The sequence below is a fragment of the Dryobates pubescens genome, chromosome 11, assembly GCF_014839835.1.
Source record: "Dryobates pubescens isolate bDryPub1 chromosome 11, bDryPub1.pri, whole genome shotgun sequence".
In the NCBI taxonomy this organism is placed as follows: Eukaryota; Metazoa; Chordata; class Aves; order Piciformes; family Picidae; genus Dryobates; species Dryobates pubescens.
In genome coordinates, this window is record NC_071622.1 from 25765352 (window position 1) to 25837440 (window position 72089).

Consider the following 72089-nt stretch of genomic DNA (forward strand, 5'->3'; position numbering starts at 1 on the left):
ACACTGTCTGCAGCACTGACATCTTAGTTGTTGTTATCCTAGACAAACCCAGGATAACAGAAGGGCTGAAGCGTGCCATCTGATGAATAGTGTGCATGATGATCCTGTGGAGAATTTCACATAAAGGCTCCCAACAAGAACCAGGCACCACTTCTACCTGACCGTCCCCAGAAGCTTTCTACAACAGCCACTCGACTTTTTAAGATGTGTTCCCAAGACATATTCTTAAAGAGTGGACTTTTTCTGGCTGTGTGATATTTCCATAGCCTCCCTAGCAACATATTATCTATATTATTCAGTAATAACATCACACACTCTACCCATCACCCCATTTGGGTTTAATATTATCACACTCATTTAACAGTTGAGAAGCCATAAACCACGAGCTGTTAAAATTACCAGCCAAAGTTACATATGAAACTCATGGAGGAGTCAAGACTTAAACTGCCCATTGGAATGGGCTGCCCAAGGAGGTGGTGGAGTCGCCATCACTGGAGGTGTTCAGAAGGACACTTGACAGGGTGCTTGGTTGCATGGTTTAGTTGATTAGTTGGTGTTGGATGATAGGTTGGACACAACGATCTTGAAAGTATCTTCCAACCTGGTTTATTCTATTCTATTCTATCCTATCCTATTCTATATCATATGTCATAAGTCTTAGTGAGGCACTAAGAGGTGCATTAAGAGGAATGTGTCCAGCAGATCAAGGGAGGTTCTCTTCCCCCTCTACTCTGCCCTCAAGAGACTTCACCTGGAATATTGGATCCAGTTTTGGGCCCTCCAGTTCAAGAGGGACAGGCATCTAGTCAAGAGGGTCCAATGGAGGGCTACCAGGATGATTGAGGGACTGGAGCACTGCCTGATGAGGAGAGGCTGAGAGACCTGAGTCTAATTCAGTCTGGAGAAGATAAGACTGAGAGGGGATTTCATAAATATTTAGAAATATCTGAGAGCTGGTGTCAAGAGGGAGGGAACAGGCTCTTCTTACTTGTACCCTGTGATAGGATAAGGGGCAATGGATATAAACTACAACACAGGAGGCTTCACTTCAACATGAGGAACTTCTTCACAGTGAGGGTCACAGAGCACTGGAATAGGCTCCCCAGAGGGGTTGTGGAGTCTCCTTCTCTGGAGACATTTAAGACTGTGTGTATTCCTGTGCAACCTGTGCTAGATTCTATGGTCCTGATGTCAGGGGGGTTGGACTCAATGATCTCCTGAGGTCCCTTCTAACCCCTTAACATCCTGTGAAGCATTAAAAAGAAAAATAATATTTCTTTCTGTGAGCAGATTCTACAATCAGCAAATTATTTCAGTACCCATTTTCTGTCAGTGAACCATTGCTCTGTAACTGAGAAAGACCACCTTCACACAAATTACGTAATGTCTTTGATTTCAGATTACTATCAGATACTTTCACATTCTCTGCTTGCAGTGCATCTGCACTACAGCTCCCAGTACTCTGTCAATTTGATAGTTGTCTGTAAGCACAAGTAAGGAAGAAGTAAAAGATATTCTGGTACTAAAAATTGGCTTTTCAAAGACTAACTATGAAGCCAATATTTTTACTGAGATACGTCATATACAATTTAGCCAGTAAGTCATCAAAACAGCTGCATATCTGGCCTAAGGATGAGGAAGGAAATGTGTGACATAAAGCAAACTCTCTCAAGATATCTCCTCTCATCATAAACCTTTGAAAGCAGGTAATTGTCAACTACACATAAGAAGCTAGGAGTTATACATAAGAAAGTTCAGATTTAAGGAAAAAAAAACCAAACAACACAAACACAAACCAGAATCAGCCAAAGGGAAGCAGTATACTCTGCTAGTATTTTCATTAGGCAGAAAAATCTAAATGTCGTGGGATATAAAGCTGTGCATGTTGGAGGACTTCAGAACTGACAGAGCAATCTCAGCTCTACTGATTAACAAAAGAGGGCAGTTTAGTTCCTTTCAGCCATAGGGAAGGTCAGAAAGGGGTTGTTGTAGGCTTGCTGTGTGGAAAATATGGTCCATAAAAGCAGTTGCTACAGATAAAGAAGAAGATGGTTTGAAGGGGAAACTCCAACAATGTAGGGCTGGCTAACGGCCAGGATACAAGTTCTTCTGTTTCACTCTTCTGTCAAGCAGAAGTCGCTTGGTTTTGCTAGCTAAGATCACTGCACTGTGAGTAAGCCAAAGAAAAGACTACAAAGAATGGAAATTCCAGTTCTAGTGTTGTTCAGACCTATGCTAAAAGCAGTACTATAAATATGCTATAGTGCAATTTTACACCTATCATCTTATCTTGAGTTCTGTATCACAGAGAATCAGTCTGTGTCTTTCTAAAAATGAATTTTGTAGCTACACCAATGTATTTAAATCCCAAGAATTATTTCCTATTCATGGCTCACCTAGAATAATTGTGATATACAGGAATATACACAGGTGATATTTGGCTTCAACACCTAAAATACAACATAATAGGACTTGATTGCCCATTGGCCCAAACTGTTTGGTTCTCAAAGAAAGAAACATGCTATTAGATCCTAGATATACAGATAATCTATCCTTGCAATAAATTTATGAGAGAGATCATGTAAGGAGGGAGAAAAAATCAAATTGTTCTGGGGAAAGATGCAGCGAAATTCCTACATTTTTTGATTTGCATTGATTTACACACAACTCAGATATTCCATAGGAAAATAATAACTGAGGAATAAGGAGATGATGATAAAGATATCATCAACCTTCATTCCTATTCTCTTTCTTTTCCACCTCTGCAGTCCTTTGCTAGGTCTAGTAAATGCTCCTAGCATTCGATATGAGCCCTCAAACCAAGAGTTTTACCAGGAGGTGGTTTAGGATGTGTAACATCTTGGTCTTTTCAGTAGAGAGTCGTGCCTGACATCTGTTTCTCTGTGTGTGTGAGAAAGCAGGAAGGAGGGAGAACTCCATCACATGCAAATGCAGCTAAAAAGTCCCTTACTGTTCTTTGGGGCAAAGCCAAGAAGCTGGTTCCTATTTGAATGAAAGGCAGGGAAAGTAGAGAATAGCCATAAAAATCCACCACTATTTACGCTAGAGGCAGGAACAGCATGAACTCTTCATCCATGGAAGTGACTTTGAAACTTCGCTCATTCGCCGCACAGAGCGCTCCCAAAACTGTACCCTGTCTATGTCTGGTACTGCAGGGCTAGGAGAAAACAGCCTGGAAAGATGGAGGAAAGGCAAAAGTATCAGAGGCAAGTATATGAGCAGTAGTTTCATACAGACACAAGACAAGTAAATTTTTGTTTCAAGTTGGATTGTTGCAACTGCTCCCAAAAGATCAGGCCGCCCTGTATCTACTATAAAGTATCAAGTAAAAGCTATGGTTACCGTGCATGCCAATACTTACAGGGCCTATGCCACCCAAAAACTATCATTCCTGGTGCTTGCTGTGTTTGATACCATAGGAACTGTGTCTGGATATGCCAATGTTCTCCCTTCATATGATTTCATGCTGCTTGGTTTCACTCTGTGTTCACTTCCCTAAGATTTCAGCCAAATAATGATGTGGCATTCATCTTCCTCGACCAACACAATTTCCAAATCCATATTTTCAAAGTTAATACAGTGTCACTTTGGCATTCATCACAAAGAATTTTATCAGGGTTGCTCTTTGATTTTTTATTATTATTATTTATTTAATTCAGATTATGGTACCTTCTACTGGTACCTAAACCTGATGAAACTTTGTGTTATTGCCTTTTCAAAGTGTTGTATACAATAAGGTATTTTTCAAGGAATGAGTTGTTGGGAACACACATTTTTTAATTTCTCTTTTTCTGTCCAGAGTCTTTGAAAGAATAAGGCACAGACTACAGAACTCAATAAAAATTAAATTCTCTACCTACTCCATGCATTGCTTGGATGTAAAGTTATGCAGACTTACTTTATTTTGCTTCATTTTCCTTGCATGGAAGTCAGCTTATATGGCTCAGCTCAGTGATGCTGATATTCAGCATGGCTGCATATCAGAATTAAGCAGTTCCATGGACTCTGAAATCACACACCTTAGCAAACACTAATGTACATAGGATAAATTCATCCCAAGGGCAACTCTATTTAAACCAAGGGAGATACCTCCATAATGAATTTCATCCTGTAAAATTAATCTGACAGCTTTATTGTGGAAATATTGGTCATGCTAAAGAATATTTGTTACAATACTCCTAATTTTTTTTGTTGAATATTTGCTGAGGAATCTATTTTGCACATGCTTTTTCAGGCTTGTTTGCAATTGCCAAAAACCATTTCATGAAGAAAGAAAACATTTTTACTTAATATGTCATATTGGATCAGATTATTTTAAGGTCAAGAGTAAACAAAACAGCTCTTTGTGCAGGCATTCTGCTATGCTGCTATAAACCCTCAGGCAATGATGATTTGACATCTTCACTTCATATGTTGCCTGCATGATCTATGCTGTACCTGCTCAGGACAGAGATCTTTTGGGATCCCTGAGGCACTGTTCACAATCTGGCCCAAAATGAGCAATAACTCTATTATAAGCTCTCAGAAGTGCCAGACAGTTACTTCTTGCTTACCCATAAAATCATTCCAGGATAATCCTAGGCACAGCTACTGTGCAATGAATGCTCTTGAATAGCTCTGTTTAACATGCCCCCTTAGAGTTTGCTGCACTTAAACGCTGGCAGCGTACCCACCAAGTCAGATTTGTGCTGAACATCTGCTCTTCTTCAAGGTTTTAAATGAATGCTGGATGCTGAGAATAGCTCAAGATTTATCTTCATTTACAGCATTCAAAAATTGCACAATGAATCAGTTCATTTCGCATTATGAAACACCAAATGAACATTTTTACCAGTAGTGTCTTTTCTTCATATCCTTCCATCATCTTTCCATCATTCACTTTGAAATGGAACATGAAAAGGAGGGACAAGATTTATTTATTTGCTACCCATGGATTACTCCTTGCTGAACTCTCATTTGCAATCTACCATTAACAATGGTAGATTTTTCCCTCTTTTTGTCCAATTCTCCTTTTTTTTTTATTTTCCTTCCAGTTTCAGTTCTGCTACTAACCTCTAGATGATCATATGACTTTGTCTCAGCAAATGAGCAACCACAGCTTTAAAAAGCAGGGAGCTGAATGCCAAGCAGGGAGCTGTGCTCTGCACAGTCACACCGAAACTCAGGGAGATTACCACAGCTGGAGGTACTGAACAAGGTCCTTCTGTGCAAGCTCCCTCTATTATCTTCACCAAACCTACCCTGCCTTTAGCAAAACTGATTACTTGCTGATTTTTTCCTTATTGGCTAATCTGTGCCTGCTAGTTAATTTATCCCAAATTATATGCAAAATTATACACAGCTAAATGACAGTCTGCAAGAAATATTTTCTTACACCTGCACTGTGCAGAAAGGTAATTGTGCCATATTTGCAGAAGGCCTCACAGAATACGAGTCAAAGGAATAGTAACACAAGCCAACACTAAAGAGCCCATACAGAAAAAGAGGAAAATGCTTATAGCAACAATCTTTCCCAAAGTATTTCCATGATGGTTTTGAAGTAGCACTCATGTGCTTCATTACAGTTTGCTGGATATTTCCTTATCTCTTGGACTCCATTTCCTGTGTGCTCTGTAGCATACTTAGAGACATGTCTGTTTGTACTGAACCTAGTACTTGAAATAACCACACAGTGTGGGGAATTTTAACTTCTTTGTTGTTGTTGTTGCTGTTGAAAGCACAACTGATGCTGAAGCAAGCCAGGACCAGTGTCAGGGTAGAATAGAATAGAATAGAATAGAATTAACCAGGTTGGAAGAGACCTTCGAGATCATCATGTCCAACCTATCATCCAACACTACCCAATCAACTAAACCATACAACCAAGCATCCTGTCAAGCCTCGCCCTGAACACCCCCAGCGACGGCGACCCCACCACCTCCTCAGGCAGCCCATTCCAGTGGGCAATCACTCTCTCTGTGTAAAACTTCCTCCTAACCTCCAGCCTACTGCCCAGTCTACTGAACCTGTGTTTTGGACTACCCTTCTACACTGATAAACTTCTGAGATAAGCTACTAGTTAGTATGTGTCATAAATGAGTAGACCAGTTTGCTTTCTGCGAGTTCTCTGTCCATCTTTTATTTTTTCCCAAGTACCTTCTGTGACATTATGTATTGCTTGCTTCCAGCACTGTGTTCTTCTTCCTTCCAGACTGCTTCCCACCTAGGATGCCTGATTCATTGTCATACACTATTAGCTGTGGTCTGCATGTCCTCCCAGTGTTTTGCTATCTGTCAGATGACAGTGCTTATATCCAAGAGTATTTATATTCATTTTTGCCAGTGAAATAGGGGATAACTTTGTACCAAATCCTTTCCTAACATCCAAACTATGACTTCTTCTTTTTTTTTTTTTTGATGGAAATGTATTTCCACATCTGATTGTAATTATTATGATACAAAAGCACAAAAAAAGCCTTTGAGCAAGGTATTTACGAGCATAAGCCACAAATATTTACCTAGAAGGCTGGTCTGCTTAAAGTGATGCTGTTGGCATCTTCTGATAGCCCATCTCTTAGCCTTCTCCACATTTTGACATGATTTTTCTCTCTGGGGCTGTCCAAATGGGTTAGATAGATGTCTCCAAAGATAAGCATGTGGCAGGCATTACTTCTTCCTCAGTGGCTTGTCAAGAAACTACAGCTATAAAGCTAAAAGAGTGCAGATCTCTATAATCATAACTCAAATATCCATTTTTGAATTTGGAACCATTAAGAAGCGAGACTGGTCCAACAGACTTACCTTGCACCTCAGGGTCTATGCCACATCTCTCATCCATAGTTTCCCCACCTGTAAGTTCTTGAATTTAAAAGTTTCACACACAGAGTGACACATCATAAACCATCTTAAAATGTGATAAGTTCATAATGCTGACTCTCAGAAAAAGTCTCTATAAAGACACATTGGTTGCCTGTGTTTATTCTCACCCTGTAAAAACAACGAAATATTTAGCCCATGCAGGAAATTAGAAGTTTCTTTAAAGAAAAGAAGTTACCAACGCTGGAAGAAAACATTGATAAATGGTTCACTATGAGCAGAAACAAACTTTTCTCAGAGTTTTCTGCAAAATTGAAAATCCCATGAAGCTACATCCTGGGACATACACTTTTGAAATGTATTTTAGAAGTCTTGTCCCAGAAACATTTTCTGTTCAGCCTTGTGAAAGTCCACATTCCTTGCTTATTTGATCCTTTAAGTAGAAGTGCTAAAATACACGATATTACCATCCACCTTCCTTGATTGGCATAAAATGAGTCAGTGATTTAAAAAAAAGATAGATATATTTCATACTACAGGTAAGTAATGGAGGAAGTGGGAAGGGTAGATCTGAAAATGTATGTGATGCATTGCAGTAGCATGAAAAGAAGGTTACTTGCTGCATGTTGTATGTAATTCTTGGTCAAATTATTTCAAAATTATTCATTGTCCATAACAATGATTATAATAAATCCAGATTTGCCAAATTTTCAATCCTCTGCTGCCTCCAGACTGACTCTATCCTTTCTTTTGATCAAGGATTTTATTTATCTGGGGACACAGAAAGCACTTACTGCAGATTTAAAATGACAATGAAAGAGAGAAACTGAAGACAATACCAATTTATTCAGGAAAAATGGTATCTCCAATTAGGATCTACCAATTTGAGATGTCCTTGCTGATCTTTTTAGATGACATTAAATTGATTATTGTAGCACCTCTGCCAGAAGGACAGGCTGAGGGAGCTGGGGTTGCTCAGCCTGGAGAAGAGGAGGCTCCAGGGAGACCTAATATTAGCTTTCCAGTACCAGAAGGGGGCTACAAGAAGGATGTAGGGAGACTGTTTGCAAAGGCCTGCAGTGATAGCAATGGCTTTAACTAGAAAAGAGCAGATTTTAGGAACAGGCTCTTTACTACGAGGGTGGTGGAACACTGAAACAGGTTGGCCAGGGAGGTGGTTTAGGACCCCACCCCTGGAGATATCCAAAGTGAGGGTCAGCAGGGCTCTGGGCAGCCTGATCTAGTTGAGGATGCCCCTGCTGACAGCAGAGGGGGTTGGACTAGATGATCTTTAGATGTCCCTTCTAACCCAGACCATTCTACGATTCTATGGTTTAGCCTTCTCCAAATTTCCTAATTTGTACAGTATTCAGAAAACTCAGTGAAAATCATGTTACTTGGGTAGCCTGGTGTTTAGTCTGAGTGAGAAGAGCAGGAAGTAAATCTGAGTAAAAGTGAAAGAGAGACACTAGCATTTCAATTTCATTAAAAGAATTAAAACGAGTATTATATAAAGCAATTTATGTAATTTCAAATGCTTCTCTAGCACTTCTTGCTAATGGGAATAATTAAAGTCAGCTAACAGAGGAGCAGAAATATTGGAAAGACATACTTTTAAAGTAACAGCCAGGTAAACAGTAGGCTCTTGTGTGAGAAAAATTGTGGCAGAGAGCCAAGTAAATACTTCAGTGATTTAATGATAGGTAAGAGAAAAGACAGGAGTGGGAAATTAAACACTCTGAAGTAAAAATATTTGGTTTATTATTTTTGGTTTATAGCTTATTTTTATTTCGCTGTAGGGTATTTTGTAATAAATAAAGACATTTAGCACAAATTGGCCATTTTAACTTGGGTAGAAAAACTCAAGAAACTTATTGCCGGGGCCTTATAGATACATACAATCTGTTTATTGCCTACAATGAAAGGGGGTAGCCAAAAATAGACAAAAGAGGATGGTGGAAGAGGAGGAGAGAAAGCTTGTAATGTGTCATGCTGAAAGAGTAAAACACTATTGGATTTCTTTAGTTTAATTTAGAAAAATAATAACCCTTTCCTATCTCAAAGAAATAACACAATTTCACAACAGCTAATTTTCCAATTTATGTTCACGTGTACACTGCCAAAAATCTAGTCCCTGTCAGAAAATAAAAGGCCTAGTATCCCTATTGTTTCTTCAGGTTGTTTTAAAATCTGATTAAATGTTCGTGATATATACAGGCATAGCAAGTATAGCTCGTAGCCGCCTTAGACTCAGGCTGACATACTGAGGCAATGTGCTCTTTCCCTCCCAAGATCAGCATAAAATACTTGCACATCCTCTTTCTGCCTCACAGCAAGACTTATTTCCTATGCTTAGTACATTAGGAAATATCACAGAAGACGAAACTCCATGCAACAATTGTTTAGCAAGAGGCTCTGCCTGGTGTATTCTTCTCATAACAAGACCTGCTTTAGAGCTTATGAAATTCTGGGATAAAACAGAGAGGCACTGTTTATAACTGGGGTTTATGCAAAACAAGACATTGCCAGTTCCTAGAGCAAAGTCAGTCTACGAGCTTCTAAACTGGTAAATGAAAATAAAGGGTTTTCCTCCAAAAAAATGCATAATGAGAAAGAGATCAAGCACATTTCCATTTGACATCCCAGCTTTATTTTTGGTTTGCTGATTTTCAGCAAGTTGCTCCACAATGATCAATGGAGATGAATTTTGGAGGGGTGAAGTTTCTGACAGATTTTATCCCCTCCTCTAGCATGTTGTCATTTTAGGTAGAGGGAACAACCACTATGGAAAAATACAGATTCACAAAAGAGTTTTTGTAATAAAAGCAATTAATTAATTCATTTTCCTTTCCACCTCCTACATAATTTAAAGACAGATGATGATAGTAAGCAAAATAAGACCAGCATTGCCTCCACATTCACTGAGCCAGAAAACTCTTGGTGCTATTTCTTGCTCTTGGAACCTTCCCTTCTCCAAGTTGCCTACATTACCCTGAAAAAAAAAAAACAACTAACTAGTGATGTCTAAACTCTCCCTCGGATAGCTCATCTTCTTAAATCATAAATTTTTAAGGTCAGACTTGCACTTCCTTCCAGCTGGAAATAATATCTTTTACATACCACAATATTCAGGCAGTGAGACTGCCAGACACCAGGTCTGAGAAAACTGAGCTCCAACCAAGCCCTCAGCTTTGGAGTGAGGTGGAGTGTTCAGTCTTCGTTCAATTTTGCTTGCACGAGGAACACAAGGAGGGTAAGAAAAGAGAAGTACCAAAATGAAGTGGGAAGAGCCTTTCTCAGATTTTCCCTGCTGTTTCCACAATAGCCTGTGTAACAGCCTGGGTAACAGGAAGCAGAACAAATGGTTTCTGAGAAAGTCTGGGTGTGATACATATATGCCCTAGCTCAGTGTTAGAAAGTTGGGCAGGCTCCAAATGTACAACCAGCCAACTGTGTGAACACTCTGAAGATCGTGCACCCTTATTTTTTTACCTATTTTAAAGAGGTTCATGGTTCCATTAATAGCCAAATTCATTAAGCTACTTTACTGCCAGCACTATTTTTTATGCCATGTTTATCGATAGTTTAAGCATCAGAAGCAAGTTTTAACTGCAACATCAGATGTTGCCTTTACTGCCAATTACACCACAAGAGATCAGTAGCATTATATTCAATACTGTCAGATTAAGGCTATTAGACCCAAAAAATATATAAATTAAGTCAATATAGCTGAAAAATAATAAAAACTCCTGACATTTGCTTTCTGTTTTTGCCTCAGCTTGGCCTGCAAAGTGATACTTTGCTCAGCTTTCCAATCTGGTTTCACTTTCTGGTTCCTGTATGATAAGTAGGAAGGCTCAGCAATTGGGCAAAGCTGCAAAATTCATAACTGAGGGCCTGAATATATTGTTCTTTTCTGGCTAAGTGAAATCTAAGCTGCATCAGTGAAATCACAATTTCACCCTCATGTTGCCTCTGGGAGATCACTTTGAAGATGGACTTTCTGAAGATCAGCTGAGGAATTTTGATGAAGCCCACTGTTGGTCCCTGAAGTTAAAAAATACTCTAGGAAAAGAAAAAAGCACCAGTCCCCCACTCCTCAATCACAGTTTAACAAATTGATACCCTTTATGTCAGTGTATGTCTTCTTACCTTTGGATTGCTTGGATTAAAAGACTCTTCATTTTGTACATCAGAGGTACTAAGCTCCTTGTCAGCAGTCTGGCTTTGTATCTCAAGTGCCACAGGAGCCAGCTATTCATTACTGAAAATAGAATGGCATAGTGACAGACAAATACTAGCCAAATTCTCATCTAAGGACTACTTTAACGATTCAGCAAAACTTTTTCAGTCAGTTGCCTCAGGTTCTTCTAAATTGATAAGCTGGTTTCTTAGCTCTTGTCATGATACATTGGATGATTTGAGGTTTGCACTGAACTAAAGCACACATGACACTGACTCCCAGGTCCTGCAGGACCAATGAACCCTGCTCTGGGGCAGTGGAAGGGTTGCAGAAGTGTGCAGAAATGTGAAGTTCTGTCCAGTCCAAGTGCTGAGAGCATATCTCTTGCTCCATCTGGCCCCTGACATCTTTTCCAGTTTTTTGATGGCTTCCAGTTGACAAGGCAGGACTTGAACATGTCATAGAGAACAAAATGGTCTCCATTAAATAGCCCTCACTAACACCACTTTTCAGCAGTACGTTCAATGGGTCCACACTATGCCCTCAGTATGTTTTGGCTTGTGGTTCAACCACACATTTCCATCTACTTATTGTATACACAGTTAGTAGGACTTCTTCCTTCCCTTAACATTTAATGAGGTGTGAGACTGGATTTTCTACATTTCAAAAGTCAGATCTGTGGCTTTATGGCCATTTCTGCAGCAATCTTTGGAATAATTTTAACATCTTCGTCTCTGACTACTTGACCAGTGCAGGAATCTACATTGTTCATTTCCTTAGATGGGACAACTACTGACAGCACTTTCTTTTTTCACCATGTGAGAGAAAAGTAGAACATGAAGTAAAAAGTGGTGATAACAGAGCACTACAAGTGAAAGCAAGATGCTGGTAATAATCTCAGCAGTGAAAGCATGAACACTGGTGCAATGTGCTTCACTATTTCCAGCTCCATTTTAGCTGTTACATTGCTCTTCTCTACATATGGTTCTACAAGCATTCGTGAAATCCCAAGCAGTGTTCCAAAGGGGCAATGATACACAAAATCCTCAGTATGTGTGTAGGTGTATATAGGAACAAATCCACAAGTATATGCACATGGATGAATTGCAAAATAGTTGTCATCTTTTAGAAGGAAGTGTTAACAGGGATAAAGGTTCCTTTTGTGTTCCATGTTCCATAAAACCCTTTGTTTTAAGTAACTCATACTGCCCCAACTCAGCAAGGCTAATGTTCACATTTTGATGCTATAATTGTAGATAGCACTTAAACATTTAAAGCATCACTTCATGGAGCTTGAAGCACCAGAGGAAAATGCATATGTAGCAAGAGAACTGGTAACTAAGATTTATAGCTTAACCTTGAATTATTGGGAAATATTTTATAGTGTTCTGGATTTATGATTCTCCTTCCTGGAGACTTTGACTTTAAAAAATGAGGCTGGACTTCAAGAAGCAAGTTCGCTTCTGGTTTTCTTAACAAGATGGTGTCCTTGAACTGCAGGAATCTTCTAACAATACGACATAAACCAGACAAGCTTTCAAGTAATCTGGGTGCTCCCTTAATTGTCTTATAGCTGAAGGCTTTGAATCCAAAATGAGGTACATGCTTCCTTATGTCTGCAAATGTACAGACACACTAAATGAAAATTCTACTTTGTATCGTGAAGCTTACTTAAGGTTAAGATATTCCTTTCCTCTGTATCTAAACTTTAAAAGTACCTATTCTCTTTCCAGATTTGTAGCATATAAACCCTTTCCACTCTAGAATATTGTAATTTTCTTTGGCTAGAATAGCCTTTCTTAGCTACAGAAAAAAAAATTCAGAGGCAAATTCTGTAAAGCCTTAAAGTCTCACTCTGCACTTCTTCACTGTGAGGGTCCCAGAGTACTGGAACAGGCTCCCCAGAGAGGTTGTGGAGTCTCCTTCTCTGGAGACTTTCAAGACCCATCTGGATGCATTCCTGTGCACCCTGTGCTAGATTCTATGGTCCTTCTCTGGCAGGGGGGTTGGACTTGATGATCTTCAGAGGACCCTTCCAAACCCTAACATCCTGTGATCCTATGATACGTGAAACAGATTCCTTGCCCTGCAGTCTTACATACAACTTGTTCTGCAAACTTACATACAACTATTCATTTGATGACTTAAACTGATAGACATGCTTATAACAAACTCTTTCCTCTCTTTAGGAGTGAAAAACATGCCTATAGGTTATTACATCGTTTTATGTTACAGACCTTGGCACCTCTCAGTTATCTTAGTTGTAAAACTATAGAGAATTGGAGCACATGATGAAGCAACAGATATTGAGAAAACAAAGTTTTGTCAGTTTAGACACACACACACAAAATTTAAAAGAAAAACAAAACTAAAAGGGGCTGTTATTGCTGTTTTCAATTACCTGGTAGGTGGTTATAGAGAAGATAGTCAAATATTTCTTGGAAGCGCAAAATGGAAAGATGAGGAACAACAGGTACAAAATGCATCAAGGAAATTTATGTCTCAATATTAAGAAACAAATTTTCACAAGGACAGTCATCCAATGGAATGAGCTGCCCAGAGCAGCTGTGAAGCATCCATCCTCAGAGCCAAAACTCAATTAGAGAAGGCTGTGAGCAACTCACACCGAAGTAAGCCCTGCTCTAAGAAAGAGATACAGGCAGATGATGTCCTGAAGTTTTGCTAGCCTAGGTTTCTGTCTAACTCTGTAAATATGAAGCAGAAGAGTTTCAACAAGTATTTGGGGAAAGAAGTGGGGGGTTGGTTTCTGAAATCTGGAGGTTGGGTTGCTTTGGGAGTTTTGTGGGATTGGTTTTTTGGTTTGGGGTTGTTTATTTTTGGTTTTGTGGGGTTTTTTGGTGTGGGGGGTTTTTTTGTTGGTTGGTGGTTGTTTGGTTGGTTTTTTTCTTTCAATAGCTTAAAAATTTGAAATATTATTTTACAGCTACTTTCATTTTCTTAGTGTCCAGGAGAAACTATAAAACCCTCTTTTTTTTTTTTTTAGTGGTTTTTTTTGTTTGTTTGGTTTCGGTTTTTTGTTTGGTTTGGTTGGTTTGGTTTGTTTTGCCAAGAATAGATTTTAAATTATCAGAGGCTCCCTGTCTTATTTAGGGCCACTAACAGACCAGGCAAAAACAACCACTGGTGTATGTGTTTGAAATACCTGATATATTGAAATTCAAACAGGTTTTTTTCAAACAGAATTCCTAAGAAGGAATTGTGACAGGGAGTCTACATTATTTGCTTTGAAGAAAAAATTATGTGTTTAAGAGACCCAGGAACCTTCAGAAGAATAACTCCTCCAAAAGGGCCCACCTCACGGCTGTATGGGATTTTGCAAAGTTAATGTACTTACATAAAGTGGAAAGACTTGTGAACTGTACAAGGCAATTTCTGGAAGCAGTGGTGTAGTATCAAACAAAATGCTCCTGATTTTCCCTCCCCCCTGCCAAAGAAAACCATTTCTTCTTTCATCTACACTAAAACTATGGGCCAAATCCTGTAGTCCTTAAAAAAAAAGGGGTGGGGGGTGGGGGGTGGGGGTGCATTTTACAGACCTCCTGCTGGTCTCCCGTACAAAGAAAATGAGTGCTTTGATGAAGTGAAGGGCAGAAAGAAAAGGAGATTTAAAATACAGTCCATATGGAGAGAAAAACTGCATATGAAATGCACCCGATAAACACTAGAGATCTATTAGAGTGTATTGGAGCAGCTTTTGCTGAAACACATATAGCAATTTGTATGCACATGCCTACAAACACACTTCATTCCACATACAGCTATCCAGATTAAAAAACTTAAGCCCTTCTTGTTTTTAGACATAACACATTGAAACCCACATACTCTTTGACATGATTAGCTAATAGGTGCCTTGAGATAGTGCCCTATAGTCTCTTGTTGTTGCATCTTTCTGATCAGCTTTACAAACATATCAGAACTATATTCAGGAAGAGAAGGGCAGAAAAGATAAAAGATACAGATAAGCAAAAGTATCTACTTAGTCAGATCAAAGTGATCATTGCATGTATTATTTGGGGTTTTTTTCTTACAAAAAATCCACTTCTGGTTTGCGCATCAGTAATTCCACCTTTTTCAGCCCACCTTTATGTTTCTCCTTACCTCTAGAATTAGCCCTAAGATGCTACAGGGACAGAGGAAGAGACTTCAAAACTGCTTTTGCATTACAGAGTAGGACTGGTAGTGCTTTTTATCAGCATGTGTGTGCTGGACATTATGAAAATTTTTTTCCCAGCAAGAGTGGTCAGGCATTGCAATGTGCTGCCCAGGGAGGTGGTTGAGTCACCAACCCTACATGTGTTTAAAGGTGGTATGGATGCAGTGCTTGGGGATATGGTTTAGGGGTGAGCAGTATATTTTGATCTGGCAATGCTTTCCAACGCAGCAAGAACAGCTAAAAGGCAAGATAAGGCTACCCAACATCTGCATTCATTCCCATTAAGCTCCTTTAATAACTAGGAATTTTTAATTAACTAAAAATTTGATTCCTTTTTAAAATTACAGTCGAGAATTTTAAAATATTCCTATCAATCAGTTTCCTTTAAGCAAATTATGGAAGCCAAATGCTTCGTACTGTTTAAAATCATGTTGCATACTTGAATAACAAAAATAGAAGAATCGAATTTTCCATGCATCATGCTCAGCATACAAATGCTATGAAAAAAAATAAAGGTTCTGTAGTTGCAAATATCAGCATAGCTGACTAAGAAAACTACAGACATGCAGACTTCCTAATTATTCTATGCATACTTAACAAGTTAGCTCTGAAATGCTAGGATGTTACTTCTTGTGGATGGTGAATTCTGAGGGTGGTTGTGGGTCAACACAGTCTCAAGCTGCGCCAGGGGAAGTTTAGGCTCGAGGTGAGGAGAAAGTTCTTCACTGAGAGAGTTGTTAGCTGTTGGAATGGGGTGCTCAGAGAGGTGGTGGAGTCACCATCCCTGGAGGTGTTCAAGAGGGGATTGGACGTGGCACTTGGTGCCATGGTTTAGTCATGAGGTCTGTGGTGACAGGTTGGACTTGATCTTTGAGGTCTCTTCCAACCTTGGTGATTCTGTGATTCAATAACTGAATCCAGCTTTCTTTTAATATCTAGAGTTCGTAGATGTGCATACAGAGCTGTGACTGAAAGCAATTTGCAGAATTGTGCATGAAGTTTGTTTGGAGCACCTTATTTTTTCCTTTTTGTCTTTTCTTGAAAAGCCAGTCCTCCATAACTAATACTACCTTTTTAAATGTTTTTTGGGTTTTTTGCCTTAAACTTCCATTTGCTCTTTTGAGTTTTGTAAAATAAATTCTTTGACAAGGGAATGTGTTAAGATGTTATTAATATTTGTGAGTCCAATAGTATCACAACATACATCTAGCCGCAGGCAGAAGTTTATTTTCCACACAAACCTTTGGTTTGTTGCTAACAAGCCTATCAGATACTGTCTAGGGAGGGGGGAAGGCTCCCACAGCGAGGTCTTCCCTTTATATTTTTAATCTACAAACTGCAAAACAGCAAAAAAAAAATTTATAGAGGAAGTCAAAGTTACCGTAAAGTGTCAGGTTTTTTAACTTCTTACCGTAGCTCCTTTCCCACCCTTTGATTCACATACCTATTGACACAACTTCCTATGCAGCACAGCCTTTTTTGTCTTCAGTATCATTCTTGCTGTCATAACAAGCATTTCACTGGAACTGAAAAAAAAAAAAAAAAAAAGATAAAAAAAAGTGAGAGGACCAGAAAAAACACACTGATACCAGATATTGCAATGAGAGCAGGTAGCTGTGGTAGTTTTGGGCTGTACCTGCAAAATTTTCCACACATCTTGAACAGACAGTTGTAACATGTAAATAAATCACTATTGGATGTAAAAAGAAAAACAGTGATAAGCTCTAAACAATCCATTAGACAGATAACAAATATAAGCTAGTAATTAAAACAATCTTTCTCTCTTTTTGTTTCTTTGGCTCTGGCTGATGCTTCTCCTGGCTTTACTGACCTTGGCTGCATTGCTTTTGTTGTGACTGCTATTAACAACTTATCTGCTCTTTCTTTTGTCACTTTTGGGTCCAAGGGGAGTAAGAAAGGGGGGAGGGTGGAGGAGGCAGAAGCTGTTGTAGCTCCCCTGGTTTTTGGCCCGCAGGGGGGAGCTTGTGCTGTTTATGAATGGTAATTATTGTATATTTCATACATATTCATTGCATTTCATTGTAGATTGTAGTTTTGCTTGTAAATACAGCTTCATTTACTTCCAACTGGGCTGGTCTGACACATTTCATGTTGGGGGGAATTTTCAACCCACCACATTAGCTTATGCTTAGAAGCAACAGGCAATTGATAGTGCTCTACCTGTAATGCTTTAAACAGTCCCCAGTGTAATAATTGGACTATATAGGACATTTTTGGACATATTGTGTACATTATGAAAAACACATCAACCTGTTGTTATTAGAGCCAGCTTGCACAACATCCAAAAAGCCTGACACTGTAACACTCAACAGTGTACATATGTACATAGGTGAGTGTTTCCCACCCTACCTCACTGTAGCTCACAAGCAGAAAGCCTTGGCCTTTTATCACAATTTCCATCCTTATTCCTAGGTGGGACTATAAAAATCTGGCTAAAGGAGCTAGTAAGAGAGATGGCAGTGCTGTGCATAGAGGTGAGTGCAGTAGCCTGCCTGAAGGTCGTACTGAACATAAGGCTCTGGACAGCCAGCACAGAGAAAGCTGCTGGCACCTACAAAGTGCAGGTGTGGCTCTCCATACTATCACAGGCTATTGTACAAAACCAAAGTCATCTTTGATCTGAAGGCAAGGAGGAGTTGAGTGACCAGAAAGAGTCTGTAAAAGAATAATTTCTGAGATTCTGAGTACTTTGGAATAAGGTATTCACTCCTTCTAGAAAAGGGACAGAAGTAAAATGGGCAGCTGAACTGCTGTAATATTCTGAATTTTAGGGCACACATCTATCAACACCTCTGTTATTAAGAGGAGGATCGCAGGTGGCCTGGAAGGGAAAGATCCAAGAGGTCACACTGACAGAATAAAAGCTATTACTTGCTAGGCCTTTACTAAAGGATTTCAAGGGATTTAATTTAATTTCAAGAGGGCTTTCAGAGCCAATATTGTGTAGTCTTTTATCAAGGGATGCTTTGCCACAAGCATGAACATACTTTTCTTTTTTAAGGTATCTTTTGAAATTTTTCAAAGCAATGATTTTTTTCTTTTGAGAGACTTCTGTTACAGCTTGTGCCATGCTCTGGGATAGGTGGTTTAATCCATGCTGCTTCTGCTGTCACCCTTAATTTCAAAAAGGAACAGTGCAAATATCTACAATATCCTTAGGATGAAATACAGAGAATATTTTTGTGCTAATTCCAATTGTTTCTCTAGAAAAAGAAATCTTTACAGGCAGTTATTTCAGGGACAAATTACACAGCAGCTCAGAACAACCAAATTGATGATAATTTGTCTGCATTGCTCATGCTGATCACTTGCTAATTCTGGTTTCATGTTTTCCTTCACAAGTTCTGCCATAACATTTCCATCTTAAAGAGTACTATGTACATAAAGCAATGATTTCAAAACGATAGTAAATACTGATCAGTGGATGACACATCATGACATTGCCCAAAATATTCACCAGAGCTGGCTCAGAGAAAATTATCTGATGCAATTTTTTCTCAGTGGCAGCCCTGGAAATATAGAGAAGTCTTAGATACATCTCTTTGCTGGACAAAGCAGCAAAATTCCTCACAGTGGGAAAATGTGAAAGGTGCTGTGCACAGACGTGCTGGCATTTTTTAAACTCTCCACAGAGCAGCATAAATCAATTGGCTTTTAAAGAAGTCTGATACTAGAAATCAAGACACATCTAACATGCTATAACTGTTCTTAGTTTAGCTAAGATCTGAAATTAGTTGCAAGTGAAGTGCTTGACAGAAAACCAAAACTAATGGTTGATTTCCACCTTTTTTTTTCCAAGCTCCTAAGAGGGTCAAGTGCTTTAACATGATTCTCATCAAAAGAATTATTTTCTGCAATGCAAAACTCAAACTCTTATGAGTTACCCACACTCTGGCCTCCCCCAAAAAGAAAAAATGTGATTACTGCATGAAGCCTGACAGGAAAAGTTCTTTCTCCTCTAAGATGAGGAACTGCCTGACAGGCAAGATTTGCTACTCTCATAGCCATGTGAGGAGTGAAAGAAACAGAACAGAAATACCAGAGACATGATGTGAAGTGGTGAATAGGCTAAAATTAGCTAATGTTCCAATTTCTTTTATAAAGGGAGGTTATGTTTTCTGTTGTTGGGGGGTGGGGTTGGTTGGTTGGTTGGTTTTTATTAAATCAAAAATCCTAGAAGACACTAAGAGATTTCAAATCTCAATGCACAAACACATCATTGTGCATGTATGCTTGCATTAGCATAAGCACATATGTATGTCTTTTGGTTTAAAAATACCAGTTTAAAAGCAGGTCTTACAGAATAAGGAGAAAAACAACCTCATCAGCTTCATAATTATATAAATAATATCAGGAAATTTTACAGACCAGCTTAGCTAAGGCAAACCTACTCCGGCCTTAAAGACATATTGCCAGGATTTGTCATTTTTGTGCCTTAACTTTCCAAATAATCACCTGATTTATGAAGAAAAAAAAAAGGGGGGGACGGGGAGAATAAAAAAAAAAGGCAGCAAGTTTTCCTTCTTCCTATTGTAGAATTAGTATTTTCACTACAAGGAAGGAATTCTTGTTATTCCTTTTATTCACTTTCAGTTTAAGCTGGTGTTGCTCAGCACTGGAATGAAATACAATTAAATGACTGAATAGAAAAATAAGATTTTGTCAAAGGTCAGAATTAAGTTAAATGACCTTGAGCTATATACAAAGCAGCAGCACAGAAGTGCAGTGCAGAGGACTTCAGGTTCAGCTCCTCTAGGCTGCAAAGTTGAACTGCTTTCCTTGCAGCATCTTTGTTTATCTTGGTAAATCTAACTTAAAGCAGCACTGAAACTTTCTGATATACTACACTTGGTTTTCTTCAAGTGCATGCTGAGCTGTGACACAGTTGCAAGTTGTTGGTTAGCCTACATAGATCAAAATACACCTACATGACTCCCCACTTCCCCTCCATGCCTGCCTGCACAAACACACAGTGGTGAGGCTGAAAGCTTCTTTCAGGAAGGCAGCAATTCTAAAAAGTCATTGAGAGGATGTAGTAAGAGAAGAGGCATATTCTTTCTGCAGAAGGACGAGAAAGAAGCAGTGAATAGTTGCACTGGGAAAAAAAATTTTAAAAAGAGAAAACATTAGCTGAAATGAAGCATTGCATGCTGGGTTGTGGGGATTGGAACAGAAATAGCAGATGAAACAAACATAGGAGACTGTGCAAGTAAGCTCAAACCCTTGGAATGTGGTGTAAAGACAACTTACTATCCAAGACAGTCCTAACCTTGCAGATAAGAAAGTAGAAACAATTTAGACTAGTGAAAGGAATGCATGTTTGTTATTCTAGTGCAGCAGCAAGAGTGTTATCTTTACCCATATATTCTGTCAATGTTAGAATAAGCTAATTGACACAGTTCTGGTCTTTGTAACTTTTATGCATTACATCCCCAATCTTCAGGCAGGTATATAAGGCCCTCAGATGCTCTAATTAAATGTTTTCAATTATCACATTGGAGTCTGTGACCAGTCCGCCGTGTCACTGGGTCTGGATGGGATGGAGGTTGTGGATTTGTGACTAAAATTGTGTTGATAGCACACCAATACTTTAGGTGTTGCAAGGTGTCAAGACTCTCTCTGTTCCTCACTCTGCTCTCCCCCCGAGAGCAGAATGGGGTGGGCTAGAGGCTGGGAGCCAGGACAACAATCTGGGCTGACCAAAGGGGTATTGCATGACACACAACTCCACACTCAGCAGTAAGACTCGGGATTCAGTTTTTCCACAGTAGCCACTACTTGGAGGCTGACTGGGTGTTGATCTGCACGTGGGAGGTGATGGTGTGGGTGGCCTTTGCATCACTTGGCCTTTCCCCAGCCCTTTCCCTGTATTTTTATTTAAGTGTTTTTATCTTGACCAACAAGTTTTCTCACTTCTGTTCTTTCGATTCTCTCCCCATGCCGCTGTGGGGGAATGAGCAATGGGCGGAGGGAGGCTTGCTTGCTGGCTGGGGTGACCATACCATACACTGAGAATAGGAAATAATCACAGCTATACTAAAGGTCAAGTTAAAAGTTAACATGGCAGTTTTAGGGACTGTGTAGGTTTTTTAACTTCTTTTTTAACAGTATTTACATTACCTGAATTATCACATGGGCAGTGGGGGGGGAAGAACCCAACTTTTAAAAATTATTATTTTTCTCCTGAGAGTTGAAGAGACTTACAAAAAAAATAATTAAATACACAATTCATAGTGATTTTCTGTGAAAGTTATACCTGCTATAGTTTCAAGCATAATTACTCATATCCAGACACAGACCAAATTTAGGAAAAACTATGAGTTGGCTTTACAGGTATGTGTTCAATATAGGGTAAACAGACGCTACGCCAGATGAAGCTGGGGCTGTGTTGGCAGACTTGGCCAGCAGTCAATAAGCTCACCCAGACAGTATGGCATCAACCTTCCTTTGGCAATATTTTAATATTTATTCACTCTTGCTTAACTATTTCTTCCTCTGTTTTTCAGGCCTCTGAGTGAAATTCAGCCTGCTGAGATCAACTGCACTGATGTCAACAAAGCAAGACCATCACTGTCAGAAAACGCTGCAGTGAGAATCCTACCTCACAGACATAAGTACAACCTCAGTACAAATTTCATAACTATATTTATTCTTGCTGATGTTATTATTTAACATAAGCAAACATGATTATTTAATTCAGAGAGGAGAAGCCATGATATTGAGAAACGTGTGATGGCTTTCACCCCACACACAATTTATGCACCAAGACCTTTTGACCATAATGCTGACAGAAACCCTCTACTCTTTCTCACGATGACAGATCTTCCACCATTTGAAGATGCTCCATTTTCATCAGAAAAGCAGTCCCCATCATGGTATACAAAGCTACGCAGGTGTGCATCCTGCTTTCCTTACTTAGACCTTTCTAGAGCAACAGAACACAAGACACACACCAACACACAAAAGCACCTGTGCCAGCTGCCCTATTTAACACTTTATCATCAAATCAGTGTCACTGCTTTGAAGCTGTGGCCTGAACAAAGCTTTTACTTAGTAGTCATAGCAGCTCATTTGGAAAGAGTGTTATTTTTTTATACAACAAAAAAATAAAAAATAAAAAATGTGTATGCTTTGGGAAGCACAGAGTCACAGAGGCAATGCATGGGAGACCTTCAATTTGAACCCATTTCAACAAAAACTCTGCCTGCTGCCCTCCTACATACAGGAGAACCAGTTCATGCTTAAACCACAATAAAAAGGATGTCACAGCACTACCTTTACCGCTCAGCAGGAAATAGACTGAGAAGTTATATTCACGATACGTAAGGCTCGATCTGAGTAACAGCAAGTAGTTTTTCTTTCTCTAAATAAAATAATCTGAACTACCTGGAAGGAACTTGCCTACTGGCCCTGACTTTGATGTTGCAGAGGAGAGACAGGAGTCCATCTAAACTCACAGCCTCCATCTAAACTCAAAATGCCTGATTTAGAGTGCTTCTGCTGATTATGCTGTGGTTGACCAGGGTAAGCTCATCAGGTTCTCTCACCCCTTGTAAAAGTCTTCATTGCCTTGCTCCATGGCTTTGCTTTGGTGGAAGGAGAATGCCAGAACTGAGCCCATTTTTCCTTTTCTGTTAGTGGGGATAACCAGAAAAGGCTCAAGCAAATTCTGAGAATCGATACCTGGATGAAATGCTGAGAAGAAAAGAGACAAGTCTTTAAACAAATAAGAAACAAAATCCAACAAACAGACAAAAAACTTGTCTCTGCCCTCTCTCCCTCAAGTAGCAACTCTCCTCCCTCCATCACCAGTCACCACATCAGCTTCTCTTCTCTAATTAAACGAGTCTGGAGCTGACTTGGAAAGAAAGCCAGCAACTGCTACACAGAGGAGTTTATTATTAGCTTGTGTGATGAAGTAGGAATCTGTTTGGTCAGTTGGTGGCCTAACCTACTTCATTTTGATGAACTATCCATGAAGTGGGAGACACAGAGGTACCATGTCAACATAGTCTGAGATCATCACCATCATCATGATGACAAACTTTGAAATCAGTTCTAAGTAGCAGTACTTTGTGTGTAGTCCAACAAAATAGGTACAAGCTCCAGCCAAAATAAACAATCATCTTCTCCCCTGCAGAGGTGTGGCAGTTTTAGGCTGATGACTAGGAAATTTTCCACAGTAGAAAGTGGTAGAATGTAAATAAAATTACCATTGGATGCAAAAGAAAAGTAATTATAAGACCTAAATAATCCTATTGGTCTGGTAACTCACATAAAGTTAGTTGTATAAACTAACTTGCCCTCTTTCTCAGCTCTTCACTCTAGCAGATAGTAGCTGGTGCTTCTGCTGCCTTGCTGACTTTGGCTGTGTTTCTTTGGTGTGGCTAAGTACTAACAAACTACTCTCTGCTTTTCTCCTCTTTCTTCTTGTCCTGGGGGGAGATGGGGAAGCAATTGGTAGCCCCGGTTTTGTCCAGGGTGGTTCTTGTATTGTTTATAATTGCAAATATTGTATATTTTGTACATATTCATTGCATTTCATATTTCTAGATCATAATTGTGCTTGGAAATAGAGCTTCAGTTGCTTTCAACTGAGCTGGTCTGGCAAATTTTATTTTGGGGGGTAATTTCAACCCACCACAAGAGGCATTGCAGTACCCGCCTGATGCCATGAGGAGTGTTGCGGCAGTGCCAGCGACGAGCAGTGTGAGCTATCTGGCAGTGCAGGCCTAGAGCCTGACATGGTGGTAGGCCTTGCTCAGCATAAATGCAGAGCCAGCTAGCAGTGTACCAAAACAGTGCTGTGCCTGCAGCATGTAACTAAAACAGGACACTAGTAGCTGTAAACACAGCAAGTTATCTTGGGACAACAGGACATGCATTTGCATCAACAAACCTCGCGTGTCATTAGTAGTTGGACCAATAATCTATAATAGTGTGATGTGTGGTCACTCATAGGGAGCCAATGAGTCCATGCCAACAAGGCACTCCGCGTTTATATAAGTTGTAGAAGTTCCCTTGCTATGCACTGTCCTTTCCTTTCCCATCTTCTTCCTTGCTTTACACTACTGTGCTGTACTCACTATGCTCGCACCATAGACCTGCAATACTGGAAGATTAAAGGAACAATACTCGATCATATCGGTCGTCCATATTGACTCCAATCTCCGTCGTCGTCTTTAGAGTGTCAGCATGGCATGTCACCACATTGCACATGAACTAACTACATGGAAAATTATAAACTGAGATTTTTTTTAATCTTTTTTAATTCAGAAAAACATTGGAATTTGTGACCTGTGACACCTGCAGTTCAGCTGATCTGCTTAAGAAATATGTGATTTGTTTTAATAACGAAAAAGCTTTGTAATGTGTCCAGGGGTTCATTCTTTTTTCCATAAAAATTCACCTTATAGAACTATTTTCTGTGAAATATTAATTAAAATCTATAGCTTGTAAATATAAACGTTCAGATCATTACTGAGGCCCACATAACATAATTACAGGATTGACAACTGCTCTGAAAAATCAAATGCTCTGACCTCTGATGCTTTCAGCCAAGACAAGAGACTCTGAAATGGTTTTGTTTGCTAGAAGTTTTGTAACATTTCTCGTAGCAATGAGATTTGCTTGACAAGACCCCTTGCCTGCAATGCACTTTTGATGTCTGAGACAAGCCTGACATTTCCACTTCCTATTTAATTTTCAAGCTTTGAAGTTCTGAGACCAAGTTTCCTGCCCCAAGTAAACCAAATCTCTTCATTTTTTTACTTTCATTTTCCACTTCTGCATTTCTTTGCCAGTCAGAGCATTTGGAGCTGAGCCCCAGTGACACAACAGCCTTCCTAACCTTACAGTTCCCATATTTTCTTTATGACTGATGACCACTGCTTCTTTTATGTATGAATAAAATAAACTTCAAGGCTGTGCATTAAGATCTTCTAAAAATAGTGCTGTGTTAGCTCTCTTACAGCTACAGCAGACCTCTGATTTCAGTGCTGAAGATGAGGAGGTATCTCTCTCAGGTTTTGGATGAAGGAAGAAACTTGATGACTAATATGCTGGAAGAAATAGAGGAAGCTTGGGTAGAATTTGACTCTGCAACATCACGAATCAGAAAACAAAACAATTTCCTTTTCAAAGTTTTAGGGCTGCTGTGATTCAGAACACAGATGAAAATAGTAATAGGTCAAGATATTTCTCCCTCCTTTTTGCCTGAAGCCTGTAGCTACTGTAGGGGGAAAAAGCCTCCAACTTCATAACAGTACAAAGTTCCTCCTAAGGACCAGGTAACAGCATTGCAGCGAGCAAGTACCATGACACAGCTGCCCTAGGAAGGCCCAGAAGAGAAAGGGCCATTAAAAGAGAGAACCTAATAATCTGTATAAGTACACATTTGATTTTTTTTATGTATAGATACACATATATATAATTGCAGCCAGAAAAACTCATTTCCACAAGATGATGATGTCTGGTCCTGACCCATCTGTATCAGAAGAACTTGCAATAAATATATCCTACTCATACTATGCAGTATTTAAAAATAATACTGCATCTGGACACATAGCCCTTCCGTGCAATGTCCAAAGTACCTGTGACAAGAGGATTTCTTGTTTGGTTGGGCCTTTTTAAAAGAAGGATTCCAAATACAAACATGCTGCTTATTCATGCAGAGGCTCACAGGTATTCTTTCCTAATGCAGGGAACAAGATATGCATCCACAGCCATGGTTTTGTATTTATTTGACTGTTGTATGGCTTAGGACTCAAAAGGAAGACCAAGAACACAGAATCATCACAAAATTGTCAGGGTTGGAAGGGACCTCAAGGATCATCTAGTTGCAAACCCCCTGCCATGGGCAGGGACACTTTCCACTAGATCAGGTTGCCTAGAGCCACACCCAGCCTGGCCTTAAAAACCTCCAGGGATGAGGCTTCTACCACCTCCCTGGGCAACCTGTTCCAGTGTCTCGCCACCCTCATAGTGAAGAACTTCTTAACGTCTTACCTAAATCTGCCCTCCTCTATCTTGGATCCACTCCTCCCAGTCCTGTCACTACCTGACACCCTGAAAAGTCCCTCATGAGCTTCATGAGCCCCTTTCAGATACTGGAAGGCCACACCACTAGTCATATCTTTCAAGAGTCTGGATCTTAGAGCTAATCCCATAGCATTCCACCACAGCACACATCTCCCTCATGGAAGATTACACCTCAGCCACCACATGTTCTTTTAACCCATAGTCCCCAGTGGACTAATTTCCAATAAAGATTGTTTTGGTTTTGCTTTTATTTTTTTTCAGTTGAATAAAACTCTAAGAAATTATGTCAAGAAGTAACACCGAAGAGAAGCCTACAACTGATTCACTATGTTCAACTAAAAGTACATGCTGACCGAGTCCAATTCTTCACAATCCTGGGAAGTTTTATTAGGAGGACATTCCAAGAAATAATGGGTTCTCTTTCCCCAGTTCCTCTGACAAGATTACCTATATTCTCTTTCACAATCAAAAATCAAATAAAACGAAACACACACACACAAACAAAATATCCAACAAAACAAAAAACAACTGAATCAATAAATCCCCATTAAGCCACAAGCCACTTGGAGTGGCTTTCTCTTCTTTTCCCAATGCATTAATCAGGCACCAGCTTTTCTGTGACCCTGAGAAAAGGAGAACCTTCCTTTCAACCTTGCTGCTGCATTTACCTGATTGCAGTAGCACCTAACAGCAATCCAGGCATTGCTGGCTGGTTTGGTATGATCTGGAAAGCTGTTGTAATAACAGACAGTAAAATAAAACCAAAACAAAAAAAAAAAAAAAAAAAAAACCAAAACCAAACACACACCACAACCAAGAGCGTGGCAGCTGTATAAAACTCCCTTTAGCTCCAATCCCTGCAGAAGTTCAACAGCCTCAGCAATCAGCATGACCAGCCAGTCTCAGGGAATCCAGCAGCTGCTTCAGGCAGAAAAACGTGCCAAGGACAAACTGGAGGAAGCAAAAAAAAGTAAGTAACTGACCTGCTTTTATTGCAGTTCTTAACTGTAAGCTCCTCAGAATCAAAGTGGCTCAGAGAAGACTACATTATTTCATCTGTGTGTCACAGCAGTGCTTCTCCTATTTTTCCTTCTCTCTTCCAGTAGTGCTGTGCCTTGACTGCAGCCAGACATTTAACCAGACCTGAATATTCAGACTTGGCTTAAAGTTGTGCATACACATACCTAATTACATTGAATAAGGTTTTCTTTGTTATATTCATCCTGACAACTGGATTAATTCTTGTTTATCTCAATGCTAGTAGTGTCATTATCGCCTTCCTCAGATATTTAAACCAGAAGCCTATGTGCCCCTGGCTGCCAGCTCTAGAGGATGAGATTCTAAATTTTCTATTTCTCTTCATAGGTCTTGCATAAATTTTCCAGTGTTCCTCTTTTCTTACAATGTCTAGTAACTTGCCTTCTAATCTCAGCTGAGCTTCAGAAAATATATATATGAAAACAAAGGGAGAATTCAGAACAATGAGAGTAATTAAAGTCTTGGTAAAACCACAAGCACTTTCAGTGCTGTAATAGGTCGTTAATATAAGTCTTATTACATGCCACAAGTAACCAGTAAGTGATTAAATGTTCAATTTAAAATAAACACCTTGTTCACCAAGTGTCTAAGTGCTCATGGCAAAGCATGCAAAGTTCTCCAATACTAATACATTCAAATATATTTATTCCAGTCATATATAAGCAAAAAGTTAATAAATATGAACAATTATGGTGTCTGCTAGGATTATTTAAATCAAAGAAATTATTCTCTTGGCAGAGTCTTTCCATTACCTATTTCCTTCATTTTCTGCATTCACCTCCCAGTGATTTCATGCAAACTATGATGACCTTATTCTCCAGAATGTAGGTACCAACCACATGAGTCACTGACCTGCATTAGCACTGAAACATTAATACTGTTCCGTGGAGTTATTTGATTTAGAAGCTAGCAGCAGGAAACAACATTGTCCTGCTGGACTCAGCTGAAATGTATGAAGATAATGTGTGGAGCAAGGCTACAAATGTAAAAATTTGTTTAAAAAATAAACAATCAAAAAAGAAAATGCACACACAAACATAAAGGGGAAAAAGAAAGGCAAAATAAAAAGTTTCCATGTTGTCCTTGAATGTTTCAATATTCAGCATTTCAATATTTCTAACAGTAATGTCACTGTGCCAGCTTGGACATTTAACTATGCCAGAATACATAGAATAGAATACATAGAATAAACTGGGTTGGAAGAGACCTTCAAGATTATCGCATCCAACCCATCAACCAATCCAACACCACCCAAACAACTAACCCACGGATCCAAGCACCCCATCAAGTCTTCTCCTGAAAACCTCCAGTGATGGCGACTCCACCACCTCCCCAGGCAGCCCATTCCAATGGGCAATCACTCTCTCTGTATAGAACTTTTTCCTAACATCCAACCTAAACCTCCCCTGGCGCAGCCTGAGACTGAGATTTAAACAGTTCCCTAGGAGGACAGAATGAGGGAGTTGGGACTGTTCAGTCTGGAAAAGAGAAGGCTCTGAGGAGACTTTATTGTGGCCTTCCAGTATCTGAAGGGGGCCTACAAGAAGGCTCATGAGGGACTTTTCAGGGTGTCAGGTAGTGATAGGACTGGGAGAAATGGATCCAATATAGAGGAGGGCAGATTTAGGTTAAACGTTAGGAAGAAGTTCTTCACCATGAGGGTGGTAAGACACTGGAAAGGGTTGCCCAGGGAGGTGGTAGAAGCCTCATCCCTGGAGGTTTTTAAGGCCAGGCTGGATGTGGCTCTAGACAACCTGATCTAGTAGAAAGTGTCCCTGCCCATGGCAGGGGGGTTGCAACTAGATGATTCTTGAGGTCCCTTCCAACCCTAATAATTCTATGATTCTGTGACAAGGAGAAAAACCTATTTATGCCAAGTCAGTCTCTTCTAAATGAATTTGCAGTTAGATCAGCATAAAGGATCACACACTTTGTCTCTGAGTATAAAAACTAAGATAAAAGGAAACACACAAAATGCAGCCAATATAAACATTTCAACTGGTTAACCTCTGCACACAGTTTGGTGAAACAAGGCAAGAACATATGGCTTCAGCCCAGATCCACCTGGTACTGGTTAAGATCAGCAGCTTCTGCTCCAAACCTGGCACTCTGCAGATCAGGGCTGCAAGTGAAAGCAATGAACCAATCCAGCAAGCGCTAATGCAGACCCATCCCTGCTAAATTGTACCTATGACCTCTTTTGTCATCTCAAAGTCATTGCACAACACCACCAGAGGAATGAGAGGAATGAGTCTGACTAGTCTCTTTACACTGTCACTTGAGAAGAATGAATGGCAGATTGTTCACAGGCACAACCAGGAAAAGTCATTTGCAAGGAAATGTGATTGGCAAAACTCCCCTTATGCAAACCCTTTGGTGTTTACAGTTGATACTCACATGACCAGATCAAACTGTAGTGTGAACACACACCAGATTATATATAAACAGATAATGGGCCTAGGTCTTGCCAATGTGTGTGCAGTTGGTCATGATGCAAAATCCCCCTTGGACAACTGCAAATTAGCAAACAAAATTATATTTATAGACATGAACCTAAGTGCAAATACAGTGTTAGAGCTCCTCTGTGTATGTTTTGGGGTTTTTTTTCCAGACTTCTTGCTCATTAACCTTTATCCTGGCTTGTAATATCTTTGCTGTAATGTTGGCCAATGTTATTCATACCTGACAAATTATTCAAGGTTTGCTGGTATATGCACACACAAAAGGCTGAAACTTTAATTTAATTTACTTTAATTGATTAAATATAAAAAGAGTCAGTCTGCAGTCCTTTGGCCTTTCATGCAGGGCACTGCTTTATCTGTCAGTTTTACTTTAAGCATAATTTGGACCCTGGAAATAACCAAGCATTGTCAGAGCCAAGACACCAATACCTGAAAATCCTTTGGGGCAAATCAAAAGAGCGACTGAAGGAGCAGAGGAGGGCAAGGAAGATGCTGAAGGACCTGGAGAATAAATCTTACTAAGAGTGACTGAAGGAGCTCAGGCTGTCTAGTTTGAAAAAGAAGTTGAGGGGAGACCTCATTGCTGTCTACAACTACCTGAAAGGACTTTGTAGAGAGGCTGGTGCTGGTCTCTTCTCTCTGGTAATTAGTGACAGGTTGGTTTGCCTATCCTCCTGTAATTCTTGCTCTCTTTTTGCATGATCTTGGCTGAATTTCAAATCTTTGCCACCCTTAAGTGTGCAAGGTTGGATTTTTGACTCAGCTGTGCTCTAGAAAGAATCCCTTCGAGATCAGTAAAGACTTTGAAAAGGCAATCCTGTATTGCAAACAAGTGGTTAATAACAGACTGATTAATTAATTTTGGTTTATCTCTAGTGAGACAGCAGGTTAAGCTCTAGTTTCTGCTTAACTTGATCAGGTGGAGCATATGCACCAGCACATATGTTGGCAGTTGCCTATTCTGCCCACAACGTTGTTGAACTAGCAGTAATTTACTCACAGCTTTTTCCACTTAATTAAATAGGAAGCAGCACGTTCCTGCTGTGCCAATCCTAAAGGCAGCAGGGAAAAATGAAATAGCTGCCACCCTACAGTGACACCCTATAGATTGTGCTTCCTCCAGTGCACTCTCAAGATCTGACATGTACATATACACATACTTTTTGGTGCACTAGCTGTGTTGTCAGAGGCAAATGAACTGTTGTTTTCCAGTTAATCTCTTTGCATTCTCTGTATTGGAATGGATGTATTTATCTATCTGGTGGCCAAATATTCAACATATTTACTACAGATGGCCCCCCAGATGGAATTTGAAATTAAAATCCCACTGATTTTGAAATAATTTAATTTGCTGTAGAGATCCAGCTCCTCAGCTGGTAAAATTGGCAGAGCTTCACTGTAGTCACTCCTCACAACTTCTAGCTCCAGAGAATCAGCCCCCGGCTTAGCTCCTGAGGAAAATTCTATAAAAAGCTGATCAGCTCCAAATTTGGAGAGGAAAATAAGGGAAAGTTCAAAATACAGAGCTAAACCTGCTTTCAAGTTTTGCTGTCCAGACCAATGTCAGGCTCTTACACGAACCATCAGTTCACACCTACTCATCCCAAGACTTCATATACTGAGTGGCAGAAGCTGAAGGAATAGGCCCTTATGAAACAAATTTTTAAAATCTGAGAAAGTACATTCATGGTTTTAGACTGCCTCTGCCCCTTTAAAAATAACCACAGTGCCTCCACAGCAGAAAGACTCTGAGAAATAATTCCCTACACAAGAGAGTACTGCACTGATGAATCAAGAGTCAGTAAAGCTATCTAGTTCCTCACTTGATACAATCACACACACACACAGGTCCCATAATAAGCAGAACCACAAAATCAGTCCAGGAATCAAGATTTTAAAAGTCACATTCCAGGAATCTCTCTTTTTCTACTCACCCATTTGCAGATAATGACTTCAGAAGGAGTCATCAACTGGCCAAATAGTTTACCACTGGATGAGGCTTTCTACCCAGGCTTTTGTTGAAGCTCAGATGTATCAAAACCAACAGTCTTCCTCCCAAGATTCAGCTTCCTCATTGCACCACGCTCAGTGGAAGCATGCCACATCTGATAAGGTTTCAGAAGGCCAGCAGAGCTGTAACCACAGTGATGTATGAGCCTGGAGAAAACAAATCAGAAATACTAATGCTTGTCTCTCCTTTTACCCTTATCCTTTACATAACATCCCTGCTAGACCTAGGAACTACCTTATGCTCCATGTTTCAATGACCTAACATGGGCTTGATTTGACAAAACCTTAGGACTTTACTTATTACAAAGTAACTATTCACAGTGAACAACATTAAGTATGTAAACAAGCCAACTTACAGATCACCATCATGTTTAAGAAGAAAGGGGGGTGTGGGGAGGGGGAGACTTTTAAATCACTTTCATATTTTGATGCATTGGCAGAGAATACCATTTACCTCCTTTTTCCTCTTAATCACTTGCTTCTGAAGTTAATAATCTTTAGGGCAATAGGGTGGGAAAGAAGAGGACAAACCTGAAGGTTGCAACTTGGTTTGATAGTAGTGAAGATATATCTTGCACACTTTGGAAGTCTGCCAGCTCTAAGCAGAATCCAGTTGGTGTGGGATGAAGGGATACTGGCAACCAATCAATACAGCAAATCGTACAGAATAACATCTTTTCCATCTTACAGAATAACATCTTTTCCCCTATCAGTGACAACTAAAATCTGTTGTCTAGCTGCTACTAGTGCTGATGAAGGAGAGAGAGAGATGTATTTAAACACCAAACTGTGGTTTTAAAAAAAACCAACAAAACAACACAACACAAAAAACCACCAACAAAACACCACACACACACCACCCCCCGAAAAAAAACAATCCTGCATTTGTGTTATGAGAAAATGCATACTTGCAAAAAAGACTTCTGCTGTTAACACACCAAGAAGATTTTCATTTGATGCGTGCTTTCACACAGGGATATGGACTCTGAAGATGGGTACTGGCATGACTGGCTTTCAATCACAAAGTAACCTACCTAGATCACTTTGATGCCTCTGACCAGTTTTGTAGAAATAAAGCTGCTGATGACTTTGCTCAAAGCTTTGTCTTTTTTTAATATGCTACATAAAATATTCCTTCCCTTTTTCCTGTGGAAAAGGATTTGGAGGCGATGATGAATGAGAAGCTGGTCATGAGCAGGCAGTGTGAGCTTGCAGCCCAGAAGGCCAACAGCGTCCTGGGTTGCATCAAAAGATGCTTTGCAGCAAATCCAGAGAGGTGATTCTGCCACTTTATTATGCTCTGGTGAGACCTCACCTGGAGTACTGTGTGCAAGTCTGGAGCCCTCAATATAGGAAGGACATGGACCTGATGAAGCAGGTCCAGAGGAGGGCCACAAAGATGATCAGGGGGTTGGAGCACCTCTGCTATGAGGACAGGCTGAGGGAGTTGGGGGTGTTCAACCTGGAGAAGAGGAGGCTCCAGGGAGACCTAATAGCAGCCTTCGAGTACCTGAAGAGGGCCTACAGGAAGGATGGGGAGAGACTGCTCACAAGGGCCTGTGGTGACAGGACAAGGGGCAGTGGCTTCAAACTAGAGAAGAGCAGATTTAGACTGGATATCAGGAAGAAGTTCTTAACTATGAGTGTGGTGGAACACTGGAACAGGTTGCCCAGGGAGGTGGTTGAGGCTCCTTCCCTGAGGATATTCAAGATGAAGCTCAACGAGGCCCTGGGCAACATGACCTAGTTGAGGATGCCCCTGCTGACTCTGCAGGGAGGTTGGACTGGATGACCTTTGGATGTCCCTTCCAGCCTGGACCATTCTATGATTTTATCTCTGTTTTAGAGAGATTCATCTTTTGGGATTCAATGACAAGTGTGATGTCACTGTTTCTTCCAACCATTAGGAAAGGGAAAGAGGCTAAAGCAGGCCAAAGAAGAAGCCACAGCTGAGATAGACCACTACCGCTTGCAGAGGGAGAAGGAATTTAGAAGCAAGCAAACAAATGTAAGTAAGAAACCTTCATATGTTCTTTTGTTGCATCAAGCTGCTCAATGGGAAAACCATTTGCTTCAAATAGTTTTACATGGACTCTTCTATAAATCAACATGGTCATACTGATTAAACACAGGGATATCACCTATAATATGTATAGGCTTCATTCTGACTTTTTCCACAGGCTTTGTAAGCATTTATAGAAGGTATTGTAAACTTTCACCACTCAAATTCAGATTCTATATCTGATTCATGCTTACCCTTTGAAAAAATAGCTTTGGATCCTCTTTCTTGAACTCCAGATAGACCTCATTCCCTTCTTGAAACGGGAGGTTTCAGCAAGGTGGATATTTCTGTAGAATCATAGAACCATAGAATTGTCAGGGCTGGAAGGGACCTCAAGGATCATCTAGTTCCAACACCCCTACCATGGGCAGGGACACCTTACACTAGATCAGGTTGCTCAGAGCCACATCCAGCCTGGCTTGAAAAACCTCCAGGGATGGGGCTTCTACCACTTCCCTGGGCAACCTGTTTCAGTGTTTCACCACCCTCATGGTGAAGAATTTCTTCCTAAATATAATTATTATTAACCTGTTCCTGGAAGGCAGTCAAAGATTCCTGCTAAACTACTACAGAGGAAAGTCTGATGCCAAATACAGTTTACTGGCTCAGGTATTCAGACGCAATTCTTTCTAATGCTTTGTCATGATCTTATTTATCTATTCTTCCTCTTACTTTATGGTGCTATATCCAAACTGGTGGGTGTAAATTTTCTCATACTATGAGACACTCTATATCAGTCCAGAATGAACAAGAGCAGCAACAGAAACAGCTCTTTTTACAGAAGAAAAGTTTAAGGCCAGATTTCCAATCAGTTTTCTTAGTGCCAGTGGTGTTTGCATTTGGATCTGAGACCACCAAATGCTGGAGGTGTCCTAGTTCTGAATTTTGTGGATTCCAAGTCTTAGCAAATTTGGAATGACATAAAACCAGTATGGCCAAGATAAGGGACAGACCTTCAAGGTCAGAGGAAATCATAGACTAAGCAGAGCATCATCTGCATGCTGACAAGGAGAAGGTCTCTGAATTCAGCTAAAGAAAGGGGTGGGGGAGGGAGGAAATTAAAAGAGTGAGAATGAGCTATCTCAATTTACAGTATTAGTAGAAAATGAGAAAGCAGGTTCCCAGTCTACAGAGGCTCTTTTAAAAACTATAATACTTTTCTTGAGGTTTTAAAAAAGTGTTTAGTAGCTGGGTAACATGCAAGCATTTGGGATCTCTGGAAAGTAATTTTCCCCAGTGGGGGGAAAAAAAAAACAACAACCAACAAAACCAACAACCAAAACCAGCTTCATGAATCTGGTCTAAGCTGTACAATCTTTTCCACATGGGACCCTTACAACTTGTCTAAAAGCTGAAATACAATGCCAGCTAAAAATAGTTACTGTAAAAAAAGCTATAACCTTTTCCTGATATTTACAGTCATGTCTATGTCTTGTATTTCTTCCAAATCGGAAAGTGTTTTACATCTGGACTGCGGACCACATTCTTACTGCATTGCCAGGTACCAATAAGTAGAATTGCAAAGGTAATTTGTGCAAAGTCCAAAATTCAGCTTCTTCTCCTTCCTTAAAGGCTAATTTGTGCTGAAATTACAAGAAGAATAAAGCTAATGACTCCTGCTTTGTTTGTAGTCATCCTCTAAGTATCTCACTAACATCACATCAGTTGCCATTCCACCCCAGAGAACCATGGCAGGAACAAGGAGAATACATTACTTATTCCTTTCTTAGTCTGTCAGCATGTCTTCTCTTCTTCCCTGTGGAATTCTTCAGCTGGAAACCAGTTTCGCTGCTGATATCTGAAAGACTTTTCCATAAGGGAAGAATTTGAGGGATGTTGGGGCAGTGGGGGAGGAGAGAACAAAGTCATAGATTTGGAACGTGTGCATCTGTTTATAACATAACCTTGCTAAAATGTTCAAGCAAGTCTAGAGTCAATTAAATTCTAAGCGAATGTCCTGATATTAACTGTGCCAGAAGCTGTCTGGTATGTCGCCAGATAAGAAAATGCAACATTAAAAGACCTTGTCTGAGGCCTGTTGAAGGTTATACATCACTAACTGCTGAAGACATTTCAAGTATTCTGAAACTGTAATTATGCATTGTCAGGAAGGCTTTCCCACGTTTTGGTCCTGAGCCCCATGCACATTCACTCTTAGTGAGTCCACTGGTGATGGAACTTAGTTGACTAGTCATTAAAAATAGAAAAACAAATTAAAATGAGAGCTATAAAAGATAAAATGTGTGCAGTGTTGCTCCCACAGCAAGCTGGGAAACTTTCATCACAAAGGATGATTCCCAGTGCTAACGAGCATATGAAAGGAATCCCTTTAACCTGCTTTTGTGCATACAGTTCAACCTAGATCATACCTTACAGTTTGTGACATGTTTGTGTTATGTTTATGCTAGATGATGAAGAAAAGCACAGTAAACCTGGTCATATATTACCCTTCATTTTGCTCAAAGGACTTTTCCTTTCCAGGTAATGGGCTCCCAAGGTAACTTCTCTGCTAAAATAGAAGAGCAAACGACAGAAACCATCCAAACCATCACTAGCAGCTACCACAAGAACATGGAGAGTGTGATGAAAAAGCTTTTGAGCACAATATGTGACATCAACCCTGAAGTACACCCAAACTTCAGGCATGCAATTTAAGATCCACTGATGTGCTGGGAAAGGGTGTTAGTAAAAAAAAATAGCCTTCCTTCTTAATTGTATAAATATTTCCTCATTTATTTCTTGTGTACATGTGACCAAAAAAAACCCAAAAAAACACCAAAACCCACAACACTAAAGCCAAAAGCACACAGCTCAACATAGGCTTGTGATGTGACAAGAATTTTACAGGGTTTCACAAGATTTGCTGGAGTGCTGTTGGTAGCTAAGCCCCTGTCATTTAGATGGGAGCAAGTCAGCAACAGCAGAATAAATGATTATTGACATCAGCAGCTTTTCAGTGGGAGTCTTTATTCCTTTTCTCTTATAAAGTGTTATGTCCTAGGATACGACTTTGTATAAAGTCTGTTTATCCCAATTTGTTATTGTGCTTCAGGTCACATGAAAGAGAGTATCACAAAAACAAAGTATTTCCATTCCCTGATGCACACTGGTCAGGTTATAGAACACATGGGAACTCTAGGTTTTTATCCAAAAATGATAGGTCAAAAGACTTTCATGTTTTGTGTGACCATTTAAAGCAAAATATAGCTTACTTGTACACAGTTGTGTTCAAAATCCATTCTCCAATTATTGTCCTGTTGCTTAACTACACCACAAATTTTATACAGATTTAAGGCTGAAAAATGAGAACAGGAACAATCATTATATACAAAATTGCTCTGGTTCAAGGTGCAGAGTAGCACATCCATCATTACCTATGGAGTTACACCAAAACCATAGGAATCCACCAGCTCAACCTCTACACCAGTCATACTAAGTGTTACCTTATTCCACAGATTGATCATGGAAATCATGTCAGTTAGAGCTGAGTTCTGCTGCCCTAGGTGACATTGGGTAATAGTATCCTCTGCAATGGCACAGATTTCCCTTGGAATAGATTCTAGTAAGTTAGGAAACTACAATATGGTCTGGTGCTTTCAAGGTGAAGTCCATTAAATCTGACGGAAGGCACTGACAAATAGGGGGTCTGGCACATACCTGTATGATGAACCTCATTCAATGCCTTGTCTCCACTACCAAATTACACTGAATTAGAAACGAAGCTTGAGAAATTGCAGCGACTAGCAAATAATAGCAATGCTTTTCAGTTCAGGTAGACACAGACAAATCATTTCAATTTCACAGCAGTTAGTCATCAACAATCTCCTGTTCCAGCAAGGTTTACACAGCTGACATGCTGTCATGTGTAAAATGACCATAAAGCTGTAGTCAACTTAATGTCAGCAAACATGACTCCTCAAGGCTGTGCCTGGATGCTACATAATCTCTAAGCACAGGCTGCAACAGTCCCTTGTATTCAGTTATACTCTGGGGACAGAAGGATGCTGAGAAATGGGGAAGAGACTAGAAATCCTACTGACATCAGCTGAAAGGCTCATTTATTTAGGAGCACTTGGAATCAGGCTGCAATGAGCTTTGTTTTAAAGTGGGGATGAAAGAACTCTAGTCCCTCTCTGCACAGGAGCCAAAGTAGGCACCGTGCTGCACAGCACAGGGCACTTTTCCTCATGGTCTAGGCACACACATGCCTCTGGTTTGGGTCATGGCTGCAGTCCCAGCACAGTGCTCAACTGTGAAGCACATTCTCTGTGAACTTAAAGCAGTCACCAAGATCACAGAATCAAACAGGTTGGGAGAGACCTCCAAGGTTGTCAAGTCCAACCAATCACCTCATCTTATCTAATCAACTAAACCATGGCACTAAATGCCTCATCCAGTCTCTTCTTAAACACCTCCAGGGACACTGACCCCACCACCTCCCTGGGCAGCCCATTCCAATGGCCAATCTCTCTTTCTGGGAAGAACTTCTTTCTAAGATCAAGCCTAAACTTCTCCCTGTAAAGCTTGAGACTGTGCCCTCTTGTTCCATTGCTGGTTGTCAGGGAGAAAAGACCAACCCCCACCTGGCTACAACCTCCCTTCAGGTAGCTGTAGACAGCAATAAGGTCTCCTATGAGCCTCCTCTTCTCCAGGCTAAACACCCTCAGCTCCCTCAGCCTCTCCTCACAGGACTTGTGCTCCAGACCCCTCACCAGCTTTATTGCCCTTCTCTGGACACATTCAAGCAACTCAAAATCATTCTTAAACTGAGGAGCCTAGAACTCAAGGTGTGGCCTAACCAGTGCTGAGTACAGGGGCACAATGACTTCCCTGCTCCTGCTGGCCACACTATTCTTGATGCAGGCCAGGATGCCATTGGCCTTCTTGGCCACCTGGGCACACTGCTGGCTCATGTTCAGCCTGCTCTCAACCAGTACCCCCAGGTCCCTTTCTGCCTGGCTGCTCTCCACTCTGACCCCAGCCTGTAGCACTGCATGGGGTTGTTGCGGCCAGTGTGTAGAACCTGGCACTTGGATGTGTTAAATCTCATGCCATTGGACTCTGCCCATCTGTCCAACTTGTCAAGGTCCCTCTGCAGAGCTCTCCCACCCTCTAACAGATCAACACCTGCTCCCAACTTGGTGTCATCTGCAAATTTACTGATGATGGGCTGAATACCTTCATCCAGGTCATCGATAAAGATATTGAACAGGATGGAGCCCAGCACTGATCCCTGGGGCACACCACTAGTGAATGGCTGCCAGCTGGATGTGGCACCATTCACCACCACTCTCTGGGCTCAGCCCTCCAGCCAGTTCCTAGCCCAGCACAGAGTGCTGCTGTTCAATCCACAAGCTGACAGCTTGGCCAGGAGTTTGCTGTGGGGGACAGTGTCAAAGGCCTTGCTGAATTCCAGGTAGACTACATCCACAGCCTTCCCCACATCCACAAGGTGGCTCACCTGATCATAGAAGGAGATCAGGTTGGTTACTCTCAACCAGTACCCTCAGGTCCCGTTCTGCCTGGCTGCTCTGCAGCCACTCTGTCCCAAGCCTGTCCCTGCTTATCTTTCACAAGGACTCACTGCAACGATCAGAACTATTCTGCTTTCCATACCAGGCTACCCCAGCATGCCTTCCATCAGTTTTCACTTCTAAACATAGGTGGAAGTTGCAGGTTCAGCTGCAGAACTCAGGAGGCCAGTGACCCAAATTACATCAAGGCAAGCTTTGCTTCCCTGCATTCCCCTGCTTCTTTTTGTAGCATTTCCCCCTTTCTCACATTGACCAAATCTGCTCTCTGTCACCAACTGCTTCTCTTGCAAAGATTCTGTCCTCCTTTCAAGGCTACTCTCTACTCTTCTGTTCCCAACTGCCATAAGGACATCTCTTATTTAAAGCTTCTTTAAAATATGTTATCCCTCAAAAACACCCTCCTTGAGAGAAACCTGAGCACATGGTGGGGAACAGCACATGGCAGTGTGAATAAGCTCTGTCTAGAAGGGACAGTGCAGCTGTGCCGTCTCTCATGCAGTGACACTGCACTGCAGTCATAGCAATGGCTTGCCTGTGCCCTAGCTGTCACTGCATACCTGATACATAAATTGGGTCTTAAGTACCCAACCTTTTTGAATGTGATTATTTTCTTTATCTGTGGCCAGAATTATGAGCTATTGCTCATGAAAAAGGAATGAATTTATTATGCTTGGCTCTTTGATCTTGAGAGATATAAATGGGAGTGCTTCAAGCACTCTGTGTGTTTGCTTTCTTCCACATTCATTTCTATTTCTGGACAAAGAATTGATGGTTATGTCACCACTTTTAGCCGGGCAGAGGTGAAGGCCAACTTAGATTTCATCTCATTTTCAAGTTATTGGCTTTTTTTTAAAATGAAGAGTGTAAAGTACCAGCTGCTTCAATGGAATATGGAGGTGCCAAGAAAATGCCTGCTGAATTTACAAGTGCACAAAATCTGTTTTATGTGATATTTGCATATCAGAACAATGGCAAATGATCATTCCATACAGAAGAAAAAGATACAATAGAAACAAGGAGGTTTAATTTCAAAATGCTCTCAAATGTATAATAAAGCAAAACTGGTTACCTGCCATGGATGACTAGTTGGATCACCCTTAAGCCAAACAAGTCCTCAAGGTTTAACCAAACAACAGTGCAGTCTGTAAGGGCCCTGATAACACACACCCTTCCTCTCCTCTACTGTGACTCACGTTCCTACCTTGTACTCAACCTGTTGCAGTTCCCATGGAGGTGCCCAATGCTGACCCCCATCTGCCCTGCTCCCTGGCTGGGGTGGGTTGAGCCTGGCTGCCAGGTTCTGCCCAGCCATCCCCTGAGGAGCATGCCAAGATCTCAGGGAGCTCTTAGTCCTTACAGTGCCCTGGTACACTGTTATCTAATATGCACCAATGCAGATTCCAAAAAAAATGGCAACATCCCACATATCACAACACACAGTTAAGAAATAGGAAGCCACATATGGATAGCATTCATGCCTATGTATATCTGTTTTTCATAAATATCTCTGAAACCAGAGTCTTACCAAACATGAAAGAACTCTTGTGAAGGTTTTCCTCTCTCCATCCATGTAGTTCTCTTGGAAATGGTGGTTACCTGACCTTGACATTGCTTCAGACAACAGGATTTTCTTCACATCATTGGAAGCCAGACTCAAAGGAGCAACTATTGTCCTTCCCCTACCAGTAATAAATGTACATAGCTATTAGCATTTTCAGTATTTCAGTTAGTATCATCTTATTAGCAATAAATCAATAAACAATGAAATGAATGGAAATGATTCAAGCTTTATGTTTAATTCCATCACAATCAACTGCAAGACATTCACTGTGTTAGGACTGAAACAAGACAACTGGAGAATTTCCTAGACTGGATGAAATGTACACTGGCTTTCAAGAGGGGGTTAACAAGGCCGTTACTGTCTGAAAAAGAAGAGTTGTACAGCTTCTAAATCCACTGATTATAAAGTGCCTAAAACAAAGAGTAGTGGAAGTAGTCAGACTAGAGGAAAGTGTAATAATTGTTTTGCACAACTGGGCTGAATTTTTCTGGCTGTTTTTCCCTTAGTGTTCTCTGCCGTGTTATAATATATGAGGGTGTAGTAATGTGATTCCCATTCACAGGTCATGAGGGAAGATCTCTGAACCCATGCAGGTAAGAGTGAATTCCTTTCAAGTCTAGATAAAGCAAACCAAAACAGAGAGAGAACTAATCCTATGCTCTATGTAGAGGCTTTCTATTGAATTTCCCATGGATTTCTGAAGAGTTTGGAAGCTGAGATTTGGGAAGTGAAAAACAGAAGTTAGCCTATTACATAGAGTAATGTATTAACTGAAATCAGATTTCCTTCCCTGTATATGGTTGCATCCACTACTTTTTCCATATCAAAATACACTTAGAATCATAGAATGGTCTGGGTTGGAAGAGACCTTCAAAGGTCAACCAGTCCAACCCCCTCTGCAGTAGGCAGGGGCATCCTCAGCTAGATCAGGCTGCCCAGAGCCTGGGCAGGTTTATGTAATCTGTAAAATGTAAGCCACTATTGTAAATGATCACATACAAGGAATAAGCGTATGTGCAAAGTTCTTGGCAGGACAGAGTATTTCTGTGACTTAAAAGGTTTAGTAGTTCAAGGGTTGTGAGCAATGTCTTCCTATGGGACAAGATGACTTGCTGTTGCAGAGCTCAGGAACTTCAACAGGATAGAATCACAGAAATATTTGGGTTGGAAAGGACCCTCAGGATCACCAAGTCCAACCCAGGACCCTACTCTACAGGGTTCACCCTTAAACCATATACCCAAGCACCGCATCCAAACCACCTTTAAACACATCCAGGGTTTGTGACTCAACCATCTCCCTGGGCAGCACATTCCAATGCCTGACCACTCTTGCTGGGAAAAAAATGTTTCCTAATGTCCAGTCTAAACCTACCCAGTCATAGCTTGAGGCCATTCCCTCTTGTTCTATCACTAATTACCTGGGAGAAGAGACCAGCATCAACCTCTCCACAACATCTTTTCAGGTAGTTGTAGAGAGCAGTGAGGTCTCCCCTCAGCCTCCTCTTTTCCAAACTAACCATCCCCAGCTCCTTCAGTCACTCTTCATCAGATTTATTCTCCAGGCCCTTCACAGCTTCCTTGCCCTCCTCTGAACTGGCTCCAGCACCTCCACATCTCTCTTGTATTGAGGTGCCCAAAACTGGACACAATATTCAAGGTGTGGCCTCACCAGAGCTGAGTACAAGGGGATAGCAGACTGCCATGAGATACAACCACAAGAAATGTGAACCTGCAGATACAGCAGCCTTGCCCAGATACAAGCAGCCTTGCCCAGAAGGATTCATAACTGCAGAGAAAGCAGGAAAGTCATCTCTGCATAAGGATTCACTGAGCAACCCTGCAGCAAGGGTCCATGACAAACTATGAGAAGATATCCAGGCAGGGCGAGTCTTCAGATTGAGCCTGGGGATTAAATCTAAACATGTTTTTAGGCTACATTCCAACATTTGCAGTGGCTATTTGGACATGCAGGTTATACTGTCATCAATTAAAGACATAGCTACTGTGAAATAGGAAAAGTTCTTCAAAAGGAACGAATCTTACCCCTATTGCCCACTTCATGGCAAGACATTACCTTCAACTGGAATGTCTCTTAACTGAGAATGCTTTATCTTTCAATTAGGGATTTGGGCTTTTTCTCAAATGTGTGCAGATTAATCAGAGGTTACCTAAACACAATTATTCTTCAGCCCAGCCACCTTTCAGGTTGATACTCTAGGATTTCCCCATCAAGTTAACCCATGGAAAGGTACCTGTGTGGCATCTCATGGTCACTTTCTCCTTACCAAGGACATTCTCTGACTGTCCAACATCTGAACAGGGACCCAGGTGCTACTGAAAACAAACATAACATGAGGAGGAACTTCTTCACTGTGAGGGTCACAGAGCACTGGAATAGGCTTCCCAGAGAGGTCATGGAGTCTCCTTCTCTGGAGACTGTCAAGACCCATCTAGATACATTCCTGTGCAACCTGTGCTAGATTCTATGGTCCAGCTCTGGCAGGGGGTTTGGACTCGATGATCTCCTGAGGTCCCTTCCAATCCCTAACATCCCAAGCCTGTGATAAGAGGGAAGGATACTGGGCAAATATTTTTGGGTGAGTGCAACAGTTCCAGTTCTTTTCCACCCCAGGAACACACCACAGTCACATGTTGACTAAGTAGGAAACCTGAATGTTGTGTGAAGTTCTGCTCTGTTTCATGTACACCATGCATATACTTCAAAATTATTTCCTCCAGCTGACCACAGAAATGGTGGAAATGCCTGTCACACAATACACAAGTGTCCTATATTCCTGCCAGGTTGACAGTGGCCTGTCCTTCACAGATTTGATTATTCCACATTTTATGACAGCATAAGGCACTTCAGACCCTGAGACTTCCCTGAGGAATGTTAACGCTTGTTAGAAATACATGACCCAACCAGTATGGCTACAGAACACTTGGAAAATGTTACATTGGAGTACTATTAACACACTCTATTGCACTTACAGGACATGACTGCATGTGGAAAACCTGATGACTTGCAAGCTTATTAACTTACTGAGGGTCCTCTTTGCTTTTATGAAAGATATGCCACAACTACATTACCTGACCCAGGATGACTCCTGAAAGTCCCTCTTGCCCCAGGAATCTGATATAGTCATAGGTACATCAGGCCCCAATATGCCACCAAATTTCCATGTCACTTCTGGAAATGCAGAAAATTTGAGTAGAGCTGTACTCCAAAAACTGCTACTTCAGTGTAAAACAAGCTTTCCATTTCAGGCCAGAAAATTTACCTCAATATTATACAATCATAGAATGGTCCAGGCTGGAAGGGATTTGGAAGGAGTCATCTAGACCCATGTGCCCTGCAATAAACAGGGACGTCCTCAACTGGACCAAATAGAACCAAACTTGTATAACCTCTTCTATATATTTCAGTGTAAATATTTATTTTACAGCCCTGTGGCACTGATTTGTAGAAATAGACAGGCAACAACAGATTTATAAAACAAATTGATTCAAACCACAGACATCACATTGGAAAATAATTACAGCATTTTGTGGCAGTCCTCCTTCCATTCAGACTTACTTGTAGGAAAGAGCACAAATACATGAGCAATCTCATTGTTGGCAGTGGGATAATTCACACTTGTGCTTAAAACTCAGCAAAGGTGAAGTGTGGTGGCAGCTCAAAGCGCAGAAGTGAGACATATCAAGGACTAGAGGAAACAGTTTCAAGCTGCTCCAGGGTGGCTGAACGCTAAGAAATATTTCTTCACTGAAACATCAAACCTGGGAATGGTCTGCCCAGGGCAGTGGTGGAGTCACCATGCCTGGAGGTGTTCAAGTGGAGTGTGGACCTGGCACTTGGGGACATGGTTTAGTGCTGACCCTTCAGTGCTGGGTTGAGGGTTGGAGTGGATGAGCTTTGAGGGGCTGCTGGCTTCTTTCTTCATCTATTTGTTTATTACAGGTTGCCCAGGGAGGTGATTGAGGCCTCATCCCTGGAGATATTCAAGGTGAGGCTTGACAGGGCTCTGGGCAATCTGATCTAGTGGAGGATTTCTTTCCTGACTGCAGAGGGGGTTGGACTGGATGACCTATGGAGGTCCCTTCCAGCCCAGACCATTCTATGATTCTGTGAGGTCTCTTCCAACTGAATGTATTCTGTGATTCTGTGACAGGCTGCCAGTACACCAGAGGTGCTAGAAATGGCTCCTGTCATGGACTCTGATCCATACATCTTCTCTGCACCCTCTGCCTCACACTGGCACAACTTTTCTGCCAGCCCAGGAAATGTATGCCGTGGCTCTTTCACAATCTCAGGAGCTACGCTGCAATCTCTGTTATAAACCTGGCTCACCATGCATTAGAAGGCTGCACTTCATCTCTTACTTGTATTTTCTTAGCTGATAGCAACAGTGAAGCATGTTTAATAAATTAAATAACCGTGCCTTATATCAGATTAACACTTCTTGCTAACATACCTACTAATGCCAGTTTCAAGGAAAGAAAACAGCATTGTTTCCTATTAACACTTAGCTGCTTTGTCTGCATGAGCTATGGGAAATATTTCTTGTGGCACAGGTTGCCAAACCTGTTCAGCACATTTCCTCTAATGACTTTTCCATTTAGTTCTGGAGTAAGAAAATTAATATTCAGCACCTTTTTGTTTAAAAAACATTTTTCTTCCATATTGTTTCTTAAATACCCTTTGGTGTCACTCACAAACATTAAGTGACCTTGAGACAATTTGCTTCAAGATATAGAGTCTGCAAACTCTTCACACATTTCTTTAAGTGCTTCAATTCCTACTAACTTACACAATTTTTATTTACAGATACATATGTGCATATGACCGCAACTATTCCCATATGTATCACAGAATGTTAGGGTCTGGAATGGACCTCTAAAGATCATTTAGCACAATCTCCCTGACAGAGCAGGATCATGTAGATCAGGTCACACAAGAATGGACCCAGGTGGGGGTTGAATGTCTCCAGAAAAGGAGACGCCACAACTTTTCTAGGCAGCCTGTTCCAGTGCTTTGTCACCCTCACAGAGAAAATGCTTTTCCTTATATTCATGTGGAACCTCCTATGCTCCAGCTTGCACCCATTGCCTCTTGTCATATAGCTGGACATCACTGAGAAGAGCCTGGTTCCATCCTCCTGACACTCACTCTTCACATCTTCGTAAACATTAATGAGGTCAGGCTCCTCTTCTCCACACTAGAGAGATTCAGCTCCCTCAGCCATTACTCATAAGGGAGGTGTTCCACTCCCTTTTACATTAAAAAACTATATAAGAAAATTACAGTGGGTTTCACTATTAATTCAGTTCCTGGGGTTTACCATCTTTAATTTTTTTTCCCTACCCTAGGAAAAAAAGAAATAAAACCTTCCTTCCTACCCACTGTGCCAAATTCAAGCCTGTGTGAGTCATCAGTTTTCTCCATAATCAATCACTGCTAAAAATAGTCAGAGTTCACCATAAAGGTTTTCAGACCTGACCTAGAAGAATGATCACCAAAGCTAAAACAGGTTTCTGGAAATACTCCTTCCAAACTTTTGGTTATCTACAAACATTGTGAGAAAAACATCTTAAACTTGATTGACAGCTGCTGCCAATAACTGTGAGAGGGAGCATACCAAAAGAGAAGCAATCAGTTCAGCTTTGTGAAAAATCCCGGAGCACTGCACTGGTCTAAATGTCAGGCACTTACTGTGCTGTGTTGTTCCATAGTGTCCCAGCACTTCTGCTGCTCTGCTAGTGCTACTGCTCCTATCTGAAACCAAATTCAATAAAAGAGAGACCTTGGGAAGGAGAGAGTTGGCAGAGTAGTAAGACACGAGAATAGAGGTGATGTGCATGGTCACAGGCTGTGTTACATCCAAGTGCAGTCACTGTCCCCCACTATCAATGAAACAGGCTGCAGAGTACACCAGAGCCTGAAACAATTTCAAAGCAGGAGTATCAGTAAAAAATGGCATTTTCTGAGAAAACTTTTCATGAAAAGCATTTTAATCAGCTCAAGCTCTAAACTGTGATGTGGCACTATTCTCAATGAGAATAACTTTAAGGAAGAGCTCACTCTGAAGCACACTGTGATACCCTCTGGAATATTGCTTGCTTGAACAGAACAAATGGGCATGACCATGTTCAATGCAACATGAAAATTTGTCACAGCTTTGGTCTGTACAGAAATTCAGTCATTCCACTGTATGTGTTATACAATATATATGTAGTATATATAACTATATTGTGTGTATATATATCATATGGTGCTTTATAAACGTAGTTGTGGCTTGTTTGAGCACTAAGACCAATATTTATACTCTTTGGTGATTAAGAAAGATGTCACATTCAGAAGAAAATATGTTCTACACAGAAGCATGTGGGTTTGTCAGCTAACACAGAATACAGTCATATATACTAATACCTTATTAAATGATCTGTGCATAGTAAAAATCAAGTCCCCATTGTGCTTTCAGAAGGAAAATATCTTTTCTCTCCTCAAAATGGTAAATAAAGTTGTATCCTACATACAAACACGGACACAATATCTTGTGCAGCTTTTAAATTCAACTTGAGATTCATTCTCTAATACTAGATGAAGAAAGATAAGTTTAGATGCATACTACTTAAGGCAGCATGCAATTAAAATTCAAAGCATTAACAAAAAACTTCACTGTGCTGTTTATGGCTGAGATGCAGGTATAAAGTTTAATGAGCCTCTTTGTTTTCGCAGCCCCCCACGACTTGTTCCAACTCTTTTAACTATGCTTTTTGCCTTGTAAACTTCAGGTCCATAAGAGGTTAAGATCAGTGTTGAAGGTACATATAACATAACAAGGGTGTCTGAATTTGTGTTTCACTGCCTTGGTTCCGCTCAGCTGCTCTTGTGAGGCGAGAGTCTTGCAGAGCACTAACAGCAATCAGGTTCAGAAGTCAGCCAATAAACTGGCACTGCAGCACTTACAAATATTTGCCTAAGAAAAACATTGGTAGCACATGCACAAGCATTTGCTGACCATATAGGCTGCTACTGGAGTTCAGACTTCAGCATGTGTACAAAAGAGCTGGGAACTGAAAGAACAATCTTAAGGGAGACCTACAAACAAAATGAAGCGCACTCCAACAACACAGGTTTGTAAGAGGTCCAACTCTTGGTTTAAAACCTGAGACTAACACACTAAAGACATTTCTACAGGTGAAATATGCACCTCCTCTGCACAGCAGTGTCTTTCACCAACTATTGGGGTGCTCTATAGATTTTTTTTGTTTCTAATACAAACAAGGCAGAGGACTTCTATTTTCCATGGATCACACTCCTGGCATGACTGAAGAGCTTGAAGTCATCTCCATAATTACAGAAATGAATTTGTCTTCCTTTCACAAAATCCTTCCTCAAATTAAACATATCTACCATAGCAAGGGAGTGCAGATGCCAGAGTAATTGATTCATTGGTTATTTTCCTTCTCATACCTACTACTGCCACAGTGAAGAAAGGGGGGGGGGGGGGGGCGGGGCGAGGAAGGGGGGAATATTTAAAAAAAAAAAAACACACCAGCAAAAACCAAAAGACTCAAAAATTTTCCTGATGTTCTACTTCCATCAGGCCAATGTTTTCTCTCACATCAAACACAATCTGCTTTTCTTTACTTCTAAAGTATCCTAATTTAGTTCCACCATAACCTCCTCAATTTCTATTTAATGGATCCAGTAGTTGGATCCATTAAATAGATCCAGACTACTGACTATCACATTTCCTAATAACATCTCAATAATGTCTTTCTCTTAGTCCTACTCTTCTGCTATCATGTTGTCCTACAAAATGTTGGAAACAGCCCTTCAGGCCTGAGTCCCACCCTCACTGCAGTCCTGGACTATGACTGTGGCACCTAAGAAATGCCAAACACAAATTCTAACTACTAAAAAACAGAGTCTGTGATTCTTGTGTGCCAAGCTCTAAACAAATTGAGGAGCAACAGTCCCTGCCTCAAGCAGGTTTGCAAGTCTGCTGCACATCTTTGGGTGCCAATGAATACATTCAGAGCATCAACCCCCTAATGCCTGTGCTAACCTGCCTTTCCTGAAGTATCATGCAACAATTGTTTACAGCGTGATTATGCTGACACAGCTCTACCAAATTGCTTAGGACTTGAAGAAAATGTTTGCTAAAAATCAGCTTAGACTGCAAAGAGGAGCAGGCTGAACCGGGGCATTAGGCTTTTCTAAATTAAGAAGCAGTAGGTAATTCTAACCCATCTCTCTCATATATGGTAGGAAAGGAGAATATTCCTTGCATTTGTCCCTAGGGCAGGATTTAAAAGGCAAATTATTAACACCAAAAAAAAAAAAAAAAAAAAAAAAAAAAGGAGTAAAATAAAATCCCATTTCCATTGTTTTTACCAAAAGACTTTCCTTTAACAAGTCTGACCTGGATTAAAAATAATGACCCTCCAAATTCCAAACCTTCTTCATATAAATACCAACTATTCATTTATAGCATCATTTGGTTCAGTTCTCAACTTGTAGCTGGCTCCCCACCACCTGCCATTAACAGCTTGTGCAAAGCTGAAGCTAATTGCACAAAGAGAGGAGGAAATCATCAAAGTTAATTCTAAACCAACCTATCATCTATCGTGCCCATCTGTAAGCTGGCACTGCACTGCTGGTAGGCAGACTAACCTGTCAGATATATAAAGAAGGGAAGGGTCTACCGCTTTGCCATTCCTGCTGGCCAATCTTATTAAAACAGCACTACCTGTACAATAATTAGATGTGGGAAATAATGGGTACTGCTCTAGGTCTGCCCTCTCTTTATCTGACTCAATATTTCAAGAGAAAATGATCCAGTGGCCTCTAGTCCTGACCTTCTATCAAGCGTTCCCAAGATCTGCAGCTCAGCTTTTCTAATCTTACCTTGACTCCTCTTTGGTGACCACCCCCCCTTGCAGACTTCCCCAATTACCTCAATATTTGCAACATTCCCTAAAGCACCACTGCATGGAACACTGTTACCTCTTATCTATTTTCCTCTATTAACCTTGGGAACGTTGGCAAGCTATTATATGGGAAATCACTGTGCTTACAGAAAAGGCATTGTGCTTTAAAGGTGCATGTGGAAATTGTTTGCCATTTCACATACATTTTGCATTTTCTTCTAAAGGAAAAAGAACTAGAGATTTCAGAAGCAAAGCCAACATACCTCAGTTAAGTCTCTTGGCTTTTTCACATTCAGTGAAGTATTCATACCTTTTTTAAAGATGTTTCTACTTGGTCATATTTCTTTTGCCCACACATTTCCTGATGCTCATTTTTCATAGAGTCCTTCAAAAAGCAAAAGCCACCCAGGGATGAAGATGTCCTGAATCTCTAACTCAAGTTTTCCAGGTCAACTGCCAGATTCCTAGGTTGGTGATGCTGTGCATCTGCCCGGGGATGGGAAGCAGACTCCTGATGAGCAGGATACTTCAGGAGAAATAGATAGTTCAGCAGAGAAGGAGCAGGCAGCACAGAAGAGACAATAATAGCATGAGACAGTAGTTAAAGCTGGAAGAGAGATCTGCAGGAGCAAAGCTCATCCTCGTTCATGCACAGTCAGTAGAACCAGCAAATTATTCACAGAATTATTTATTTATTTTCTAATGAAAATGTTTTGAGATTTTAAAAATCTGAAATCCAAAAATATCCCTTAAAGACAGCTGGACTCAGGTCTTTTTCCCCCTCACTGAAGATCTGAGGTTTTTTAAACTGCAGATTTGGAAGTGCAATCAGATTTACAACATTACTGATTCTGGAAAAAAGGGGGAAAGAATTTGTTTGCTTCACAAACAAACCATAACGTTTTGATCCATTGCTTTCGGTCACTGATTTATATATTTTAAATGGAAATATATATATATTTTTTTTTTTTTTTCCCCAAGAGCCTTCCAGATTTTCACAAAGATTGAAATGGCTTTGAAAATTCTCTCTCTTTTTGAGTGGCAGAGCAGTGGCAGAGGTGTGCAAATGTTCTGAGCACAGAGGGAAGGATAAATCCTTGGGGCTATTCTGTACATTTGGGGCATGATTTCAGAAGCAGTGCTGTTTGGACCCTGCAGAGAAAAACACGGATCCAAAAGTAGTAATGGTAATTTAGAGGTGTGGAAAGCAAAAATAAAATCCAGCTATTTGGTGCTTTCTATGTTTAAAGGTGTTATTTAATCACGTAATTAAACTGTATTTTAAGTTATGCTATCCCCGACTAGTACTCGGTGGTGATTCCATCTCTAATCAGTAGATGGCACCAAGAATTCATCAAACAGAACAGAGACCAGGCAGGTATAAATGTATCGCAGGGCGGGGGGGGGGGAAATAGAAGAAAAAAGGCATACACCCAACTTGACACACATAAATCAGGAATTAAATTCAGAGGCTGTAACTTTCCTCCCTTTCCACCTCTCCAAAACCAAAATCAGCTATGGAGCACACTGTGCTACAGCCTGATGCACAAAGGGCAGCTATACCTAAATGTCCTCAAGGTTTGCCCTGTCAGTGACCTACATTGTCTGACAACCTTCTGCAAGATTAAAACAAAAACAAAAATAAAACCAAAACCAAACCCAACAACCCCCCAAACCCAACAACCCAAACCGAAAGAGAAAAAAAACAACACTAACCTTGTCTTGTCCTCTGTCCTCCCCTTGCTCTGAATGATGGTATCTCTGGAGAGGAACTCCCCTCCTCTCAGCTGGAAGATGGACCCATGAGCAACCCTCTGGGGACCTCCAAGGAGAAGCTGGCAGGCAGGGCTGCAGATCCAGCCCCAGAGTCAAGCTGGCATTTGGAAAGCCTCGCCTGGGGCTTCCGCTCCATGGACAAAACCCCTTCAGCTCTGATGGTGTAGTGTGTGTGCACATGCATGCAGGAGGGCATGAGTCCAGCCAGCCAGCCACAACCTGTTGGCAACTTCTAGGCTGAGAGAAAACAGGCACAGAAAAGTTTAAGATACCTCTTTTCTCCTCCCACCCACACAGCAAACTTTCTACTTAGGATTCACAGGCTGCTAGAGGAAGTCTCCCTATCCCACTCAGCAGCATCCTACATCCTGAACAGAGCAGCAGCCCCACAGCAGAGCCTGCTACATGCAGAGTGAACTTGCCAGGAGCAGTTTGGTCTTTTCTAGGTGTTTCCTTTTCTCCCAGCCCAGCCGTGACCATCCTAACCTGCACCGAGCAGACAGCTATTTTGGCAAGCACAGAGCTGGAACCCACCTGGAAGCCCTTCCGGCCCCACAAGCTCCCACAGTGCTTCACTGGTGGATGCAGGGAGCAGAGGGAAGGTGCACTCCTGCACACATGCCAAATGATGTGCAAGATGTGCTCAGCCCCAGCAAAAAAATCTCCGCTGCCTTAAATATGGGCTCTCCATGCTCTTACATATGAACAGCGAGTGTGAAAATCCTGCCTGTCCATCTGTTCCTCAAAGATTTGTTTCTTTTGCTGCATGTTAGAATTTCTCTCCAAACCTTCTTCAGCAGCACAAATCACATCATTGGCATTTATAGGTTAAGTGCATAGTATGCTGCTGACATCATCTAAGCACAGTAACAGGCACAGTTAGATTGTCTATGGATAGTTTTCATGCTATGAACTTCAAGCTCCATTTATCTTGTTTTCAATAAACAATAATTAAAGTCTGCAGTTACAGAGGTACTGCTCTGAAAAGCAATGGCTCTGCCATGTCAAGTACAGACATTTTGTACCAAAATAGAGAGTTTGTTCAACTGTTTCCACCACGGCAGAGAAGTGAATACTCCAACATTTAAAATTTAGAGTGGCAAGCAGTGCAATTTACTGCAAGATGATCTTGCTTTGCATTGCATGGCAGCATCTTGTACCAAGCCCAAGGAAGAAACGCTGTAAATTTTTGCCAGCTCAGGCTCTGCACGTCTGGTTGCTGCAAAGCGATTTTTCTTCCTGGCCATTCCTTGTTATTTTCCTAGCCTGCCTAGCAGACACAGCTCAGGAATTACCAATACCATGAACAGTGACACAATTGATTAAGTATGAGCGATACCAGCTTGGGTTTTGTGTTCAGAGCTCTGTAATGGCAGCACAAGGGGCTTGGCTTGTTGAGCAAGAAGGGCTTTGTCAGTTGTCCCTAGAGCGAGGCACAAGTGAACTTGATGCAGAAGGCAGTGAACATACTGTCAGAAGCCATATTCACAGGGGAAAGGCAGAAAAATAGAGATTAAATGACAATGCAGAATCAAGGAATTAAATCATCCCTGAGGCTCAGATATTCCAGGCTTCCCCGAGACACCTGCTAGAGGCACAGGGGAGGACCTGGAATGAGTCCCTGTGGAGGCTGTACCATCACACTAAGGCAAAACCTGCAAAATCAATTGTGTCTGTTCTAAAAATCTGGCCCGTCAAACTTTGTGTCTGGCTGCACGCCCACTTTTCAGCCTGTTATCCAGTCTGCAATCTGGACTGAAAAACAACAGTAGGATTGCTTTCAGTCCAACTTTTTTTCCACTGTTTTTCTCTCTGTGCAGGAGCATAACTCCTGCCTGGCATCCTGCTGCAATAGTGTGGTTCACTTCCAAGTGGTTACAAGAAGAAAGGACAATAATAGCTTGCTGAAAATTAAAGGAGGCTATGCAGACCACTTACACACTGCTAACTTGGTAACTACACCACCCTCCTGAGGGATGGGAGAGACCCTGCACCCATACCTATCCTTTCAACAGTGGGCCCAAATCACTGCAGCAGGGTACTCTGCTCCAGAGCATCTTCACCTGGATGCTCTTCCAGTTTGCATGGACTGGCAAAATATCTTTTGGCTGGGAAGATGATAACAAGAGATTTCTGATTTTCACTTGGGAAATACAACCCCAGCTCCAGCCCTGGTGCCAGGGAAAAGTTAATTTTTTTCCAGAGAAAGAGCTTGAAGAAGAAAAACTGAACTGATCAGCTCAGTCTGTAGCAGTCTGAGACCTACTATATCCTCCCAGGCTGACATAGAGACACCTTTGCTGTGACCTCTGGTCAGCATCAGATAGAAAGCTTAAAGCATGATATTATCCAAGAACAGCCTAAATGCTTGCATGAGAGTGAACAACAACACTTCAAAGTCTTGGTAAATAAGCCCTAAATCCAATTATAGCACATACTTCTTCATTACAGCTAATAATAAATACTTCTGTGGAGTAATATTTCAGGCTGGCTATTGGTGTGGGAAACTCCTTGTTACTTTTGATGTAGTAATACATGGTGACACTGGACAGTGGTCAATTTATAGTGCTGTATGGCTCTTTGTACCACCACCAGCACCCAGCCTCTTTGAAACATCCTTTGGGTTGATACCAAGCTCAGAAACCTTGTGCTCAGCTCTCTGTTGAAAACACTGCCATTTTATTCTTGAATCTTTACTATTTTTTTTTCTCCACATCTCCTGTCTGCAGAATGGGAGTGACAATAATAATTACTTCAAACAGAAAATTGTATTCATGGGTAGCCTCTCTGTCCCTCATTTTCCAAAGAGCTTCAGGTACAATTAATCTGTTCTCCCGCTTCTCCAGTTATTTATTTAGCTCAGAAACATCAAAGCAGGAAAGGTTGCAAACAATTAGCATCGTCCTGTTGCCAATGTCCTATTGACAACCCTCTGAGCTCGCAAGGAGGTCCCTCCATACCGCTGATGCTCTCCATGGATACAGAGCTGTGACCATGCAACAGCAAGACAGTAGCTTATGTTTGCATGATATCAAGGACTGTGGGGTCTTAATTAAAACCTGAGGCCTCTAACCCCCACCAGTATGAGAAATAATCCTTAATTGGTGCCAAAGCTTCTGCAGGCCATTTGCAATGTCTTCACCAAACTGGTTTCCTGTGCCTGCTTATAACAGAAGGGTGAGCTATGAAACAAGAGCCATCACCTGCTCACTAGTCCATCTGAAACACAGCAAGCCATGACTGCTGCTCTGCTCAAAAATACCAAACCAAACCCCAAACAAACAAACAAATCAAACAAAACCCCCCATGGAAATATCACAGAATTCAATATCAAGGAGAAAGCAGCCAGTAGCAACTTTAACAAATTAAGGTAATTCATTTCACTTGTTATCAATATGGGATTGTTTCCCTATTCAATGTTCTCTTCACCAAACAAGTTTTCCTGTGCAATTTTCTCCCAGCTTCAAATGGGATATAATCTTTTATGAAACCCAGCTGCTTGGTGGGGAGGGGACAAAAAAACCCCCAACTATTCAGCATGGTTCAGAAAAATAACATTATTTGTACCATGGTGTATTAATAGAATATCATTGGGAATTTTGTTTGCCTAGAAAGGATACAGAATCACAGAATTGCCAGGGTTAGAAGGGACTTCAAGCATCACCTAGCTCCAACCCCCCCTGCCATGGGCAGGGACACATTCCACTAGATCAGGTTGCCTAGAGCCACATCCAGCCTGGCCCTAAAAACTTCCAGGGATGGGGAAGAATTTCCTTACGGTAAAGAACTTCTTTCTAATGTCTAATCTAAATCTGCCCTCCTCTAGCTTGGATCTGTTCCCCCTAGTCCTATCACTACCTGACATCCTAAGAAGTCCCTCACCATCTTTCTTGTAGGCCCCCTTCAGATACTGGAAGGCCACCAAAATACCTCATTAAGACACCTAGTGTGCAGGTCTGCTGCCTTGCTGCTCATGCACATCTTGCCTCTTCCTACAGGAAGGCCCTAAGGCTGGCACCACCCTGCTGCCTGACCACCTCGCCACCTCACCACTTCCCTTGTAATACACCAATATGCCTTCAGCACCAGCCTGAGAGTTTCACAACTGCTGGTATTTTAGAGTTTTCTGGGTACCTGCAGCCAGTTGTTGTTTAGACAGCTTTTATATTAATAGAGAGAAGTAATGACTGATCGTGAACCTGAAACACTGTCCGTAAGAAATGTTGTTCAGCCCTTGCAAACAGAGCTAAGTAATTCATGGAGAATGTTTGACAAATGCCAACATGGCATGTGTGAATTTTTGTTTATGTTTCAGATGAAGGCAACAAGGCCAAATTAATCAGATATGTATTGCAATTTAGCCACTATCTCTGGTGACAACTGACGGCTTTTACACCAAACCCACAGCTCTCTTCATTTCACTCAGCGTTTAAAATTACCATGGGTAGTTCATGGTGAACAGCCTTTTGCTTGCCAGACCTCCTTCCAAGAGCTCATTTACATATTTTGATTTATATTTAAAGTCCAAAAAAGTTTCCCTTTAAGTTCTCTACCCCTCATTTCTTCCTCTGAAAGGCAAAGTCCCTCCAGGGCCCTTTTCAGCTAGTGCTCCCCTTTCCCACTGCAGCTACCCTTGTTTTTCCAGGCCTTTCCTAGAAGGACTTCACAAGGAATGGGAGGAACAAGTCACTTGGCAGCAGACACAGGGCTGACTGCATCCTGACAGCTGCAGAAGATGATGGAAACAAATCTCACCAGCCTTGGCAGGCTTGGGGTCTATCCACTAGTAAAACACAAATAATCTTCAAAGTATACCTGGGCTGTGGAGAAGCCAGAGGTTTGAAGTTTCTTCACAAAACCATAGGAGCTCTACCACAGGCTAGCACCAGAGCCTGGTCAATTCAGCCTGAGAGGTGTGGACATCATCAACCTATGCAACCTTGACACTGTGAATAGCTGATCAAAATTCTGCATTTGATTGCAAGGAAGCACCTAACTTCTCAAATCAGCTAATGCCAGCAGGAGCCTAGAAAATCTGTAGCTGTGTAACAGCAATTTGAATGCCAATTCCAGAAGCAAACCGTATGTATTATACTAACAAAATGCGCTTTTTGACATAGTCCATACTTAGACACCTCACAGACCCTTAATGTCCTGGGGTTTTCCCTTGGTGAGGGTTGTTTTCTGGGTTTGGCAATATTTAATTTACAGGAAGATTGAAGACCATATGCCAATACCTGCATTTGCACCACATTTCTTTAAATATGTTCCAGGAAATGCCATACTCATGAACTGCTCTGTAATGCAATGCTTCAGACTGGAGCAATTCATAAGATCTTGAGAACAAAAAATGCTTTTTCAGCAGGTATAGTTAATCAGGAAGTGAGTACATGCCACATTAGAATCCCCTAAGGGTTCTTACTGCTCAACCAGAGTATGGCCAGTTTGTTGTTTTGCTGGGAGAGCTGTCACAGGACAGATGTCCACATTAGAGCTCCATTTTCACATTCTCTGGAGTTCAGAGGAAAAGCTTTGCCATCTCTGCTATGAGACCCTTACTGCTTGTAATCCAAGGTGGACTCAAAGAAAAATTTTCAGCCCTACAGTCCAGAAAGCTCGCAGTGTAAGAAGCAATTCACACTGAGGATAAACTGTGAAATGCATTTTTAAAAGTGTTTTATTATCATTCTTTATTCAAGCCTGGTGCTGGAGGTAGACATCTATCTTTGACACAAAGCCCCTTGTCCCACTACCAGTCTGACAGCTCCAGGGACCAAACTGCAAATGAGGTTCCAAGTCTATTTTAGGAATGACTTAACAATGAGAAGAGGAAACGTGATATTCAAATCAAATGGCTGAATTTTTCAGCATTAGAGATGATGTGGTGAGATCTGCTCTAACAGCACAGAATGAAGACTGAAATGCAAATATCCTAGTGCAGACAATCTGGGCATGGTCCAACACCTGCTGAAGTCATGCCTCTATACCTGCTCACTTTGGTACAGGAAAAGTCTGTAAGGGAGTTCCTAGAGGACAGAAAACTAGGAGGTTTGGACTGGCATCCCTTTCCTGGTACAGTACAGGTAGCCATGCGGCACCATGTGCTGTAGTGGTTGATTATGAGCAACACCCTTGCTGCAGCATGCAACCCTCAGTGTGCCACGAGAAACATCATCTGCCTGAAGGCCTTCAGCAAGATGATCCATCAGGGAAGCATCCTCGAATGAAGATCCCAAAACACAGTGAAGGGACATGACAGCTCTAAATATTGCACTTCCCTCCTCACTGCTGGAGCACACTCAAATAGAACAGGATGACAAATCACACCAAGCTGGCACATAAGGCAAGAACCCTTCAAACACAGCCATGCACCTCTTTGGAGCCTAGCAGGTGTCAGCAGGATGCGATGCAGACACTCAGGCTGTATCCCTGTGGTACTGCTGCACATGGCAGCTGAGTGGAGTCCATACAGACACTCCAATCCAATTCCTCTCAATTCCCTCATCCAGATCATTGATATAGATTTTAAAGAGAACTGACATAAATATTGAGCCCTGGGGAACACCACTAGTGACTGGCCACAAACTGGATTTAACTCCATTCACCACCACTCTTTAAGCCTGGACATCCAGGCAGTTCTTAACCCAGCTAACAGTCCACCCACCCAAGTTGTGAGCAGCAAGTTTCTCAAGGAGGGTGCTGTGGGAAATGGTACCAATAGCTTTACTAACCTCCAGGTGAACAACTACAGCCTTTCCTTCATCCAGAAAGTGGGTCACCTTATCATAGAAGATGAGGTTCGTTGTTTCCAGCATCTCCACTGTTAAGAGAATATAAATACACTCACAACATATGTAAACAAACCTCAAGTTGTTTACAATTAGCAGACAAAAGTTTCTAAGTGTTTTTACTGAGCTTTTTTTTGATTGGTGTGGCTACTTATTGCTCACTGGCAAAAATGGAAGGCTTTGAGAGAGCTCTTTTGCCACAGAACTAAAAACAAACATCAGCAGCCAATGGAATAACTCAACTGCACCAAAAAGAATGGAGCCACACTAATTTACACGAGCAAAAGGTTCTGCCTCCAGGGTCTTCTGTGTTTGCAGAGTAAAATGGATCCACTTCAACCTTTAGTCTGTAAGAGAGTAGTTGAGTATAAAAAGTATTCAAAACAAGCTGTGCCTTGGTGCTAGCTTTTCTTATGAAGCACATTGCATTTGTTTTCTTGGCCCATTTCACCCAACCACACTCTGTGCAGCAGGTATGAAATTCAGCCACATGCTGCTCTGAGTGCGGCAAAAAATCCAAATTTCAGTGTCATTGGCACTGGGGGCAAGCTGGTGTCTGCTTACAGGAAATCAGTAATGCTCTGCTTGTCTGAGAGTTTGTCAGCAGAGGGGAGATTTACCAATGCAATTATCCTGCCCTCACTGTGCACTAAACCTCTGCAGTCACACCGATGGAACTCCCTAGTACTAAAGATCTTATTTGTGCTTCACATTAAATTGCTTTGAATGGAATATAATTATTATGCTGGCATAATTTTAAGAGGAAACATCCCTTTGCAGGCAAATTCTAAAGAGTGAAAGGCTCTTCTTCCCTGGAAAAGACCAGCCAGTTACAAATAATATAATCAACAGTTGTATTTCTCTCTGATAATCTACCTCACTGTTAACAGCCTGCATGTGAGGCAGCTTGGGCTAACGAACAGGGCATGGCTTCAAGATAACTAGTGACTCATCTCTGGCTTCTGCATGTTGAGTGACATCAAGTAAGTCACCTGCTCTTTTTGCCTTTGGGTTTGCTGGCAACACCAACATTTTTTCCTGGCAAGTCAATAGAGGAGAAAAGGCAATTTAATACAGTCGCTGTCTAATTTTCCCAATTCAGGTAATGTTTTATTTTAGTCAGTGTTAAGAAGACACAAAAACACCTATTGCTCCACTGTTCCACCACACTCTCCACCCAGGTATGATTTTTCTGCTTAGTGCATCTAGGTCCTGACACTTGCAAAAGGTTTGCACATTTAGAGACTATCTGAGCTCAAAATGGAGCCCTTCTGTGTGGTTAGAACTGGTATAATTATTCAGAGATGGGGGAGGAAGAGCAAAGACACATTTGAATACACTTCCTCTGAAATTACAAAGGAAGAAGCTCTTTGTTTCAATGTGGTAAATGCCATCCCACAGAGGCAAAAATAGGTCTTACAATACTATCTTGCTCTGCTGAGTAAATGGGATACTCAGTAGTTCCACTATCTGATACAATCAATCTTAAAATCTGTTTGCTGAGAGGCCAGTGTTGGTCTAGTCTCAAAAACCATGCTGTATGTTTAAAAGATTCATCACAACCAAAGGGGTGTGCTGTGCCACTGCTTCAGACCACGACAGGCTGCTGCAGAAACAACAGCACCTTCCATCCAGGCACTGGGTCACGGGAACTCATGTGCCTCTGGAGACCTCAATACAGTATCTCCTGCTCCTCTATCAGCCTCTGCCACAGCTCCCTGTTACCGTGAAAGGCCATGTAAAGTGGTCTCCAAAGGCACAAATCCATGTCCTAACTAGTGAGCTTTAAAATTTAGGAGATCAATAATGTCGTGTATTTTAGGGCTGGATGATGCCTGGACTGTCAAAATTACTCCAGGCTTCCTTTGGGGTAGCTAAGTCAGAATTTTCCTTTTTCTGTGGATTTTTGTTTCCCCACTTGCTTAACTGACAGGTGGGAGCTAGGGGCAATCTTATTTTCAGGTGCCTGCCAGCACACCGCAATGGGGACACAGCTGCTGGAGACTCTAGCAGGTGCCCAGCAAAGCCAGTACTCCTGCCTTTCTACAGCACCCACAAGACGTGCTTGGCAGGGATCTTTACAGTAGGCAGAAGTTCACCTGACATCAAAACCTAATCTCCACCATCCTGAGGGCACCATACAACGCTGCAAAGGTCCCTGTGCCCTCCATTTTGGGCTGGACCCTGTGAGGTGCCCTATGTTGACGACACATCGCACACTGCTCACATTTCACAAAGGACTTGGAGTGCATGAAGCATTTCAGAGACAGAAATTCATGAGCAACATGAAGGTTAATCAGATCACAGTTTGACATAAATGAGAAAGATGGTAGCCCTTCAAACTCAACCTGAAAAATCAGTGACAAAAGCCAGTGCTCCCAAGGCAACTGTCTGGGATGATTCAGCTTAAAAAGGTGGTGTTGTCCCATTGTACCCCTGAGCACATTAGGGGGAAAATTTATATCCCAAACTATTTGTGAATGTCACAGAATCACAGAATTGTCAGGGTTGGAAGGGACCTCAAAGATCGTCCAGTTCCAATGTCCCTGCCATGGACAGGGACACCTCACACTAGATCAGGTTGCCCAGAGCCCCATCCAGCCTGGTCTTAAAAATATCAATATCAAAGTATAAATCATGTGAAAAGTATAAATCCTGTGAAAAATATCAGTATCAAAGTATAAATCATGGGAAAAGCTATGCGTCTCCTTCTCCACATAGCTGGCACAGGCCCATGCTCAGGAGGTTACAAGAGGTGACCTATCCTGCAAAACGCCTGAGACATGAAATGTGGTGAAGGTGCCAACCCACCCCTTCAGAAAGAACAAAGCCAGGCAAAACCACATTGGCACACAGTCTTTCAGGCACCCTTACCGTTCTCCAGAACCAACATGATCTGGAAAGTGTTAGATTTTAACTGTCGTTATCATCTTTCAGGAACATGAAACTATTGACCTTTTTTTTTTCCCCTGCATTACATGGAAAATTTCTATCCATACTGTCAACCACAAAATAATAAGGGGAAAAAAAAAAAAAGACCCAGGAACAGTTATGGCTAAATAAACAGTAAAGTGGAGATACAAAATGATAGATCTTCTGGTACCCACCTAGAACTTTGTCCCACACACTGGAATGTTTGCATGAAGTCCTGGACTCATGGAGAATTAGGGTCAGCATTTTATCTGTCAAAAATACATGGGAGCATTATACATAAGAGAAAAGTTATTTCAAGTTTAACTCATTGGTGAAGATAACACTTGGACACTTTCTGTGTTCTCTTATCTTCCCATCTTAACACAGGATTCATTAGTACCCTGAAATGCTTATGTCAGCATGTCTTTCCAACATTCACAGCTTCATAAAGCAAAGCTGCCACATGCTGCAAATACTCACTTTGCATAATCCAACGATCAATTCACAATCTTGCAGGTACTAAAGTGTGCACACATGTCTTGGCTTGAGCAGACAGAAGGCTATTTTTACCCCCCTTCCCCAAAGGAGTAAAATAAAAATGCTCCACAAAACTGGAAAGTTTAAATGGAAATACTATTCACAAATATATACAGAAATACAAATAGACAGCTTCATGTTCAGCCTCAGACCAGTTCTCCACCTGGGATTTTTTCCAAAACCTCACCAGGCCAAAACCTTCCAAAACCTTTCGCCCAAACAAGCCAAAAACCAAGCCTCAATGCTCCCCTACCCCACGCCTCCTTGGTCTCCCCTACTAGGCCAAAATTGCACGGCTAAAAATTAGCTTTGCCAAGGCTGCAAACTTCCACTGCAAGAGACAATGTTCTATGCTGGGAGCAAGGAGAGGGAGAAAAGGTAAGAACAGAGAGCGATGCCTGTTTACATAGGGGGTGCAGCATGATAGGAACTAAAATAAAGATTACACTTTCCTATATTCACCTCTTTGTGCTCTCTGGTACTTCTGGAGGACTTAACAACCTCTGGTTCTTAAACCCATAACAACACATTTAACTGATTTGGTTTATTTGTTTAATATTTTAGATCCACATTTCATTAGCTGATTAACACATTTTTAAATCAGTGTTCATTATTCTCAGAGTATCAAAATGTACAACTTGTGCATGTGTCACATCACACTCCAAGAAGAAAAGGTAGCTAAGTCTTCAGCTTCCCACCTGTGAATGAGAGAACTCATATCTGCTAAAGTAAACATACACAACTCTCTGAAGGCATGGGGAATGATGTGAGGCATTAAACTGTGCAATGGGAAATGAGATTGCACGAGCAAGCAGAAAGATGACAAAGGCACAGCAGATCAGCACAACACAGATATCTCACTTTTGGGGTACTTCTCTTAGGAGTGTTTGATCTTCAAGAGATACTGAATATTTACCTTGTGTGGAGGGGAGAATAATCAAGCCCATCTGAAGGTGTCCAACACAAAGATGCCCCTGCGATGGAAGGATTGAGTTTCACTTCTATTGCATGCCAAGGGACATTCTGCCTCACCTCAGCAAACCTGTAAAATACTACAATGGAAAGGGAGTTATTCCAGGGCATGTGGATATCACCACTAGGAGTCAGATAAATGTCTGTAAGGGAGTCAGCCAGCACAACATGAACTCAAGTTTCCTTTAGAGTTTTTCTTCAGCTTGCTTTAAATTTGGGGCTTCCTTAATTACTGGGTTTTTTTAATCTCTTACCCAGCAGCACCGAAGGAGTTGCAGTGTGGGTCATCCAGAGCAGCATCTTGAGCTCCACTGCTACAAGTGGCTGTTCCAGGCACCAAGAAAAGTAAGAGATGCAGGGCATTGTGCGCTTTTTAGGTGCAGGTTGCCAGCAAAGCTACTGCGCGTGACACTTTTGGTAGGGGCACTCGTTCCTAGGAAACACTTTCGTAAACAACTTTGAAGTCAAAATGAAAAATTACACCCTGAGTGCTTTTCTCGCTTTTATCCTCCCTACCTTCACAACTGCACCAGTCCATTTAAATGGCAAAGCAGTGCTGCATGCAAACAGCCTCCTTCTGCAGGCTGTCTCCACAGTTCAATTACCAGTGCTTTACCGCCGCTAATTAGCATTCCTCAGAGCTAGATCTCTTTGAGTGACAGGTAACCATGGAGAGTCACAATCCTGTAGGTGATCAGCAAGAGTCTGACTTTTTCTTTTTAATTAAAAATTAGAAATGCCTTAAACAAAAATAATAATTCGCTGGTTTTTATGCCATTTTCCCAGGGTTGCCGAGCGGGTAAGAATAACATTAACGTGGTAAAAATGAAACCATTTTCAAATGAATAGTCTGGGGCGATAGAAAGGAGAGCAGGTTTATTATCTGCAACAAGAGAATGTACTCGTAAGGATAGTAGCAAAATAGTAGACACTTCTCCAGAGAGTTGGCATGGAGACCAAAAATAGGACACTTTCCTGAATGTGGGATGGGGTTGCCTCAATTTACTTTAGCTTTTAATTGGATAGATAGATAGAGAGATAGGCAAATACTAAGTCTCTTGCACAAGTAGAAATTTCACAGGGAGATACATTTGCAGTAAAACTTAACCACGAGTTTTAAATATATATACACACACACACACATACATACATACACACACACACAGATAGATAATATTGCATCTGGCCCAAGTGAGAGCCAAGACTGGAAATTGAATCAGCCAGATAATCAATTAGTGAAAATTGTTTTCAATGTAACTATGCCATTTCCCGCCAGCTAATGATCTACTTCTTTCCAGAAATGGGCTCCAGCAGGAAAAAAAAAAAAAGAAAAAATAAATAAATTTTAAAAATCAGTCCTAGTTTCAAAACCTGCAGTTTGCCCAAATCAGCAGTGTTGACCCAACCTAACCTGATGAAAATCTTTTTAAGATGAGCTTGCCAAAGATGAGGGGGAAGGGTATATGTACATTTTTAATCATGAAATAATTTTTTAAGACCAAGTCCTCTCAACTCAGCAAACTCATTTTCTTGTAGATTCTAATCATGATTGCAAGTAAGACAATAAAAGAAAACAGATCACTGAGCAAACATTTTTCTAATAACAGTGGTCACAGTTCAGAGCTCTAATCCTTGTTCACAGGTAAAACCACATCATTAGCTGAGAAGCATAAAATACCTATTCAACAACAGGTTTTTAGAACATTTCCTATACATTTTCTTTTCTACATGCAAAAAAAAAAAAAGATATATAATGTCTTCAGATCAATGTGGTTCTCTCTGCTAAAGAGGTATTCACATCTTCAAGAGAGTAAAATTTAACTCTGAGTGGGAAAGAAGGGACTAAATGCTGACATTCCTGTCAGATGGACCAGGACTATTTTCTTTTAATATCAGGATGGTAACCAAAAAAAAAAAAAGCGCTATTTTGTGCAAATGCAGGGAGGAACATTTCCCTAAAAAATACAGGTGAGAAATACCCAGAGAGATTTCCATCTTACCAATTCTGAATGTACAGTAGGCACTAGCAGCAAACACCTAATTTTCAGCTCATTTCTTGAAATATTTTTAGCTCACAAAGGGAGAACAAAGCATCTATCTATAACTGTCAGGATAGGCAAATAGCCAGGGATAATCACAGTTTTACTGAAGCTTATAGTACAACCAGATTAAGGAACATTTTAAACAAACAAACAAAACCAAAAAAAAAAAGAGGAAAGATGTCTCAGTCCAGAATTATCTTTGGGGTTTTCCCACACTGACAAAAATATCAATCACTGACAGATTGTTTTTAACTCCACTGTATGCTCTGAACTATTTCTTTTGGAAAGAGGAATTATATGAGACAACAAATTGGGGAACTGGCTTTGTGTTGTCAGGAGACTTAAGAGCTCCCCAGCCCAGCAAGCTCTTGTGCAAAAAGAAAATATCGGCAGAGCTTGTAGCGCTGGACTGATTCATTCTCAGCCAACCCTGATGATTCCCAGTAAATTCAGTTTGACTCCTTACTAATTATCCACACATACACAGCTCCACACTTTCAGGACTGGTAATCTTCTTAGCCTCATAGATCAAGGAAATAATGAATCAAGATTAGTAATAAAGCTATTTGGTTCCAAATTCATTCTGTTTAGGTATCCACATAGGATGGTTTATTCAAATACTGTCCATTTTAAGCAGCAGCACTGACAAAATTCTTAGGACAATTAATTGGAAGGATATAATTCTCAGAATTAAGGCAGCTTGGTTTTGGGAGTGGGTTCTTTGGCTTCTTTTTAAAGCTGTTCAGCTTTCCCTACTACAATGCAAGAGCAACAACCAGGGAGAAAGAGATGGTTTACATAGGAACAGGACAGGAAAATAAACCTCCATAACTCTCTGGAACAACTCTTCTGGCCGTGCTTTTGGAAAGAAACTCTCTCTCTCTTATGGGTGTGCTAAACTGTCACCTACTGTGAGAGTAGATTTAAGCAGCTACAAAAATTGCAAAGATTTGCGTCAGTAAGTTCTAAATTTAAAGAGTTATCAGAAGCTGTGCAGAGTTTTGACTAGAAATAATCATCCTCTGAAATGCTAAAGAGTATTTATTTTAATGAAGTGTTTAATTCAGGGTTATTTTAACTAAAAACTTTTAAAATTAAACCTTCTATATTATTACTGTGCTGTTTAACAGCTTCTATCCTACTTGCCTCACCGACCTAAATAGCTGCATCCTAGCAAGTTTTGGGTTTTGTCTATACTCTACAATTCAGTCTTTGCAGTACTAAATCCCATTTGAAAGATGAAATGAGCTCTCTGCTGAATATTAGCGGAGGGATGAAAAAAGAAGCAGATAAAATTCTCCAAAAATGGTTGTGAGAATTTCTCAGCAAGATCTCTCAATAAGGTCCCCGTGCCTTGCCCTGAAACTGTGGACCTGGAACATCTGCTAGCCCAAATCTCTTTTGCAAAAGTTCTTCTCAACCCTCCCCAAAAATCAATGCAAGCAATTAGATTGCCTTCAATCCAACTTGTACCAAGACTTAAATGTGCTCCTGTTGCTGATTCTGTGATTGATTCTGGTGGATATTTTGGTATTAGTAAATATTTATAACACTTCAGAATTTTATATAAGCTATTATTTCCCCTTTTCCCTGACAGAAACCCTCTGGCTATGAAAATTGAGTGGCATTTTTCTGAAGCCAGACACTTTCAACTCTCACCTCAGTCATCTTAAAAATTAAAATAACCTCAATCCAGTCCTGTATTTTCTGTAATCTACTTGTAGGTAGGCATCATAGGGTAACATAAACAATACTTCCTTTTTTGTTTCTTTGAGGAGTCGGTAACTTTTCACCAGCCTTTGACTGTGGAAACATCTCCCAAATGCATGAATCTCCACAGGTGCTGCTTTAACATGCTGCCCCTGCCCCTGATGTGATAAGCTCACCTTGCTTTCACAATTTCTTTAAATTTTGAAATGTTTACAATCCAATACAACCCATTTTCTATAGAACATTATTTGGAGTACCAGGAATCTGCTGTTTAGGAATCCTTCTGGATAATTATATAATTAATATAAATATATTAGAAATTAAAAATGATTATAGAGTAGGAAATATTTCCTTCAAGATAAGAAGCAAAATGTACTGAAAATATTAAATTATTAAAGTGTGTGGCAGGGGAGGGGAGGGTGGTAAATCACTCTACTGAAAACCAGGGTACAACAAGAAAACCCATCTGCTTGGAAGTCATGTTTGCAAATTACCACTAAATGACACAAAGAATTGTGTCACACATAACTGTCTACAAAGCTCCTGCAGGCCGAGAAGGGATCAGGACTGCCCTAGGAAGGGCACAGGCTGGTGCTGCTGCCCATGCTGCAGGCACAGCATGCAGGGCACTGGGGCTCTGCCTGCAGCCGACCGTGGCATGCAGGAGATAATCAGCACAGGCTGCTCTACAACATGTTGAGGTTCCAAGTCTTGCAAGCTGGTACCGGTACACAATCCCTACAGGGCTCTGTGCTGAGCCACATAGCAGGAGTGTCATCTGCTCTTAATCTAAATTACAGTAAAATATATTTCCCTCAACTCACAAGAGCCATCAGGGGTATTCTACAGCCTGAACTCAGAAGCAAGTATGCTGTAGCTAGTAATCAGTGAACTTACCTTGCCCCTGACTCAAACACAACCTAGGAGGTCAGAAGTGGAGGGTGGCACTCACTCTTATTTGTTTTCCTATTACATTTTGTGCAGGGTCCAGCTTTGAGTCAAAGACAGCAAGCTGAGCCTGGATTAATGATTTGTCTCAGGCTGCTTTGTGAGTGCACACATAGGAGCAGCATTCTTTACACATGGCTAAATTTCGTTTAAACATGCAGAGCATGAGGAAACAGAAGATGCAAGTCAGACATTCAAGAAATTAACTTTTGCATCTCCTCTTAAAAGAAGTTGTTGAGAAAGCTGCTCGCAGTTGCAGAAGCCCTGCCAAGTTTGGCTACTCCTTTCAGACTCAGCATCAAAGTGGGAAATTTCAGTGTTGTCCAGATGCACAGATGCTGCATCTTGGACTTTCACAGGAGCAGACTAGGAATTGGTAACTAATGAACATATACTATACTTTTCCCTTCAGCAGCAAAGAGGCTGAAAGACATCTGAAAACCCACACCAAGAAAAAAAAAAAAAAAAAAAGGTAGGATGCATCTTTGGGTTTTTTGTTCCAAACAAGAAGAATCCCTTGCTAATAGAGACAGTATGATATTTAAACTCAATATTGAGTTTAAAATGCACGTATGCAGGTAGCTGTGCAGATAGTACAATAATTTCAAATGCATAGGGGCTAAATTTCACTTTCAGTGATGTTAAAAAGCTGTTTGCTACTTATTTCAGCAGACCATCAGTGATTTTACATTCAGCAGAACAGGACAGAATGTCTTTCTCTCCGGTACAGCAAGCTATATATCTTGCAATGAAAGGCTGCATTGTTTTGTTCTAACTAAAGAGAAATAGTTGATGACTGAGAGCATGATCTAAAGCCTATTGAAATCAATGGAAAGATTCTCATTGACTTCTCCAGGCTTTGGATCAAGCCTCAAAAGAGTAGCGATTTCTCTCTGATACAGCAAGGAATCAATTCCCTCTCCCGGCGGTATTCTAAATAATTCAATATTTTGTCTCAGATCATTTCCTGGGAAAAATGATGAGGATGTTGTTTAAGCAGGTGATACCCTGAAGTGACAGAGTTTACAATACATTGAGCCGTGTAAAATCTCCTCTGTGTCATACACCCACACAAAGACAGGGCAGAGCCTAAGCATCCCCCCGATGCCAAGGTGTCCCTACCCACTCATGGCTGCAGGACACCACCCAGCCATGCTTCTCCTCTCACTGGCCAGCCATATGGATTTTGCTAAACCTTGAGGAAGATCTCTTCAAAGAAGCAGAATTCTTTTTTATTATTTTTTTCCCTTTGCAGTAAAATGGCCATCTATTTGCACAACTTGGTTTAGAATCATACAATTGTTAGGGTTGGAAGGGACTTCAAGGATCGTCTAGTTCCAACCTCCCTGCCATGGGCAGGGGCACCTCACACTACATCAGGTTGCTCACAGCCACATACAGCCTGGCCTTAAAGACCTCCAGAGATGAGGCTTTTACTACCTCCCTGGGCAACCTGTTCCAGTGTCTCACCACCCTCGTGGTGGTGAATTTCTCATGGTGAAGAATTTCTTCCTAACATCCAATCTGAATCTACCCACTTCTAGTTTTGCTCCATTCCCCCTAGTCCTATCATTACCTGACACCCTAAAAAGTCCCTCCCCAGCTTTCTTGTTGGCAAGAAAACACACAAGACGCACACAAATGAGCAAAACTTGTACTATTGATTGTTTTATTACTTACCAACAGAAAAATTGCTTTCACCATTCTCCAAGGCTTCTGCTTGATAGAGCACAACACAACATGGAAATGATATTTTCCTTTAGAGCTCTTTTGTTTGACATGAAAAAAATAGGCAGTAAAAAGCAAATCAGCATTGGATTGAGGAACACTGCCCCAAACCAGAGCAAAATTTTACTAATTTTTCATCTCCTGACATAATCAGATGGCTGTTTGTACACTAATTCCTCTTCCCTGTTGTCATGGTTTGGAAGGGCAATTCTCCCACCCTGGGCAAAAATAATGACTCAGACAAATGGATTGCAAAAAAATGGTGGAAAGTTTGAATGGAAAAACAATGAAAGTTTTACAGAAAACCACAAGCACCATGACAAAGAGAGAGAGAGATCCCAAAAAAACATCCCCAAGAACGTCCCATCCCCACCTGGGGGTACACCCAAACCCCACCCAGGGCTCTTTCTCCCACCCCCAACCCAGCCCTGGGCAGGCCCAAGGGAGGCAGCTCATGCCATTTTACCTAGGCACCGGCGAGGGAGGAAAGAGGAAGTGAAGACCCCGCATGGATGTTTTATAGGGGAGCCGAGGACTGTGGGTGAAATACCTGGTTTGCTGTGACCACCCAGTGGGCTGGACCCTTTTGGGACCTCCTAGGTGTGGCCTGTGCAGTGGCATCCGGGCCAGCGCCCAGCCTAAACCACCACACCTGTAAACTGGAGAACCCTAAAATAAGTTGTTTATGGATGGTTCAAACACAAGCTGCAGCACCCGTGGAACCTTCCACATGCAGAGTGGGAGAGGGGCACAGCCCCACTCACACTTTCTTTCAGCCAGCAGCAGAGCAACACTGGGAGGTATTCTCCCCATTTGCACACAAGGACAGCAATTTGCAATAAGACCTTTAAATGGTGCTGAGAAAAACCAAATAAATAAATAAATAAAATCCCACTTCTCCACTCCCACCAGGCAGCTACCTAGCAACAGCTGACAAATGAAGAGGATGAAATTGGTACTGAGCTACAGCTGATGCGATTATGCCCCTTCCCTATCACTTCTGATTGAGCTCCACCTGTGGGGAGCATCTCCTCAGCAGCTCCTTTGATGAGTGCAGATGTGGCAGCTCCGGCACATTCGCTCTCTTCCACTCCCAACACAAAGCACAGCCACAGTCTGGTCTTTCATTATCATCTGTGGAGAAATACTAATCAGCATGTGGTCCAAGCAACTCTACCAACCTCCTTGCTGTATGCATATGTGTGCTCATAGCCTTGCTTCCTGTGCATTTCCACTGTGCTGGATTACAGACAACATCCTCCACCCCTGGGAAAATGATGGAGTGGCTCATCCTGGAGATCATCTCTAGGCCCCTGGAAGGGAAGAATGAGATCAGGAGCAGTCAGCATGAATTTATCAAGGGGAAATCATGCTTGACTGCTCTGATAGCATTCTATGATGTCATAACTGAATGGATACATGCAGGGAGAGCAGTGGATGTAGTCTACCTTGATCTAAATAAGGCTTTTGACACTCTCTCCCATACCATCCTTGTGAGCAACCTCAGAAAGTGTGGGATAGAAGAACGGACAGTGAGATGGATTAGAAACTGGTTACAAAATAGAGTCAAAAGAGTGGTGGTCAGTCGTGCCAAGTCCAGCTGGAGAGCTGTAACTAGTGGAGTGCCCCAGGAATCAGTGCTGGGTCCAGTCCTGTTCAACATCCTCATCAATGACATTGATGAGGGGACAGACAGACAGTGTCTGCTCAGCAAGTTTGCTGATGATACCAAACTGGGAGGCTCGGCTGATAGACCTGAAGGCTGTGTGGCCATTCAGAGACTTGGACAGACTGAGAGATGGGCAGAGAAGACCCTAATGAGGTTCAACAAGGCTAAGTGCAGAGTCCTGCATCTGGGAAGGAAGAATAAACTGCACCAGTACAGGTTGGGAGGTGATCTGCTGGAGAGCAGCCCTGTGGAGAAGGACCTGGGAGTCCTGGTGGATAACAAGTTATCCATGGGTCAGAATGTGCCCTTGTGGCCAAGAGGGCCCATGGTATCCTGAGGTGTATCAAGAGGAGTGTGCCCAGCAGATTGAGGGAGGTTCTCCTCCCCCTCTACTCTGCCCTGGTGAGACCTCACCTGGAATACTGCATCCAGTTTTGGGTTCCCCAGTTCAGGAGGGACAGGGATCTACTTGAGAGAGTCCAACGGATTGCTACCAGGATGATTAAGGGACTGAAGCACTGACCTATGAGGAGAGGCTGAGAGACCTGTGGCTGTTAGTCTGGAGAAGAGAAGACTGAGAAGGGATCTAATAAATGTATATTAATTTCTGAGGGCTGGGTGTCAAGAGAGGGGACAGGCTCTGCTCAGTTGCACCCTGTGATAGGACAAGACGCAATGGATATCAACTGCAACACAGGAGGTTCCACCTCAACATGAGGAGGAACTTCTTCACTGTGAGGGTCCCAGAGCACTGGAACAGGCTCCCCAGAGAGGTGGTGGAGACTCCTTCTCCAAAGACTTTCAAGACCCATCTGCATGCATTCCTGTGCCTCCTTTGCCAACTGCGCTAGATGCTATGGTCCTGCTCTGGAAGGGGGGGTTGGACTCAATGATCTCCTGAGGTCCCTTCCAATCCCTAAAATCCTGTGATCATCTGCTTGCAGGACCAGGCGTTACTGCAGGTGCACCATGGTGCCAGCCTGACTCCCATGCAAAGCCTAGAAATCCTTGTGCACAGAGAGAAACCTGCTGCTGAGCAGGAAAAGACACACACTCTTCCTCTTGCTCTGGGCTGCTCAGTGATGGCTTTCAGAGCTCAGCTGGGTATTTCTGTCAAAGCCTACATGGCTGCTAGGATGGGCCAGCTGGCTGCTGCTCACCACTG

The 72089-nt window shown here is 41.4% G+C and overlaps 1 protein-coding gene across 1 annotated transcript; it reads left to right on the forward strand.

Annotated features, from left to right (window-relative positions):
* The first annotated feature begins 27122 nt into the window (after window positions 1-27122).
* ATP6V1G3 (ATPase H+ transporting V1 subunit G3) lies at window positions 27123-36461 on the forward strand. Its single transcript, XM_054165469.1, has 3 exons — window positions 27123-27204; window positions 33652-33752; window positions 36288-36461. Exons 1-3 carry the CDS (start codon window positions 27123-27125, stop codon window positions 36459-36461), a joined length of 357 nt encoding a protein of 118 aa, XP_054021444.1.
* The last annotated feature ends 35628 nt before the right edge of the window (window positions 36462-72089 follow it).

Excerpts from the sequence above, each read along its gene's own strand:
- ATP6V1G3 (XM_054165469.1), top strand. The coding sequence starts at position 27,123 with ATGACCAGCCAGTCTCAGGGAATCCAGCAGCTGCTTCAGGCAGAAAAA. Across the intron at positions 27,205-33,651 it reads ACTGGAGGAAGCAAAAAAAA|GAAAGGGAAAGAGGCTAAAG; the intron begins GTAAGTAACTGA and ends TCCAACCATTAG. Across the intron at positions 33,753-36,287 it reads TTAGAAGCAAGCAAACAAAT|GTAATGGGCTCCCAAGGTAA; the intron begins GTAAGTAAGAAA and ends TTTCCTTTCCAG.